We start from the raw sequence: 60,948 nt of genomic DNA on the forward strand, positions 1-60,948 counted from the left end.
GATGGCCAGGTCGGTTGAGCCACAGTGACACAGACGAAGGGGAAGTGAGGCCAAAACCTCCCACCTCCCCTTTCTCCTCAGGGATTCAGAGTCAACAGCCCTGGGTTCCTCTCCAGTACCCTGAGACCTCTGACTCTCCTCCCTCCAAGACACCCCTAGGCAGAAGCAGATGCAGGCCATGACTGAGGCCATTTTGAAAACTCATCTTTCTGTTTCCTCCACAACAGCCTGTGGGGACCATGCTGGGAGAGACCAGAGCAGCCCAGGCAGGAAAAGGACCTTGAGAGAGTGGCTAGGATGAGATGACCATGTCCCAGTGTCTCATTGTGCCCTGTGCTCTATTACCAGGCTCTGCCCCAGGAAAGGACATGGATCTTGACCTGTCGCCCATCATTTATGAGAGTTCAATTTTTACATTTTTTAAAATATAAAAACTACAATCTCCAAGATGCTAGGAGCAATTTCACTGAGTCTCATCATGGAATTCTGACCTCCCCCAGCATGTCCCCTGTTCCTACAATCTCCTGTTCAAGATCAACTCAACTCCATTACCCAGACCAGCTGCTGGATGATCAAGACAGGGCTGTGAGAGCCTAAGAATCTTTAAGATCCACGATGAGAACACGTCAAGAAGGATTTATGTTGGAACTTCCTTCCCCATGGATATTCACATCAACAGAGAAGATGTCTGAGTTCTTGCCTACACCTATGAATACCTAAGACATGAAGTGTGTGTGTGCATATGGTGTGGGCAGCACTTCCTCACTCAACACCAGAGAGTGTCTGAGGACACTGGGTACAGACATGGAGACAGGGCATATTTTTATACACTCAAGCCCTTGTCCTTCTCTGCTCAGCAAGGAGCCACCCAACAAGGCCACAGCAGGAAGAGTTGATTTCCATGAAGAGCCTTCCCTTTCTGTGATAAGAGTCCTGGAAACCCACTGTCTAGTTGTGGAATCAGAGGCAGAGCTCTGGGGCATCTCCACCATGGCCTGGACCCTCCCCTGCTCACCCTCCTAACTCTCTGCATAGGTGCTTCCTCCCAGGGAATAAGCCCCATGGAACCAGGGGTCAGCCTGGCCCTGACCTTGAGCTCAGTGCAGGGAGTGATGCAGGGTGTGGGGCTATGGGAATGAGACCCTAATTCTCAGTCTCACGTCTCCTGTCTCCTCTTGCAGGTTGTGTGGCCTCCTCTGAGCTGACTCAGCTGCCTGCGGTGTCTGTGGCTTTGGGACGTACAGCCAGGATCATCTGCCAGGGAGATAGCATAGGTGACTCTGATACAAACTCGTACCAGCAGAAGCCAGGTCAGGTCCCTGTGCTGGTAATCTGTGGTGACAGCAACAGGCCCTCAGTGATTCCTGAGCAATTTTCTGACTGCATATCAGAGGACATGGCCACCTTGATTATTAATGGGGCACAGGATGGAAACAAGGCTATTACTGTCGCTCGGAACAGCACTGCTTCTCATCTCACAGTGACACAGCACACAGTGAAGTGAGATGCAAACCCCTTCCCATCTATGTCATTCTCTCCCTTCAACCCCAAGAGGACTGTGGTCACAGCCATCAGCAGGTCTGGCCCGGTTCATTCAGATTTGAGACCCCCAGGCTGCCCTTCCCTCCAGTCCTCCAGGCAGGTTCATTAGATGGTAAATCAGGGGTGGATACACAACTATTATTATCATCATGTTCCAATTCTTCATGAAGTAGAGGAATGATTGAACATGTTAAGTAGAAGCACAGAATAACCAAAAAAGGACTAATTGAGCTTGTGTACAGCTAATAATTGCAATGTCTGTCACTTTAAAAACATACTGGATGTGATTAACAACAGATTAGATGATGTAAAACAAAAGATTAGCAAACTTGATAATGTAGCACTAGAAAATATTCAAAATGCAGCACATAAAGAAAAAACAATGACAAAAATGAAGAAAGCATTATCGGATATTCATAAAGAAAATGAAGGTGAGTTATAGGACAACTTCAAACAGCCTGAGGTTGACTAGGAGTAATGGTTCACACCTATAATCTCAGCACTTTGGGAGGTCTAGGAGGGAGGATCTTTTAAGACTAAGAATTCAAGACCAGACTAGGCAACATAGCTCTACAATTTAAAAAAAAAAAAACTTAAAAATTAACTGGGCTTCGTGGCTTGCACCTGTAGTCGTACCTACTTATAAACCTGAGGCAGTAAGATTGGTAGAGCCCAGAAATTCAAGACTGCAGTGAGTGAGCTATGATCATGCCACTGGACTGCAGCCCGGGCAACAGAGCAAGTTCCTGTCTCTAATATAGGGTCTCAATCTGTCATTCAGGCTGGAGTGCAGTGGAGCAATCATGGATCACTGCAGCCTTGACTTCCCAGGCCCGAGAGATCCTCCCAGCTCAGCCTCCCAAGTAGCTGCGAATACTGGTGTGCACCACCATGCCCAGCTAATTTTTGTTTTTTTTTTTGGAGAGACTGGGTCTCCTTATGTTACCTAGGCTTGTCTCGAACTCCTGGACTCAAGCAATCCTCCAGCCTCAGCCTCCCAAAGTGTTGAGATTACAGGGGTGAGCCGCTGCACCTGGCCTAAAAAAGAAAAAAAAATTTTTAATACAACAACCTAAGTATGTATAATTGACATCCATGGAATGTAAAAGGTATGGGTGGGTAGAAAAGAATATTTGAATAAATAATAGTCAAATGTGCTCCACATTTGGTAAAAACCAAAAACTGGTATATCCAAGAAGTTCAACAAAACTGAAGCACAGGAATCATGAAGCAAATGACTCCAAATGACATAATAGTCAAATTAGTAAAATCTGGTGATGAAGAGCCACTTAAAAGTATGATTCTAAGAGTACATTTCTCATTAGAAGCAATGTAAGCAAGAAGACAGTGGAGCAATAATTTTAAAATACTGAAAGAAAACAGCTGTCAACCTTAAATTCTTTATCCAACAATAATAACTTTCAAAAGTGGAGGATAAATATAATGTTTTCAGACATATAAAAACTTACAGAATTGATTACTATCACTCTTGTCATTAGAAATGACAAAAGACACCCCTAGACAGGGGGAAAATCATACCAAATTGAAATATGAATTCACACAAATATCAGATAATGCAACTCCATTTGAATATATAATCATATTTGAAGACAGATTTTGATAAGTGATGTATGTATCACAAAGCCTAAAGTAAACATTAAACTTTTTTAAAAAAGAATTATGACTAGTAAGCTGTATTAGGATTCTCCACAGAAACAACATAAATCAGATATGCATGTATGTTATACGTGTGTGTATATATATACATATGTGTATAGTATATATATGTGTGTGTATATATACATATGTGTATAGTATATATGTGTGTGTATATATATACATATGTGTATAGTATATATGTGTGTATATATATACATATGTGTATAGTATATATATGTGTGTATATGGTAAGAGAAAAAGAACATGAGAGAAACTAATTTTGAGGAATTGGATCATATATTTGTGGTAGCTGACAAGGATGAAATATGTTGGTCAGGCTGAAGGCTGGAAATTCAAGTAAGAGTTGATGTTGCAGTCCTGCATCCAAATTTAGCAAGGCAGCACTTCAGGAAACCTCCACATTTGTTCTAAAAACATTCAGCTCACTAAAGAGTCCCACCCACATTGTGAAGAGAAATCTGCTTATACAAAGTTTACTAATTAAAATGTTCATCATATCTGAAAGTTATCTTCATGTCAACTCCTATACTGGTATTTGATAAAATCAATCTGGCACATAGCCTACCCAATCTAACACTTAAAATTAACTATCACTTAACCCAGCAAGGAAATAAAAAGATAATTTAAAAAATCAATCAAAAAAGGAGACAGCAAAAGGGAAAGAAAACTAACGAACATATAGGACAAATATAAAATAAAGAGCAAGAAGATCCTTCCAGCTCAGCCTACTGAGTTTCTGGGACTACAGGAAGGTTTGTAGTTCTCCTTGAAGAGGTCCTTCACATCCCTTGTAAGTTAGATTCCTAGGTATTTTATTCTCTTTGAAGCAGTTGTGAATGGGAGTTCGCTCATGATTTGGCTCTTTGTTTGTCTGTTGTTGGTGTATAAGAATGCTTGTGATTTTTGTACATTGATGTTGTATCCTGAGACTTTGCTGAAGTTGCTTATCAGCCTAAGGAGATTTTGGGCTGAGACAATGGGGTTTTCTAGATATACAATCATGTCGTCTGCAAACAGGGACAATTTGACTTCCTCTTTTCCTAATTGAATACCCTTTATTTCCTTCTCCTGCCTAATTGCCCTGGCCAGAACTTCCAACACTATATTGAATAGAAGTGGTGAGAGAGGGCATCCCTGTCTTGTGCCAGTTTTCAAAGGGAATGCTTCCAGTTTTTGCCCATTCAGTATGATATTGGCTGTGGGTTTGTCATAGATAGCTCTTATTATTTTGAGATACGTCCCATCAATACCTAATTTATTGAGAGTTTTTAGCATGAAGGGTTGTTGAATTTTGTCAAAGGCCTTTTCTGCATCTATTGCGATAATCATGTGGTTTTTGTCTTTGGTTCTGTTTATATGCTGGCCACTTCTCAAAAGAAGACATTTATGCAGCCAAAAAACACATGAAAAAAATGCTCACCATCACTGGCCATCAGAGAAATGCAAATCAAAACCACAATGAGATACCATCTCACACCAGTTAGAATGGCAATCGTTAAAAAGTCAGGAAACAACAGGTGCTGGACAGGATGTGGAGAAATAGGAACACTTTTACACTGTTGGTGGGACTGTAAACTAGTTCAACCATTGTGGAAGTCAGTGTGGCGATTCCTCAGGGATCTAGAACTAGAAATACCATTTGACCCAGCCATCCCATTACTGGGTATATACCCAAAGGACTATAAATCATGCAGATGTAAAGACACATGCACATGTATGTTTATTGTGGCATTATTCACAATAGCAAAGACTTGGAACCAACCCAAATGTCCAACAATGATAGACTGGATTAAGAAAATGTGGCACATATACACCATGGAATACTATGCAGCCATAAAAAATGATGAGTTCATGTCCTTTGTAGGGACATGGATGAAATTGGAAATCATCATTCTCGGTAAACTATCGCAAGAACAAAAAACCAAACACCGCATATTCTCACTCATAGGTGGGAATTGAACAATGAGAACACGTGGACACAGGAAGGGGAACATCACACTCTGGGGACTGTTGTGGGGTGGGGGGAGGGGGGAGGGATAGCATTGGGAGATATATCTAATGCTAGATGACGAGTTAGTGGGTGCAGCGCACCAGCATGGCACATGTATACATATGTAACTAACCTGCACATTGTGCACATGTACCCTAAAACTTAAAGTATAATAATAATAAATTAAAAAAAAAAAAAAGAAAAGAAAATGTCTCTAGACAGCTTGGTTCCTGCGCTGGGAATCAACCGTCTTTTCTCTCCCTTTCAACCCAGAGTGTGGCAGGCGCGCCCCCTACAGGCAGCTAAAAGAGCTGACTGAGATGCCGTCTCCATAGGGAGGGATTTGGGCTGAGAATTTGGGCTGAGGATTTTCCCATGCCCTCCCTGGCAGGCTGGTCCCAGGACACTAAGAAGACTTACTGTTACAGGTCCAGGGCATTTCTCGTCTTCCTTTTCTCTCTCCTTGCCAAGTGACCTTGGAATTGTTCCTCCCCATCTCAGCCCCTTCCCTTTTGTGTTAAGTGCAGTTTGCAGATTTTGTGTTCCCAGGTCCTGTATCTGTAGAATTTCAGGGAAAGCAGTGCTGGTCACCCACATGGAATTCAAGACAGCGAGCCCAGGACCAGAGACACAGACAGCAGTGGGGGTCCCCACAGAGCAGCATGGTGGGCACCAGGTGGAGGTAAGAAACCAGGAACCACTCCCCTGAGTGTCTTCAGCCCCAGGTGAACTAGGGAGGGGTCAGTGGGCTGGGCTCAACCCACCGGGGCCTCTCCTGTCACTGCCCCAGCAGCACCATCCTGGAAGCCCCTATGTGTGCTAAGCAGCTGCCAAAGAACCTGATGAATTACCTGTAAATTTTCCTTCACCACACCTGACCACACATGACTCCTGCTCCCAAATTACTAATTTATTAAAATGGCACAATTAGCCTAAATGGCCTGAATCCAGGACCCCTTTCAGGTTTGCCGCTGACCTCTCAGGTCCTCACACATGCCAGACTCTTTCCACAGGGGCCTGACTCCACTGTTTCCAACACAGATCCCAGGACTCATTTTTCTCTATCAGTCCTGACAGCAGTTCCAGAGACACTTCCCCATTAAGATGTTCCCAGGCTCTTATAATACAACCTGCCTGTTATTTTCTGCCTAAATCTTTTTAATTATCCCCATAGCATTTACAACTGTAGGAATCTTTGCCTATTGTTAATTTTATTAATTGATTGGTGTTAAATATTTACTTAATTGGTCATGGATGCTTTTTTACCACAGAATCACACATAAAAAACAGAGACAAACAGCTAAGGGCGTATTTCTCGCTGCAATAATACCCACCACTTTCACGAAGACACCAGGGTCTTTCTTTTTGTCCCACCATCCCTATGATATTGGCTTTATTTTCATCCCTGCCGATGTGTGACCTCAGGGTGGCTGCTGCAGCTCCAGCTATCACTCCCATATTCAAGGAGAAAAGGGCCTCATGAATCTAGTGCACTTTCACAAGAGCAAAGCTTTCCTAAGAAGAATTTCACCCACTGATCTCACATCCCACTGATCAGGCCTGAGCCACATGGTCAATCCCAGCTGAGCAGGACCTGGGAATCACAGGCACCAGTCTTTTCAGTGAATATAGAAGACAGTGCTCAGGTGGAAGGTGACAGGGACTGTCTGCTGGGTCTGCAAACCCAGTTTTCCTGCACAGCCAAACCAGCACGATGAACAACTCACTTCAAGAAGGCTGTGTCTTGTTCCTGCTGAATTCACCGCATGGAACGTGTCCCAGATCACAGTGGGTCTGGATTAACATTTGTTGGGTGGATGTTCTTCTGTCTCTGACTTTGGTGCAGGAGTCACCACTGTACGCTGGTCCTGCATCCACAGTGGGGACCAGTAAGAGCCAGTCCCTGAGTCCTGTGATCCCCGCCCTGCATGCCAAGCCCTGGTATTACCCCCATGACCACCCACCGCCCAGATACATGTGCAGGCAGCCTCAGATGGACCTTCCTCCTCCTCTTCCAAATATTCATGTTCATATTGTCATGAGTAATCTGCACCCCTCGCACCTGGTATTGAGGCAGGCATGAGTCACAAAGAGAAGAGAAAAATTTCCTCCATTGGCACCAGCAGTCTGCAGACCAGGGAATCAGGGACCTGAACAGAAGATTTTAATTATACACCCGGACCCAGGAGGCCCTTGAGCCTCCAGCAGCCAGTATGGAGCAGCCACCAGGGGACAGAACAGAGTCACCTGGCAAAGTCACTTGGAGATAGGGTAGACCTGGGTGACAAGGAGATGCTGACATGCAGGGAGGGTCAGTGACCACAACCTGAGATCTAGAAAGGTGTCGTTTTTCTACAGCATCATCCTTAACATCAAGTACAAATTCTCCAGGCTTTGTGTTTCTCAGCTTTGTCTCTGGCCAATGTTGCATATTTGACACAGGTGCAGACACTTTGCTTCCCCCTACACACTGGCCCACTCTTCTGTGCTAAAACGCTGTCATTGCCACAAACGCCATCCTCCCCTGTGGGCACATGTGTTTCATCACCCTCCTGTTTGCTCTGAGAGCCCCCTCATTCTGCTACACAGCAAAGTTTTCTTTCAGCATTTAAGCTGTACCTGACCATGACCACATACTGGGGGTATATAGGCACAGCACCTGTGCCCTACCCTAGGAGCTCACAGCCAAGGCCAGGAACTTACAGCATCTCCTGAGTCTTTCAACACTCCGTGTGCACATGACAAGGGTGAAGTTTGATTGTGGAAAGCACCACTCAGAAGCAATGGCAGGTCCCTGCATGTGTGCCAGCCTTACGGTGTCATCTGTAGAGTGGGGTCATGAGGGTCACTGCACTGGGTTGAAAAGTGCCCTCCAGAGGGGGAGCTAGAACCACACCTAACTTCTGGATTTTGCCACAAAATATTTAGGGACAGGACACCCCTGGAGTCCTCAATTACCCAAGTTAGTCTGAGCCAGTATCCAACAGAGGAAGTACCTTAGATCTCAGAATAATCCCTCAGTCACCATTGTAAGTCAGTCCCTGGCCATCTCCACGCAGGACAAGGAATGGCCACATGGGCAGGACATCATACTACCTGGAAAACGCACCAAGAATTCCTCTCAGAGTTCTGCATGGCCAGATCAGCTCAGGAGTGAGGCCATAACACAACCTACAGTGACGATGTCAACCCAGATGATGGGACCAGAAGGAGAATGAGAATTCTGTGTGCTGAGGATGGGTCTTTAGGGGCCCCCTCTCTCTCTGTCCCTTGGGGCTGAGCCCTTCTCTGGAAACCACACAGCTCCTCCTGCAGCAGCCCCTAACTGCTGATTTGCATCACGGGCCGCTCTTTCCAGCAAGGGGATAAGAGAGGCCTGGAAGAACCTGCCCAGCCTGGGCCTCAGGAAGCAGCATCGGAGGTGCCTCAGCCATGGCCTGGATCCCTCTCTTCCTCGGCGTCCTTGCTTACTGCACAGGTGCTGCCCCTAGGGTCCTAGCCACTGGTCCAGTCCCAGGGCTCTGGGTCCAGCCTGGCCCTGACTCTGAGCTCAGCAGGGCCCTGCCTGTGGTGGGCAGGATGCTCATGACCCTGCTGCAGGTGGATGGGCTGGGGGGTGCTGAAATCCCCCGCCCCCACAGTGCTCATGTGCTCACACTGCCTTAGGGCTCTTTCATCCCTGGATCTGTGTCCAGGCCAGGCACGTGGGAAGATTTACTTGGAGTTCGGCTCCTCAGTTTCAAGCCTTTTCTCTCCCTTTTTCTCTCCTGTAGGTTCCGTGGCCTCCTATGAGCTGACTCAGCCACCCTCAGTGTCAGTGTCCCCAGGACAGACAGCCAGCATCACCTGCTCTGGAGATAAATTGGGGGATGAATATGCTTACTGGTATCAGCAGAAGCCAGGCCAGTCCCCTGTGCTGGTCATCTATCAAGATAGCAAGCGGCCCTCAGGGATCCCTGAGCGATTCTCTGGCTCCAACTCTGGGAACACAGCCACTCTGACCATCAGCGGGACCCAGGCTATGGATGAGGCTGACTATTACTGTCAGGCGTGGGACAGCAGCACTGCACACAGTGACACAGGCAGATGCGGAAGTGAGACAGAAACCAGCCACCTCGGCCTGGCTCACAAGACCCTTCCCTCTCTCCTGCCCTGTCACACTGAGCAGGAGGGAGCCTTCCACGTGGAATGGAAGTTTCCAGTCCTATCCCTGCCCTTAATGTTCCTGAGAGACGGGAGCAAGTTCCTGCCCACCTCTAGGCTCAGCTTATCCCAGAATAAACTGAGCTAGTCATTTTGATGATCAAATGCCAGCTCCCAAAAGACCCCAGAAACCCTGATATCTAAGTAGCACCAACTCTATTAGTATCAAGGGAGACTAGCCCTAGGGTGGAATCATTTTAGTGTCTCAGAAGGCACAGGGCAATGGAAAGTGTTTATGAGGTTTCAGGATATGCACGTGAGCAGTTAAAGGCAGGTCTTACAAGGAAGGAACCTACTAGAATTGGGGCCCATCTGTGACATCATAGCACAGGCTGGTGGACACAGAGAAGGGAAGGTCTTGAATCAAGTCTTGATCAGTAAATATTTATTGGATAAGTGAGCAATTTACATAGGTGAGAACTGTGTGCTCTCTTGAGCAGAACACTTACCTGGATAATTGGTTTTCAGGAATTCCCTGAAGCAATGAGTGACATTCTTTATTGTTTTCACCCTCATCCACCTGGGAAAGAGTATCCTGGAACCAGCAGTTAACATTGACACAGCTGGTCTCGGTCCTCAGCACAAACATTCATTGCAGGCTGAAAAGTGACAACGGAAGAGAAAGGAGTTTATTAAATCCCTAGACACAAACAAATCCATAAGCAGAGATGAGAGATGCGGGCTCAGCTGGCCCAGTCCCACAGGGGTCATTCCTCTTGTGATGGAAATGACCACATGAGGGTCCCCCAAGCGGTGTTGGGGGGCAGTCATGAGGAACTGGCCTCCCAGGGCTACCTGCTGCTTGGGCTGGGCAGAGGTTAGAGGGATGGAAGTCTGGTCCAGTCCTTCCCAGCAGCATCTCCAGGCTCCTCCTCCCTCTACTGGGGCTTCCCCTCCACTCCCCACAACCAACATTGCTTCCTCATCTCCTGTCTCCTCCCTGCCCCAAGGCCCTCCCTGTGCTCACCCTGGCTCCTCCCCCTGCTCCATGCCCAGCCTCTGCAGAGAAGCCCAGGCCCAGAGACTTGGGCAGAACCTTCCCTACAGAACCAGGCCAGTCCCTGTGTCTCATATTTGTAGAGATCCCAATCACCCTCAGAGATGATGGGTGGGAAACCAGCCCACAGTGACCTAGGCTGTTGGGCATATGGCCTTCAAGCTGGCCTTCAAGCCCACTTGGCTGCATCTCCTTGGCTAACTCCAACATCCAGGCTGGGAGTCTGGAATCCTAGTTCCCCTGGCCCATTCACTCCCACTAGGGTTGCTTCTAAACTCCCTGGGCCTCAGCTTCCTAGTCTGCCCACTGGAAGCAGTGACAGGCATTTTCCAGGGCTGCAGTAAGGGCCCTGGAACTCTCTCTCTCACTCACTCTCTCTCTCTCTCTCTCTCTCTCTCTCTCTCTCTCTCTCTCCCTCCCTCCCTCCCTCCCTCTCTCTCCCTCTCTCTCCCTCTCTCTCTCTCTCTCTCTCTCCTCTCTCTCCTCTCTCTCCTCTCCTCTTTCCTCTCTCATCAGTAGTGGGAAGACCCCCTGCCAGGTGGGCCAGTCCATGACATCTACAGAGGGAGCAGGAACCTCTCCTATTTCCTGGAGGAGAGCTCGGGTGGAGGCTGCAACCCAGGATCATCAGAGGAGCTGGGGTCTTCAAGGTTCCTAGGGACCCCTTAAGCGGGGGTCAGAGTGGCTTCAGGGGTCTTATTGCTCGGTCCAGACAGAAGATGTTTCCAGTTGTGAAAAACGACTTCAGGGACAACAAAAACAGAGATTCGCCTCTCCAGACACCAGTGGTTGATGTGCCTGGAGTACTCCTCGTACCAGGCAGGGGAGAGAGTCCTAGACAGAGGAGGTTCTAAGTGTCACCTAGATTTCGGGCCTCGGGGCCTGTATCAGGGGTAGGTGATGTCACAGTGAGTAGATGCTCTATAGCCCCTTCCCTAGGAGGTGGCAGAGGGAAGAGCTGGTGGTCCTCTGAGGTGTGAGTGAGTCCAACCCTGAGGGTCTTCCCAAGCTGGAGGTCCCTGGGTGTAGAGGGAAGAGGTTCTGGTCAAAGAGGCCTGGTGTTGAATCCTGGTCCATTTATTCATTTGGTCAAGAAATATTCACGGAGGACCCACTATGTGCCAGGTGCCAAGCCAGGTGACTGGGGACACAGTGTTGAGTGGGACAGTTGGCTCTTTCACTGCTAGAGGTATGATATTCTCAAGCCGAGACTCAGGGCTCTACGATTGTATGTCAGATATATAGCCTCTATGTGCATGTCTCCAGAGACTGGTTTCCTGGAGTTCCAAGTGATAGCCATCACTCACCTTGAATGCAAAAGTTAAAGGAGCATCCAAAAACCTAGTGGCCCAGATAAATAATAATGCAATATTTTCAAAAGTCGAAATTAATGCCCAACAAACCCACAATGAACAAAATTTCAGGATCTGACTCACTCACCTCAGTGGTTTCGTTCTTAGTCCTACCCACAGTCCCACAGGTGAGTGAGTACCCACAGGGATGCAAAACCAGAGTCAGGCCCCTGCACCCCCTTCTGCCCGGCCACCAGAGCCCTCCCCTGGGTCTTGGCCTTTCTCTTCTGAAGAGCTCCAGCCAGTTCCTCCTCAGGCTTCCTCTACTGCTGGTCTCTTCTGCCCCCTACTGGACTGTCCCCTTACAGCTGCACTCCAGGCAGCTGGTGGTGGTTAAAGAACAGAAACCTCCCAAAACTCCACCCTCCAGTTCCAGGCTGGCTCCACCTCATGTCCAAAAAGGCTGGTCCTCCAGGTCTTTGATTGCTATTAGTAAGTTCCAAGACACAGTCTTTACACCAAGTCGCTGTGTGCCTCGGGCAAGAAACTCTCCCTCTCTGAGACTGAGTTTCCACATTGGTAGAAGGAGCTAGAAGACCTCCCTGCCAGGTTGGCAAGTCCACTTTGTGACATCTACAAAGGGAGCAGGGATCTCTCCCATTTCCTGGAGGAGAGCTGGGGTGGAGGCTGCAACCCAGGATCACCAGAAGAGCTGGGGTCTTTGGGGTTCCTGAGGACTCCTCAGAGGGGGATCAGGAGCTGCAGAGCCAGCTTCTAACTCTGGGGACTCAGAGATCCAGAACGTTTGTCATATCCCCAGCCAATACTTTTGTCATCCTGTGCCTCAGACTCCCCCAGATCCCAAGAGTGAGAGGCTTAAGATGAGACAAGAAGGACCAGCCAGCTTGAATTTAGGGATGGTGGGGAGTGGGGAGCTGGGGATCCCTGCAGTCTGGGGAGAGGAGTCTGCAGTGCCTGCAGGTGGAGTTTCTGGGACCTGGGGGATGGAGACTGGGCAGGGGACTGACCAGCAGGAGGCCAAGGTGGGGGATACCCTCAGAGATGGAGCAGGGTAGAAGCAACTGGATGGGGTACACCCCTCTGCTTTGGGAGAGAAGGGCCAGGGCGGGACCCAGAGAGCTCTGCAGAGGCACCACAGACCTTGAGCAGGGGGTCCGCCAAACAGGACAGCTGGACTTGGCCTCTTCTGCCCAGGCCTGGATCCAGCCCTTGCACATCTCAGGGCAGGGAGTAGGCCTGGGTGGCCAGAGCTGCAGCTGCACCTGCTGGGGAGGCCTAGTCCAGTCCTCCAGAGTCCCCAGCCAGACTCGGATTTCCGACTACAGCCACCATGGGAGGATGTGGTCTGCGGTGACGATGTCTATCCAGAGGCCATGGCAGGTGCAAGGGTGGGGGTAGGGGCAGCAGCTGGGTATGCTACATTTAGGGACAGCCCCTTTTTATCCCCAAGACCTGGGACTGTCCCTGAAAGGAACCACAGCTTCTGGGTCCTGAGCAGTGGGTGAGTGTCATACCCACAGAGGGGCTGGAAGGGAGCAGCTTCAGTCTAGATACTCCCAGGGCAGACCCTACCCCAGCCCTGAACATCCAAGGAGCCCAAGATCAGAGGCAGGAATAGGCCAAGCTCCCCAGTGGAGAAGCTGTGCTGGACCAGGGGTTTCCCAGGGCCCTCCCTTGTGCCCTGAATGATGTCTGTTAGGGCACCTACACCCCGTTACTGCTCAGTGCCTTGCCTATCTTGAAGGACAGGGATGTGTGGTGATTATTTGTATAATCCAGCCCCCAGCACCTGGTCCTCAAAAGTTACCCAAGCAGTGTGTATAAAGATCCAGCCTGGAGATCTTTGAAAACTGATTCAATGAGTCGAACCATTAAGTCATGATCACCATCCTCAACTTCGTCTCTTTCTTCCTCCTCCTCCTCATTATCATCACTTTCAAGAACTGTTAAGAGTCTGAGACTTCATCCTATTTGCAGACTAAAAAGTAAGCCTGCCACAGTGCCATGGATGCTGGCAGAAGATACAAGACTCCTGGGTCAGAGACAACGAATAATCTGTTTTTCACAGCAATAGCAGTTGCCAAGGTATCAGCATTGTCTTGCACCAGTTCCACAAGGTGATGCAAAGAGGGCCAGGTGACATCTGCATGCCAGAGCTCAGGGATCCCAAATATTTCATACTTGACAGTAAGCATATATCTGTGTTTTGCTCCAAAGAGAGGCATTCTCTGTACCTTCCGAGGTTGTTCACTCTACAAACACTCTTGAAAAGATAATCCACAATCAGTGCCTTTGCCCAAGAGACATGCAGAAATGCAGAGATCCATAGTAGACCACTGTCTCCCAACAACCATCAACTTTATCAATGAAATGAAGTCTCAGGCTATTTGTTACCATAGCCCACAAAAATGTCTGGCTTGTCACCAAATGTATCAAGGAAGTTAAGGAGTATCTGACACAAAACGTGAACCAAGCAATTCTCAAAGGGGCCTCCCAGGAAATTCACCTTAGGAAGTCCTAGGAGGCTCCTCTGAGAGTTGCTAAAACAAAACATTGAGAGTCCTAGAGGGCTGCAGATCTGAACTTGAGCAGATATTTTTAAAGATTTTGTGGCAGAAAAAGTAACTGGAAAGCAAGAGGGCAGACCCTCATTGCAGTTCTGTAATGTAAGGTGGCAGAGCAGGGGTCTTTCTCACCAGAGTATGGGGTCCTGAAGATCTCCTCAAACATTTTTATACTAGGCTCTCAGGGCAACAGAAAAGATGGGAGCAGTGAATGGGGCGTAAAGGAGTGCAAATGACACAAGTGGCCACATGAAGCAAAAGAGGTTTATTCAACCAGATTCAGTCCATGTTTAATTGAGCCACTCCTTTGTGCCAAGCTCTGGGTTTTCCCATGCACCAAGCAGTGTGTTACCACCTAGACCCAGAAAGCCATGCCATCATCAGCAAAGCACGCCCTAGTGTCATGCAAGGACCAGGCCTCAGATTCTGACTCCAGACCTACTGCCTCTTGGCCCTGTGACATTAAAAAAGTAGGGAATCAGCCTGAGCAGCATTTCCTCATCTTCAAATGTGGAGGACAGTAGATAATCTTAGCTCCCAGGATTAGTGCTTGTAAAGCACCAGGGCTAAAGAACATTGCTATTACTGTTGTATTGTGCATCATATTCCCATATCATAGTCAAAAAGGACCCCAACTTAAAGCACCTGCCAGCCCTCTCCTCCTCCACCACTGCCGAATGGAGCCAGGCACGAGTATTCCAGGTGGACAGACGAATAGAAATACAGGGGACGAGCCCCTTCCTAGATCCTAGCGCAGCTTGTTCCCTACTTAAGGAATGATATTGGACCCTGCATTCATCTTCCCTGGATGGTAATTTTCTCACCTGTAAAACAGGGACACTTGCCCCAAGGACACCCCACAAGTTGTGAATCCCAAAGTAAGAGAAGAACAAAAAAAGAACCAGAATTTATTCAACACCCACTGAGTGCTTTTCAAACACATGGTTTCTTTAATCCTCATAAGCTTCATGCTGCAGAGGAACTCTCCCCATTTTACAGATAAGGAAACTGAGGCCCAGAGGTAACCTAGGTCTAGATAGACTCCACATTGATGACTTCACCACTCTTCCTTGCCTGAAGGATATAGAATCACTCCCTGCAGGGCTCTTGCCTGACTCAGGAAAGGGCCACAGGGTAGCCAGCCAGGCTTAACCAACCCAGCCAAGAAAGGGCTGGTCCCAACTGGCTGGAGTGCAGTGTACAGGCACCCAGCCTGGAAGACTGATCAGAAAAGAAGCCACAGCTCCAGCCCCAGCCCCAACCCCCTGAGCTCAAGCCCTTGGGGACTCCTGCTGGGCAGCTCTCTAGGCCCTAGGGAGATGCTCCACAGACCCAGGCTGCCCTTTGGGAAATGGGGAAGCGAAGTGGGTCAGGTGTGCACCACCCAGGGGCGGGGCCAGGCAGGCGGCTGTGGTGGGAGGCAGTTGAGCCCTGGATTGTGACCGCTTCAGGGCAGTTGGTAGATGCCCCTCTGGGAGAGATCCCCAGGGGTGACAGCCATGGACCCTGGAAGGGCCTGGGCTAGGGACAGGGACCAGAGCCAGTCCAGGGAGAGGACAGAGCCAATGGACTGGGGTGTACTGTAACAGCCCTGCTGGCGAGAGGGACCAGGGCACCGTCCTCCAGGGAGCCCATGCTGCAAGTCGGGCCAGAGGTGCCCCTGACCCTGAAGGCCAATGAGACCCAAGACAGGTCAAGTGGGTTGTGAGACCCCTGAGGAGCTGGGCCCTGGTCCCAGGCAGCGTTGGCCCCTGCTGCTGCTGGGTCTGGCCGTGGTCGCCCATGGCCTGCTGCGCTCAATGGTTGCACTGCAAAGCGGGGACCCAGACCCTGGAGCCTCAGTTGGAAGCAGCCGATCCAGCCTGCGGAGCCTGTGGGGCAGGTAAGGGGCAAGAGATTCCAGGGGATGTGGGGGTCCTGCGGCAGAGCTGGGAAAGGGTGACCAAGGGGAGACAAGCCAGAGGAGTGAGGAGGAAGGTTAACCCCTAAGAGGGGCCTGGGCTGACACTGGCTTTAAGTAATGGGTTGATATTTTGTCCATCACAGATTTGTTTGAATTATTGTTTTTAATATCATATTACGATATTATTTTTCTTGATTTCTGGGTTTTCTGGCGCCACTTAAATTTCCACCAGGGTCAGTGCCTCAATCACCTAGTCCTAGTCCTCTGGGTAGGGAAGGAACAGAGGCAGGGACAGGACATCCACAGGCGGTGGTGGCCACTGTCCCCACAGGGTGCCCAGGCCTGTTACTCCCCCTCCTCCTCTCTGCCCATGTGCCTCCTGCCCAGTGAGGGCAGGGGCCACTCCCTGGAGAAGGCAGCAAGGGCTTGGTTTGGTCTCCCCCAAGGCTGTCTGTTCACCGACTTGCACATAAATGCTTACTGGGGCCAGGCTCAGGGACACAGGGAGGGTGGGTTGAACCGAGGGGAGCTGTCCAGTCATTGGAACAGGCCCACGGCCCATGTTTGGAGCAATAAAGGGAGAGGGGATCTCCCTCTGGGATGATGCCCAGGCTGGTCTCACAGATCGAGGGGCACTGGCTGGTGATGGGTGCCCCCAAAAGACAGAGCAGCATCAGAGGAGAGGAGAGCACAGGATGAGGCTGGGAGCTCCTGGGTGACTGGCAAGGGGAGGCAGGAAGACCACAGGGTCCGTGCCCCATTCCCAGTCCAGGACGAGTCCTTGGATGGATTTAGGTAGATGGATTATCAGAGTCAGATTTGTGTTTTTGGAAAAATCAGCACCGGATTGGAGGCTGATGCGACGCCCGATTAGAGGAGGGAGGAGGGGGGGTGATGGCCAGGTCCAGGGTAGGTGGGGATGCTGGAGGAAGCCGTGCCTTGGGGATGGGGAGGACACTCAGATTCAGAGCACCCAGGGGCCCAGTTTCCTATGAAATGGGAGCATGAAGTTGAAGTGAGGGCTGAGCAGAGGGGAGCAGACACGCTCGGGGACTGTCTATGGGCATTGAAAATGTATAACCATTTTAGCAGTAGGCAGCGAGTCAAAAAAACAAAGTGTGTTTATCTAAACTGGGCAATTCCACTTCTAGGAATTTATCCTAAGGGTTGGTGGAGGGAATAATCAAAGCTGTAACCAAATCTTTATAACAAGGGTGGTTAGCTCAGCATTATTAGTGATGGGAGAAAACTGGAAATAATCCAAATATCTACCAGAAAGGGTGTGAAAAAACACAATTGTATTTGGGGGATTGTTGTTGTTGTTTTTGTTTTGAAACAGTCTTGCTCTGTTGCTCAGGCTGGAGTACAGTGGCGTGGCCACAGCTCACTGCAGCCTCAACCTCCAGGGCTCAAAAGATCCTCCAGCCTCAGCCTCCTGAGTAGCTAGGACTACAGTTGCAGGCCACTACGCCTGGCTAATTTTGATTAGGATTATTATTAGTTTAGAGACAGAGCCTCGCTATATTGCTCAGGCCTGTCTCAAATTCCTAAGCTCAAGCAATCTTTCTGCCTCAGTTTCCCATGTGCTGGAATTACAGGCGTGAGCCACTGCACCTGACCCAACTGTGTTTTTAAAGTATATATGCATTTTCAAAAACCTGTCAGAAAATATAGAAAAATGTCAATGGTGTGTCTGGCTGGCTGATGGGATTTCACCTAATTTTAATGTGGCTTTATAATTTTCTGGTTTTGCGAAGCTGTTCACAAAAAGAGACATTTCTTCTAATATAATTTTTAATACAACAGTAATGTACTCATGTGCATTACTCTTTTTGTAATGAGTATATTACAAAATGTAATGACTTTTGTACATTACTCTTTTTTCTTGCCAAAAAAAAAAGATTAAGCAGAGAAGTATATAAAGTAAAAGCAACTGCTTCTGCTTACCATCTCCCACCTCTTCCCAGAGATAGCCACTGTCAGGTTGGTCAATATACTTCCAGAACTTTTCCTGTGTGTGTGTGTTTCCCTGAAAACACACACACACACACACACACACACACACACACACACACACACACACACACAGTTGGTGTTGGGATTTTATTTTGCAAAAGTAGAGCCATATTCTGCATGTTACCAACTTTTAATCTATTATTGACACTTTCTGTATCAGTCCATATGGATTAACCACATTCATTGCTTATAAACTTTGTTTTATAAGCAAAGTTTAGATGAGCCAGAATTTATTTCCACTAAAAAATCTAAATGACAAATGATGCTGCAGTGGAAATTTGTGTGTGTGTGTGTGTGTGTGTGTATGTGTACAAAGTGCGCTTATATATCTCCCCAGGATAGATGCCTAAAAGTGGAATTGCTGGATCAGAGAGAATGTACTTTTGAAATGTTATAGGTAGTGTTTCCAAAAGTCTGTGTCCACTCACTCTGGTGAATGGTAGTGCCTTCGCTCCTACATTCTCACAAATAATGCAAAATTGTTGATCTTTTTATATTCCACCCATCTGATGAGCAAAAAATTGAATGCGTTTATTGTTTTATTGTGTATTTTATTAGTGGTGAAATTATTTTTTATATTTTTATTTATTGGTTTTATTTCGTCTGTGAATTAACTGGTCATCATGTTGCCCGCCTTTCCATTCAGTTGCTTTCATCTTTTTATATATCAATAACATATTGGGATATATTTGGGATTTTAACCACTTGTTTAGTGTATGTATTGTAAATATTTTTCCCTGGTCTGTTTTACGGGTCTTTTGTTTGTGGGGTCTCCCACCATAAAACTGTGGTAAATTTTTATGTGTTGAACTGGTTTAATCTTCTCTTTATGGTTTCTGTGACCTCCACCATGTGTAGGAAGTTGTCTTTATTTCAATATTATAAAGTCATTTTTCTGTTTTATTCTGGTACTTTTGGTGTATTGGTGTTTTTTTTTTTTTCTTTACTTCCCCTGGAGTTTATTTTTGTGGATGTAGGAATAAGACCTTATTTTCCAAATAGGAAAGCCAATCATCACACATTTGTTGAATATAAATGCAACTTTTCTCAACTACTACATTACTGATTTATTACATTCTTTCTGTGGTTCTCTTGGTTTATTGAGCTATTCCTGCGCCCACCCTGTTTTGATTATTTTAGCTTTATGGTATGTTCGGTAACTGGTAGGGAAAGAACCCGTCATTGTTACTTTTTCTCAAAATAGTCATGTCTATTATCTGTCATTCTTAGAGTTGGACTGCAGAATTGGTTCTCTCATTTTCAAAAATCACTCTTCTGGTGTTATGTGGTAATATCACAGAATAAGGGATTAATTTGAGAACTGCTATCTTTATAATGCTCAGTGTTTTTGTTCAGAGACATGATGTACTCTCCATTCACTCAGAGAAGTGGTTTAATATTTTATTCATGCAAATCTTGCACACTTTGTTTTTTATTCATAAAGGGTTTGTAAATATAATTTTATTGAAGTTATAAATTTTTTCACAATTTTATATCGTAAATGATTACTGTTTCTATAGCAAGGAACCCTGTTAACTTTTGTATGTTGCTCTTGTATCCAGACACTTTAACTCTTGTATTAATTCCAGCAGTTCTTCAGCTGATTCTCCGTGTGTGTGTGTGTGTGTTTGTGTGTTTAGTTAACTATCACACCATTTGCCAAGAACAATTTTCTCTCTTTTTCTGTAATATTTATACCTCCTTCTCTCCCCCTTTTATGTCATTTCATTGGCTGGAATCTATACAATATGCTGAATAATAAAAGTGAGACTAGACAACCTTGCCTTGTTTCTGATTCTTTAAATGTTTTGCCTTTAAATATGAAGGTTGCTGTAAATTTGGGGAGATATTCTTCACTGAGTTAAGAAAATTTTCTTCAGTAACAATAAAAGGCTAAATGTTTGCTTTCTTTATATGAGAAACAAGTGTTGAATTTATATTACTATTATATTAAATTCTGCTTCAAAAATCTTCTGCACATGTCTTAAATACAAATGTATTAAATACAACCTGCTGCTAAGATGAAAGTTGCTGGCCCCGTCACAATGGGTATCTTCCAATGTGAATAAATTGCCTTGGGGAATAAAATCAGATTTGGAAAAACCTGAGGATTGTTGCCATCATAAACTCTTAGAGTGTGACCTGGGTGTTTTTCTTTTTCTCTGTAGGATGTTAATAGTATCTTGTGTCATGCTAGGATGTCTAGGACAGAGGGCAATACAATGAGGGGAAGGCATTCTGCGATGTCCCCAGGCCTCTGGCTTGAAGAGTAACTTGCTGAAGTGAGGACTCTGTGGAGGAGCAAGTTATACAGAAATAAGTTTAGTTGTGATCTGTTGAGTTGGAGGTGTCTACAGGGCATCCAAGCAGACATAGGTTGAGGAGGCAGAATATATGTGAATCTGGAGCCAAGAAGAGAGGTAAGGGCTGGAAATAGGGATCTAAGACCCCTGGACAGTTGTGAGTGTGCACAATGAGGGTCAGATGCAGAGAAAATTAGGAGAATACAGAGAGCAGAACCCAGGGTGGGGATCTGGGAGTCAGCAGTTGGGCATGGGCCTGGTAGAAAGGAAAGCCAAGGAGGAGGAGAGGGGGCAGTCTCAGACACCAAGGAGGGGAGAGTGACTAGAAAGAAAACCTTCTTGCAGAGACATAAGGGGATGGGGAAGAACTGCAGACTGAACTGGGGCAAAGGACTGTTGGCCTTAACCAGAGAGATTTGAGGGAGAGATGAGGCTGAGAGCCAGGGGATCCTGCCATGTCCCAGCATAAAAACAGTGCCTGACACGGATGGGTGCTTGGGAGCTGTTGTCGGATGAATGAGTGGACAGATGCATGGATGGACGGATGGATGGATGGATGATAGATTGATGGACAAACAGATGAATAGACGAATAGCTGGATGGAAAATTGGATGGATGGGTAGATAGAATGATCTCAGAGATCAGAAAAAGCTTCATGCACTAAGTGGGACTGAACCGCGTCTCCATGGGTAGAAAGCAGAGGAATCTCCACTTGAGTCAGGAATGACCCAGTGCTCTCAATCCAGGGAGAAAGCCAGCCTGGCTTCACTGGGGACACTTGTGTGGGGGACTCAGAGGCCCTTTAAATGAGGCCAGACGAGGTTGGACAGGTCCAAGCCAACTCAGCACTCCTCTGCCACACTGCACAGGAAGGGATGTGTCACTCAGGGAGTTGCTGGGACCTATTGGTCCCAGTGTTGTCATCAGCACCAACAGCCTCAGGAAAGACACACACTGGGGTGACTCCAAGGCTGTGTGTGGCACTTGCCTTGGACAGGAGACAGGCACAGGGACACCTCTAGGGGGCTGGCCACCCCCCTGCCTCATGTCTAGGTCCCAGCCACGCCCACTGCAACCCTGTGCCCGTCATGCCCAGCAGGCTCCTGCTCCAGCCCAGCCCCCAGAGAGCAGACCCCAGGTGCTGGCCCCGGGGGTTTTGGTCTGAGCCTCAGTCACTGTGTTATGTCTTCGGAACTGGGACCAAGGTCACCGTCCTAGGTAAGTGGCTCTCAACCTTTCCCAACCTGTCTCACCCTCTGCTGTCCCTGGAAAATCTGTTTTCTCTCTCTGGGGCTTCCTCCCCTCTGTCCTCCCAGCCTTAAGCACTGACCCTTACCTTTCTCCATGGGGCCTGGAGGAGGTGCATTAGTCTCCGGGTAACCGGCAGGAAGGGCCTTCACAGTGGGAGCAGCCACTTTCAGGCTCCAACAGCTGGATGCAGCCTGGTCCCGGGGCCTGAGCTGGGATTGGGCAGGGTCAGGGCTCCTCCTGTATTCCAGGGTAGATGTCTGAGTGAGGGACAGAGGCTGGTTCTGATGAGGGGCCCTACAGTGTCCTTAGGGACATTGCCCAGTGACCCCTGGGGTCAAGGACAGAGGCTGCTGGGGTGGGCCTGGGAGCTGCTGAGTCTCATAGTCTAGGGGAGCAGCCCCAAGAACAGCTGAGGGTCTAGGCTGAGGACTGGGTGCCAATCCAGCCTGGGAGGGCCACACGGGGGCCCGGTGACACAGAGGTCACCCCAAGGGGAGACCAATGGAGGGCACAGAGAGGGCTCTGGGTCTAGGCTGCAGCTCTGTGGCCTGTGCTGGGTCATGAGGACATGGGGACACAGAGGGACAGGTGAGACTGGGTGAGGTGCCAGAATCCAACCCTCCCAGGACAGTCACCAGAAAGGAGACAGTCTCTTAGGGCAGAGATGTGTCTGTCCCTGGAGCCCCGTCACCTCTGGGGCCCAGTGTCTCTCTGTTCACGGATCGGCCTCCTGCCTTCCTCAAAACGCATGTTAGACTCAGGAAACGACCAGAGGGGAGTGAATGAGGGGTGCAGAGAAGTCCATGGCTACCAGGTGAAGTTTGGGGTCATCAGAGGCTTCTGGGGTGGGCCTGGGGGCTGCTGAGTCTCATAGTCTGTGGGAGCAGCCCCAGGAACAGCTGAGGTGAAGGGTTCTGTGGTCGGGCTTGTGGAGACAGGAAACATCTCAGAGCCTCAGAGGAGCCCTGAAGCTTGTCTAGGTGGAGCCCACTCCTTGCCAGGAGAGCTGAGTGGGCTGGGCTGGGCTGGGGCAGAGCCCGGTACCTGTGAGGGATAGGAAGCTCCAGTTCAAAGCAGGCTTGGGTCTCTCCACACACTGCCTGCCAGGACAGTCCTACAGGATGAGCAGGGGACCCACAGTTCACGGAGGAGGCTCTAGGTCCCGGAAGAATAAAGTGGGTGGTGGAGGGGGGGGTATAGGGATGGAAATGAGGGATCCAGGGGTCAAGGCCAGATTCTAAACTCAGACTCCAGAGATCAGAGAAGAAGGAACACAGCCTGCCCTGGGTATATGGAGAAATTGAGGCTGTAGAGGAGAGGGGCTGGGCCAGGACACCTGGGAAAGGTGACTTGGGAGGGCTCCTAGGAAGGCACAGAGCTGTCTGCTCTCCACAGGGCATGAGTGGAAAAGATGGGGAAAGGAGAGGAGAGAACCCCGGGTGGACCGGATGGCCACACTGTGAACCCTCCCAGAGACTTTAGACAGAGAGAGGGGCTCCACAACACCCCGGTGTTCTGTCTGCCCTCTCTCACCCCCTACCCTGTCCACACAGGTCAGCCCAAGGCCAACCCCACAGTCACTCTGTTCCCGCCCTCCTCTGAGGAGCTCCAAGCCAACAAGGCCACACTAGTGTGTCTGATCAGTGACTTCTACCCGGGAGCCGTGACAGTGGCCTGGAAGGCAGATGGCAGCCCCGTCAAGGCGGGAGTGGAGACCACCACACCCTCCAAACAGAGCAACAACAAGTATGCGGCCAGCAGCTACCTGAGCCTGACACCTGAGCAGTGGAAGTCCCACAAAAGCTACAGCTGCCAGGTCACGCATGAAGGGAGCACCGTGGAGAAGACAGTGGCCCCTACAGAATGTTCATAGGTTCCCAACTCTCACCCCACCCACGGGAGCCTGGAGCTGCAGGATCCCAGGGGAGGGGTCTCTCTCCCCATCCCAAGTCATCCAGCCCTTCTCCCTGCACTCATGAAACCCCAATAAATATCCTCATTGACAACCAGAAATCTTGTTTTATCTCATTTTTTCTTTTCTCACATAAATTGCTAGCCTCCCCGGGGTTCTCAGTGTGGGGTACAGGGAATTCTGCACCCAGTGTGAAAATCACCCAAGGGAGGAGGCTCACAGCCTCCCTGAGTCATCTCCCCAGAGGGTCCTTCCTCTCCCAGTCAACCCTTCTCCAACTCTCCACTGTACCCCTGAGCCACCAGTCTGGCATCAGTTCAGACCAGTCCCACACCCTCCTAAATTTTACTTCTCAATAAATACCTGATCATGTAAAACCCAGCATTTCTAATGTGCAGTCTCTGTCTGGTCATGTGTCTGGGCTGAAGGGTCACTGCTCAGGGACAGGGGGCAGTTCCAGGTGAGATCCCATGTCTCCATCATCCCACACCCCACTAACCTGCCAGGGAACCAGGTGAGCTCCCTGTGCCAGTGGGAACTGCAATCCAAGGCACAAAATTGTCCTGCAGTCCTTGCCCACCTGGGAAGGGACAGGGGCCCAGTGAGAGGTTTGCTGGCGCCCTGTGGGGAGATTCAGGAGAAATGAAGGGGGTCCCCGGAGACCAGATGAGGGCTAGAGGCAGCAATAATGGAAAAAGGACACCCTTGACTCAAGGCCACGGTCTCAGCAGGAACAGAAGGTGAAATTCCCCATTGTATACGAGGAACCAGTCAGGAGAGTGTTTACTGGGTGAGGGATAAATAACTATGCTGCCACTGGGAACTTGTAAAAACATTGGGAAAGGAAACACGCAAGTGTCTTTCTAAGACTTGTACAATGCACATTGGCTAAGTAGACATACTGACAAGTCCTACACTAGGGAACCAGTTTAATATGATGAGCCACAGCATACCCAAAAGCATGTTGATCTCCTTCTTCACCTTCAGAAGACCCAAAACACTCTGAAAGATACCAGCGTTTCCTGGAACTAGTTTGTGGAATATGGGGTGAGGTTGATGCACATGATGTTATGGGTATATGATCACATGGCTGTGGGTTGGGGATCAGGCTCAAAGTTAACACTAGCATGGGGCTGGATGTCAAGCATGAAGGGTGTGGACCACTAAGTCAGGCCCAGGTAGAGTTAATTTCTGATTGGTTTGTGGCTGGAGCTTGATGATAGTCAGTCTGCAGGAGCAGGAGGATGTGGGGAAATTGGGAAAATGAGAAAAGTCACCAATCCAAGCTCAAACTCTGCATCTATTGATTGCCTGGGGGAGGCTAATCAGAGTTGAATTCAGGATGAGCTTCAGGGCTGGGTCAGACTGGATAAGAGCTGAGCGAATGTGGGCTGACGGCTCCAGGCAAGGCCTGGCCTCCACTAGGAGTCAGATCCCACAAACCCTCCTGCCCGCAGAGCACCCTCTCCCTCCGTAGCTCATGGTGGCGCAGCCTCCCCACCCCATCCCATGTACACCTGCTGCCTCATCTCAGAGACGCTCATCCCAGTGTCTCTGACAGCAGATGATGTCAGCCTCCTGGGAGTGGAGACCCCAGCTGTCTTGGAGAGTCCTCAGTGCCTGGGTACTCTCAGACCCCCTGTCTCTGCCTCCAGCACATCAGAGACGTAGCAGCTGCCTTCACCAGAGCTGCTGGGTGATCCCAACAGGCCAGGGACAGAGCCTGCAAAGACAGGAATCTCTGCAGTCACAATGAGGCAAAGAAAGAGCCCCTTAGAGCTTGATCACAGCCACCCCTGATCCAAATCCCAGCCTCTCATTAGAAGGAGGCTTGAGGGTTCTAGTTGCCACAGCACCTGTCTGAGCCCATTTCATGGAGGGGAAAATGAGATGACCAAGGGCCAGATCCATAGTCCTGCTGGGTACAAGGCCATCCCCAGCAGCTGCCTAACCTCCTTTCACTGTGTTATAAGTTTCCATTATGGAAAACTTTGAACACATACATAAGGAGACAGAGAAATAATAATGCCCCCAAGTTCCCATCACCCAGCCCCCCAAATAAGCAATTCACAGACATTACTGACCCACCCATAGCAGAATAACCCCTCCATTACACAATACCAGACATCACATCTTTTCAGCTGTAAATATCCCATTTCTATGCTGGAAAGATATGGGCTTAAAAATAACTGCAATATTATTACCAAAACTAAATAGAAATTGTCACTAATTCCCTAATATCAAGAAATAATCACGGGCTCCTCAAATCCCTCACAAATGCCAGAAGCGTATTGACTTAGTTAAGTGTTGGTGCTGTTGTTATTTTGGGGTTTTTGGTGGTTTATTTCAGAATTCAATATGGCATCAAATGGTGATGGGCGCATGTGCTGTCAGGCCGGTTGTCACTGGTGAATATCTCCTAAGTTGCTCTAGTGCTGCCTGGCAAGGCAGGAGCTACAGGAGTTGAGAGCTGTCCGGGGACCTTCCCACGGTTGGAATACAGCCACACCTCCCAAAACAAGAACCCAGGGCTATCATCTACTTCTTTTTTTTTTCCCCCCCCTGCAAAATGGTTCTAGCATGGAGGGACTTAACTGGATTCAGACTAGACATTGCAAAATAGCTTCCAAGGACAGGGAGCTGCTAACAGCGAGGTCACCCATGTCAGATTCTCACTCTTGTAGTAATGTTAGCTGCATAGGATGGTCAATAGCTACATCCCTCAGAAGGGAAGGAAGGCAGAGGGATGAGGCTTCAGTTCACCTCCTTCTCATCAGTGCTGCAGAGCATCTGTGAATTCAGAGGTCTGCAGCTGGGCTCTGTTCACCCAGGAGTGTGCTTCATGCTCTAGGAAGGAGCCACTTTGCACACAGAAGATCCAGGGCCCAGCCATCCTTCCAGGGTGAACAATTCATGTCTTCTCTCATGGTGAACTCTAGGATTCAAGCCATCTAATGTTTTTGAAGCCACTGTCATTATATTTAATTGATGATGACAGGTGGCCACCAATGATGAATATTTTCCCAGGGGGAGTCTCCCCAAGTGGCTTTAGACTTCCTCACATGGCCCCAGGGGATTAAATGGCTCCTGATTACTCAGAGGATAAGAGGTTCTGTCTTATCATGTTCCTTTCTTATTTGTCTTATGTGTCTTTCCTGCCCCAGGCCTGGGATCCCCCACTGATCTCCCTTCCCTTAGTGAGAGGTGGTATTTGGAGACCACATTCTGGAGGCTCCCTCATGTCCCCCATTTGAAAAAGACAACGGCAGCCACCACCCCAGCTGTCCCACCCAACATGAGGCCAGATTCAGGGGTGCAGGGATGCTCCCAAGGTTACCCTAACAGATGTGACTGGCATTTCATATTGGGACCAGCCAGTCCTCACTGACCAGGCCTATCCAGCTAGAACTACTCCAGAAGGTGGGGCTGAAACCCACCAAGGTTCCCAGAACACTGCACTCTAGGGCAATCAGCCTCTCCATGGGAGGAGAGGGGCACCCTCTGCACCACCCCATGGTGTTACCAAAAGTTGAACCATGGGTTGGTTCAACTTTGCAGAGAAGAGACCACCTATCCCATCTGTGGAAATTCACTCCTTAGCGATACTGATGCTCCCTAATAAATTCAACCCTGGGCCTGAGTGATGGTTGGCACAAAAAACAAATTCAAGATCCCAGTGTCCTCCAGAAGCCTGGATTTCCAGGGATCCTGCTGTGGGTCACAGGATGTCACCGGTCCCCTTCTCCTTGTGGGTTGAGTGTGGAGGCCATGTGGACTCCCTCATGAGCAGATGCCACCAGGGCCACTGGCCCCAGCTTCCTCCTTCACAGCTGCAGTGGGGGCTGGGGCTAGGGGCATCCCAGGGAGGGTTTTTGTATGAGCCTGTGTCACAGTGTGTGGTATTCGGCGGAGGGACCAAGCTGACCGTCCTAGGTGAGTCTCTTCTCCCCTCTCCTTCCCCGCTCTTGGGACAATTTCTGCTGTTTTTGTTTGTTTCTGTATCTTGTCTCAACTTGTGGTCAGCCTTTCTCCCTGCATCCCAGGCCTGAGCAAGGACCTCTGCCCTCCCTGTTCAGACCCTTGCTTGCCTCAGCAGGTCACTACAACCACTTCACCTCTGACCGCAGGGGCAGGGGACTAGATAGAATGACCTACTGAGCCTCGTCTGTCTGTCTGTCTGTCTGTCTGTCTGTCTGTCTGTCTGTCTCTCTCTCTCTCTCTGTTTGTCTCTCTGTCTGTCTGACAGGCGCAGGCTGGGTCTCTAAGCCTTGTTCTGTTCTGGCCTCCTCAGTCTGGGATCTTGTCGGAACAGCTTTGCCCTTGGGTTACTTGGTTTCCATCTCCTGGGGAATTGGGAACAAGGGGTCTGAGGGAGGCACCTCCTGGGAGACTTTAGAAGGACCCAGTGCCCTAGGGGCTGATGCTCAGGAATCACAGAGCTGGGACCCAGAACCAGAATCCAGACCCAGAATGAGGTAGGAGGTGGAGGGGCTGCCCTGGGTGTCTGGGGGCTGCCAGGGACTGAGCCCTGAGCCAGCCTGAGATTCAGGAAACCCCATCAGGAGGGAGAAGGGAGAAGCAGACTCTGGACACCAGAAAGCCATGGAAAGGGTCACCAAACGAGTAGATGTGAGGGAAGGGCGGGCTCCTGGGTCTCTTCAGAACATATCACCTGTGCCCAGGGGGATCAGAGGGGCAGAGTCCACTGCGTGAAAGCCCCATTGCTATGACCAGGTAGCGGAGACGTGGGGTGGATGCCAGAAAAGACTCCACGGAATAAGAGAGAGCCCAGGACAGCAGACAGGCTCTCCGATCCCCCCAGGCCCTTGCCCCATACGCAGGCTCCAGAACACACATTTGGCTGGAACAGCCTGAGGGACCAAAAGGCCCCAGCATCCCACAGAGCTGAGGAGCCAGGCCAGAAAAGTAACCCCAGAGTTCGCTGTGCAGGAGAGACACAGAGCTCTCTTTATCTGTCAGGATGGCAGGAGGGGACAGGGTCAGGGCGCTGAGGGTCAGATGTCGGTGTGGGGGGCCAAGGCCCCGAGAGATCTCAGGACAGGTGGTCAGGTGTCTAAGACAAAACAGCTCCCAGTGCAGATCAGGACATAGTGGAAAACACCCTGACCCCTCTGCCTGGCATAGACCTTCGGACACAGAGCCCCTGAACAAGGGCACCCCAACACCTCATCATATGCTGAGGTCAGGGGCTCCCCAGGTGGACACCAGGACTCTGACCCCCTGCCCCTCATCCACCCTGCAGGTCAGCCCAAGGCTGCCCCCTCGGTCACTCTGTTCCCGCCCTCCTCTGAGGAGCTTCAAGCCAACAAGGCCACACTGGTGTGTCTCATAAGTGACTTCTACCCGGGAGCCGTGACAGTGGCCTGGAAGGCAGATGGCAGCCCCGTCAAGGCGGGAGTGGAGACCACCACACCCTCCAAACAGAGCAACAACAAGTACGCGGCCAGCAGCTACCTGAGCCTGACGCCCGAGCAGTGGAAGTCCCACAAAAGCTACAGCTGCCAGGTCACGCATGAAGGGAGCACCGTGGAGAAGACAGTTGCCCCTACAGAATGTTCATAGGTTCTCAATCCTCACCCCCCCCCCCCCCCACGGGAGACTAGAGCTACAGGATCCCAGGGGAGGGGTCTCTCCTCCCACCCCAAGGCATCAAGCCCTTCTCCCTGCACTCAATAAACCCTCAATAAATATTCTCATTGTCAATCAGAAATCTTGTTTTATCTCATTTTTTCTTTTCTCACATATAATTCCTAGCCTTTCCTGGGTTCTCGATTTGGGGTGGAAAGAATCCTGAACCCAGTGGGAAAGTTGCCTATGTGAAGGGGTTCTCAGTTCCCTGGGCATCTCTGCAGGTAATGCCTTCCTCACCCAGACACCCCTTCCTCAGCTCTCCACTGTACCCCTGAGCCACCAGCCTGGCCTGGCTGGGACCAGGGGGGTGTCACACTCTCCTAGATTCTGCCTTTCAATAGAAACCTAACCACACATCACACGGCACTTCTCGCATGCCTTCTGTGTCTGCTCCAGTCTCTGGGCTAAAGAGTTGCTGGTCCGGGACAGGGGATAGGTCCACTCTTGGTCAGATGCCAGGTCCCTGCCATGGCATCCCTGACCCTACGCAACAAGCCAGTGACTCTGGTGAGCTCTCTGTGTCAGGGGAATCCATGATCCAGAGCTTCATATAGTCCTGCAAGCATCTGGTGGGCTGTAGCTCTTGCCAAACTGGGAAATACCATGGCCCAGCATCAGGATGCAGGACAGTCCGGAGAGGGAAATCAGGAGAAGTGAAGGGGTCTCTGGGGAGCCCAGATGTGGGCTAGAGGCAGAAGTAAGGGTGAAGAGCACCTATGAGTCAATGTCATGGTCTCAGCAGGAACACAGTTGAAAATCCCCATTCCACACGAGACCGTTTAGCAGCAAAGGAGTCCATACTTGTGCTGCCACCAGGATGTCCTGAGAAGCCTTGGAGAATCAAACATACAGGTGCATTTCCTAGACTTGACAATGCACGTTAGCCAAGTAAAGGCAATGAAAAGTTCTCTACTAGGGAAATAATTTCCTATGGTAAAGCTTAGCTTATGTAAAGTCACATTTATCCATCTGGCACCTCTAAAAGCCCCATAATATTCTGCAAGATACTAGTATGTCATGGAAGTAGTTTATGAAACATAAAGCGAGATTTAAGAACAAAGGTGTTACGGGTGTATGATCAGATGGCTACAGGCTCAGGGTCAGGCTCAAGGAGTGAAGGAGGCCGTGTCAAATTCATGACAAGAGTTGGAGCTGGGCCAGGCTGGGTCAGGGCTGTGTGAATACGGACAGAGGGCTACAGGGAAGGTCAGGCATCCATGAACACTCAGCTCCCCCAGACCCTCCTGCCCACTGGGACCTTCTCCCTCCCTTGGTCACAGTGGTGGAGTCTTCCTACCCAAACCTCTATGGAGGCCCTGGATGACTGTGCGTTCTTAGTGCCCATGCAAACTTAGACTCCCTGTCTCTGCCTCCAGCACATCAGGGATGTGGCAGCTGAGTTCACCAGAGCTGCTGGGTGGTCCCGACAGGCCAGGGACACAGCACGCAAAGACAGGAAGCTCTGAAGTCACAATGAGGCAGAGAAATGGCCCCTTGGTGCTTGATCACAGCCACCCCTGATCCAAATCCCAGCCTCTGAATTGGAAGAAGGCTAAAAGGTTCTAGTGGCCACAGTCCCTGTCTAAGCCCATTTCACAAATGAGAAAACTAAGACCACCCAAGGAGGGCCAGTTCCGTAGCCCTGCTGGGTACAAGGCCAAGGTCTACTTCACACCCAGCAGCTGTCCAAAGACTGACCTGTGTCATAAGTTTATATTATGAAGAACTCTGAACATATAAATAAGGAGACAGAAAAATAACAATGTCCCATGTTCTCATCACCCAGCACTCAAAATAAGCAATTCACAGATGATGCTGACCCACCCACAGCAAAATAAATTCTCCCTTACACAACATTTAGAAAGAAATACAAGACATCAGATCTGTTCACCTGTAAGTACTCCATTACTGTCCTGGAATGACATGGACCTTAAAATAACTATAATATCACTACCAAACCTAAATAGAAATTATCACTAATTCCCTAATATCGAGAAATAAGCAGGGTCTCCTCAAATGCATCACAAACACCAGAAGTGCATTGGCTTAGTTACATGTTGGTGCTGTTGGTATTTGGGGATTTAAGTTTATATGAGGAGCAATATGACATCAAATGGTGATGGGTGCATGTGCCATCAGGCTGGTTGTCACTGGTGAATATTTCCTCAATTGTTCTAGAGCCTCCCGGCAGGGCAGGAGCTGCAGGAGCTGAGAGCTGTCTGGAGACCTTCCCCTGGCTGCTATACAGCCACGCCTCCTGGAGCAGGAACCTAGGGCTTCCCTCAGCTTTTATTTTCCTGGAAAATCATTCTAGCATGAAGGGGATTAACTTGATTCAGATTGGACATTGCAAAATAGCTTGCAAGGACAGGGGGCTGCTACCAGCAGAGTCACCCATGTCAGATTCTCACTCTTGTAGTAATGTTAGCTGCATAGGATGGTCAATAGCTACATCCCTCAGAAGGGAAGGAAGGCAGAGGGTTGAGGCTTCAGTTCACCTCCTTCTCATCAGTGCTGCAGAGTGTCTGTGATGTCAGAGGTCTGCAGCTGGGCTCTGTTCACCCAGGAGTGTGCTTCAGGCTCTAGGAAGGAGCCACTTTGCACACAGAAGATCCAGGGCCCAGCCATCCTTCCAGGGTGAACAATTCATGTCTTCTCTCATAGTGAACTCTAGGATTCAAGCCATCTAATGTTTTTGAAGCCACTGTCATTATATTTAATTGATGATGACAGGTGGCCACCAATGATGAATATTTTCCCAGGGGGAGTCTCCCCAAGTGGCTTCAGACTTCCTCACATGGCCCCAGAGGATTAAATGGCTCCTGATTACTCAGAGGATAAGAGGTTCTGTCTTATCATGTTCTTTTCTTATTTGTCTTATGTGTCTTTCCTGCCCCAGGCCTGGGATCCCCCACTGATCTCCCTTCCCTTAGTGAGAGGTGGTATTTGGAGACCACATTCTGGAGGCTCCCTCATGTCCCCCATTTGAAAAAGACAACGGCAGCCACCACTCCAGCTGTCCCACCCTACATGAGGCCAGATTCAGGGGTGCAGGGATGCTCCCAAGGTTACCCTAACAGATGTGACTGGTATTTCATATTGGGACCAGCCAGGCCTCACTGACCAGGCCTATCCAACTAGAACTACTCCAGAAGGTGGGGCTGAAACCCACCAAGGTTCCCAGAACACTGCACTCTAGGGCAATCAGCCTCTGCATGGGAGGAAAGGGGCACCCTCTGCACCACCCCATGGTGTTACCAAAAGTTGAACCATGGGTTGGTTCAACTTTGCAGAGAAGAGACCACCTATCCCATCTGTGGAAATTCACTCCTTAGCGATACTGATGCTCCCTAATAAATTCAACCCTGGGCCTGAGTGATGGTTGGCACAAAAAACAAATTCAAGATCCCAGTGTCCTCCAGAAGCCTGGATTTCCAGGGATCCTGCTCTGGGTCACAGGATGTCACCGGTCCCCTTCTCTTTGTGGGTTGAGTGTGGAGGCCATGTGGACTCCCTCATGAGCAGATGCCACCAGGGCCACTGGCCCCAGCTTCCTCCTTCACAGCTGCAGTGGGGGCTGGGGCTAGGGAGCATCCCAGGGAGGGTTTTTGTATGAGCCTGTGTCACAGTGTTGGGTGTTCGGCGGAGGGACCAAGCTGACCGTCCTAGGTGAGTCTCTTCTCCCCTCTCCTTCCCCGCTCTTGGGACAATTTCTGCTGTTTTTGTTTGTTTCTGTATCTTGTCTCAACTTGTGGTCAGGCTTTCTCCCTGCATCCCAGGCCTGAGCAAGGACCTCTGCCCTCCCTGTTCAGACCCTTGCCTGCCTCAGCAGGTCACTACAACCACTTCACCTCTGACCGCAGGGGCAGGGGACTAGATAGAATGACCTACTGAGCCTCATCTGTCTGTCTGTCTGTCTGTCTGTCTGTCTGTCTGTCTGTCTGTCTGTCTCTCTGTTTGTGTCTCTGTCTGTCTGGCAGGCGCAGGCTGGGTCTCTAAGCCTTGTTCTGTTCTGGCCTCCTCAGTCTGGGATCTTGTCGGAACAGCTTTGCCCTTGGGTTACTTGGTTTCCATCTCCTGGGGAATTGGGAACAAGGGGTCTGAGGGAGGCACCTCCTGGGAGACTTTAGAAGGACCCAGTGCCCTAGGGGCTGATGATCAGGAATCACAGAGCTGGGACCCAGAACCAGAATCCAGACCCAGAATGAGGTAGGAGGTGGAGGGGCTGCCCTGGGTGTCTGGGGGCTGCCAGGGGACTGAGCCCTGAGTCAGCCTGAGACTCAGGAAACCCCGTCAGGAGGGAGAAGGGAGAAGCAGACTCTGGACACCAGAAAGCCATGGAAAGGGTCACAAAAGGAGTGGATGTGAGGGAAGGGCGGGCTCCTGGGTCTCTTCAGAACATATCACCTGTGCCCAGGTGGATCAGAGGGGCAGAGTCCACAGCGTGAAAGCCCCACTGCTATGACCAGATAGCCGAGACGTGGGGTGGATGCCAGAAAAGACTCCATGGAATAAGAGAAAGCCCAGGACAGCAGACAGGCTCTCCGATCCCCCCAGGCCCTTGCCCCATATGCAGGCTCCAGAACACACGTTTGGCTGGAACAGCCTGAGGGACCAAAAGGCCCCAGCATCCCACAGAGCTGAGGAGCCAGGCCAGAAAAGTAACCCCAGAGTTCGCTGTGCAGGAGAGACACAGAGCTCTCTTTATCTGTCAGGATGGCAGGAGGGGACAGGGTCAGGGCGCTGAGGGTCAGATGTCGGTGTGGGGGGCCAAGGCCCCGAGAGATCTCAGGACAGGTGGTCAGGTGTCTAAGACAAAACAGCTCCCAGTGCAGATCAGGACATGGTGGAAAACACCCTGACCCTTCTGCATGGCATAGACCCTAGGACGCAGAGCCCCTGAACAAGGGCACCCCAACACCTCATCATATGCTGAGGTCAGGGGCTCCCCAGGTGGACACCAGGACTCTGACCCCCTGCCCCTCATCCACCCTGCAGGTCAGCCCAAGGCTGCCCCCTCGGTCACTCTGTTCCCGCCCTCCTCTGAGGAGCTTCAAGCCAACAAGGCCACACTGGTGTGTCTCATAAGTGACTTCTACCCGGGAGCCGTGACAGTGGCCTGGAAGGCAGATGGCAGCCCCGTCAAGGCGGGAGTGGAGATCACCACACCCTCCAAACAGAGCAACAACAAGTACGCGGCCAGCAGCTACCTGAGCCTGACGCCCGAGCAGTGGAAGTCCCACAAAAGCTACAGCTGCCAGGTCACGCATGAAGGGAGCACCGTGGAGAAGACAGTGGCCCCTACAGAATGTTCATAGGTTCTCAACCCTCACCCCCCTCCATGGGAGCCTAGAGCTGCAGGATCCCAGGGGAGGGGTCTCTCCTCCCACCCCAAGGCATCAAGCCCTTCTCCCTGCACTCAATAAACCCTCAATAAATATTCTCATTGTCAATCAGAAATCTTGTTTTATCTCATTTTTTCTTTCCTCACATATAATTCCTAGCCTTCCCTGGGTTCTCAATTTAGAGTGGAGGGAATTCTGCACCCAGTGGGAAAGTCACCCAAGGGAGGAGGCTTACAGCCTCCCCGAGTCATCTCTCAGGAAGGTCCTTCCTCTTCCAGTCACCCCTTCCCCAACTCTCCACCATACCCCTGAGCCTCCAGCCTGGCCTCAGCTCAGACCAGTCCCACACCCTCCTCAATTTTACTTCTCAATAAAGACCTGATCATGTAAAACCCAGTTTCCAATGTGCCGTCTGTGTCTGGTCATGTGCCTGTGCTGAAGGGTCACTGCTCTGGGACAGGGGGCAGTTTCAGGTGAGATCCCATGTCCCCGTCATCCCACACCCCACCCAACCTGCCAGGGAACCAGGTGAGCTCCCTGTGCCAGTGGGAACCATGTTCCAGAGCAGAAAGTTGTCCCTGCAGAGTGGTCCCTGAAATGCAGTTCTTGCCCACCTGGGAAGGATGTGGAGCCTAGTGAGGATAGAGTGGTGGCCCTGAGCAGGGCATCGGGGAGAAACGAGGAGTGTCCCAGGACCCCCTGCTTTGGGCTAGAGACAGAAAACCCTTGAGCCCGGGCCAAGATCAGAGCAGGAACAGGGTTGAACTTCCCTGTCCCATCCATGATACCCAGTTAGGAGACCATTTACTAGGTGCCATCACCTTACATTACATTACAACATTACGTGGTTGTACCATCACCAGGGAGACATGAAAAAGGCTGGAAAATGGAACCCTTCAGTGTAGTTTACACTTTCACAATGCACGTTAGCTATGAAAGATGCTGACAAGTCCTGCAGTTGGAAAACAGTTCATGTTATATAACCTTACAAGTCGAGAATTGTATTCAGTGTCCCAACCCACTTAGCCCTAGAGTGCTCTTCAAGACACTGGTGTTCATGTCACTAGTGCTGGGACATGGGCTGAGGCTGAGGCACACAGATGATTCGTTGTGATCAAATGGGTCAGGCTCAGGGTTAACACTGGCCAGGTCAGAAAGAGAGCATAGGGCTGAGATCTCAACCATGAAGAGTCTCGAATTCTAAAGTCAGGGGACGCAGTAGAGTTAGATTATGGTTATGGCTGGAGCCATGATGGCCAGCCTGTGAGGGTAGGACTCAGGTGGACTGGGTCAAATGAGAAAGGCACCATCCCAAGCATAGAATTGGCATCCATTGGTTGTCTGATGGAGGCTGTGTGAAAATCATACTCGCCCAAGAATCAGGGCCAGGTCACACTAGGTCAGGGCAGGGTAAGTGTGACTTAAGGGCTACAGGCAGGTCAAGCTTTCATGGGACTCAGCTACCTTAGACCCCACCCCACCAGGGCCTACTCCCTCCCTCAATCATGTGGTTCAGCCCCTCCATGTGCACCTGCACCCTGATGTCAGAGACACAATCATCCCAGGGTCCCTGACAGCAAGTGAGGTGGCCTTGGGAGATGCACTTCCCAGCCCTCCTCATCAGTCTTGGGCACGGTCAGGCCCCTTCTTGGTGCCTCCAGCACATCAGCGATGTGGCAGATGCCTTCACCAGAGCTGCTGGGTGGCCAGGGCAGGCCTGAGATAGAGCCTGCAAGGGCAGGGAACTCTAGGGCCACAGTGGTGCAGAGAAGGGGGTCCTCTTGGAGCCTAATTGTAGAACCCCTGCCTCAAGTCACAACCTACAAGTTAGAAGGAAACTTAAGAGTCCTGATTCCCTCCACCCTGTCTGGCCCCATTTCATAGATGTGAACACTGAGACCCCTACAGCAAAGAGGACCGCATTGATCTCCACCTTCTCAATGGCCCTGCTGGGTAGGATCCCCTCTGGATGTCCCCCTGGTGCTGTCCCAAGACTAATCTCTCTAATTACTGCCTTGTAAGATATTACAGGAAACTGACAGCAAGAAAATAAAAAAACAGGAGGATAATACAGCTCATGTTGACCTACCCACAATCAAGTAACCTCTTTTACACAGTTGTTTGAAGCAAATTGTAGACATCATGTCCATTAGTCTAAATATTCCATTTGTGTCTCTAAAAATACGGACCCCCCCCCCCAAAAACTACATTCTCACAAACCTAAATATAAATATCTAATTCTTTCATATCAAAAAAAGAATGTTTCCCATCAAATACTTCACAAATGTCCTATGCTTCTTTCACTAGACCTGTGTTTGTGCTGTTATTCTGTGGTTTTCCATTTCATTTCTATGAGGATTCAATATGGTTTGAAATTGTGACTGGTGACTGTGTTTTTAGACCTGTTCTGTCTGCAGGTATCTTCCTCATTGATTTTTAATTTCCTTGCAAGGCAGGAGCTACAGGAGCTGGGGGTTGGTCCCAGGACCTTCCCATGGTCAGGATGCAGCCTATGGCCTCCCCAAGCTGGAAACAAGCGCTCCTCTCTGCTTCTGCGTTTCCTGAAAATTGGTTCTTGGCCAGAAAGGTTTAACAAGGCTCAGTGTGACTTTTCAGCAAGACCGCTTGGTTACTGGGCTCCCATGTGGGTTCAACTATTTGTGACGTTAGCTGGGCTTCACACTTTGTATCCAGGGCCATTAGATGGTATATGGATGCAAGGTGACTGCATTTCAGTTCGACCATCTTTTCCTTCTACTGACTGTAAAAGGTGTGCCCTCAAATGTTCTTTGCTCCTCTGGGAGTGTGATTCTTATTTCAGTAAGAAATAGCATAGACATGTTGAGTCTTTCCTTTCATTTAGCATCTTAATAATGATGACCGTGTTGCCTGCCATCTCGTGAAGATGAACAATTATTTCATGGTGAGCTCAAAGTTATGTTACTGTATGTGACTCACTTGAGTCCACCATGGTTCTATTTTATTGATGATGACAATGACCCACCGTGGCCCACTCGGTGCCTCTTCTGGTGGCCCCAGGATCCTCCTGAAGGAACCCAGGAGACCTCGATGGCTTTCCGCTCTCTGTTCACAATCTGTCCTGGGCACATCTTTCTCCTGCCTTGTGCCTGGAATTGCCCATTAACCCCAAGTGGACTAGTCCCCATAACTGGGAGGTGGGATTTAGTGACCACACTTGGGGTGCTTCTCACACAGCCCTTTTGAGTCAGACACTCCAGACATACCCAGAAATGAGACAAGACCCTGAAAGGGTAACAGGGGCTTGCTTCCAACTTCTCCCTGGAGGTTGAGGCTGGCATTTCATACTAGAACCTAGTGAGACCCATCCCAAACTAAGACAACACAAGGAGGACGGAAGTGAGACCCCCTGGAGTTGCGGTTGTGGTCACATTGGAGCTTCCCATGACTGCTGACTCTGGGGCAAGCTGCCCCTCCTCTAACGCACTCACTGGGGACACCTGAGGACATCTCCTGCTCTTACCCTGTAGTCACACCAAGAGATCAGGGTTACAACAACCCTATAGAGAATCCCTGTCCCCTTCCATGTCACTTCACTCCTTCGTGAAGCAAATGCCCTCCAAGGAGCTCATTCCCATTCCTGGGTCACAGTCACCTGGAAAACCTGATCCAGACACCAACCTCCTCAGGCCTCTCCATTTCCAGACGTCCCGTTACTGCATACGCTTGGTCGACTGTCCCATCTCAGCTTGAGAAGGGCAGGCAGGTGTGTGGACTCTGCTGAGCAAATGCCTTCCAGGGGCAGTGGTCTGGCTTCCTGCACCATAGCTTCAGGTGGGGGATGGGGAGGGGGAGTTAGGGGCCCCAGGGAAGAGTTTTTGTATGAACCTGTGTCACCGCATTTTGTATTCGGTGGAGGAACCCAGCTGACCATTTTAGATGAGTCTCTTCTTCCCTTTCTTTCCCTGCTCTCGTCAAGTTGGTGACAATTTTATTCTGATTTCGATCTTTGTCTGTGACTTGCCACATCCTGTGGTCAGGGTTTCCTTTGGGACCTCGGTCCTGGGAGGCTGATCTCTCTCCTCCCTATTCAGACCCCTGTATGCCTCAGCTGGTCACTGAGACACCTTCATCTCCTCTGACCCCAGAGGCAGGGAGCTCCAAGACAAGGCCACACTGGTGTGTCTCATGAGTGACTTCTACCCGAGAGCCATGACAGTGGCCTGGAAGATAGATGGCATCACCACACCCTCCAAACAGAGCAACAAGTATGCGACCAGCAGCTACCTAAGACTGGCACCCGACAGTGGAAGTCCCACAACCTCTACAGCTGCCAGGTCACGCATGAAAGGAACACTGTGGAGAAGACAGTGGCCCCTGCAGAATGCTCTTAGGTCCCCGACCCTCACCTACCCATGGGGGCCTAGAGCTGCAGGATCAGGGCATGTGTCTCCCCTCCCACTCCAAGTCATCCAGCCCTTCTCCCTGCACCCAGTAAACCCTCAATAAATATCCTCATTGTCAACCAGAAATCCTGCTGTCTGTCTTCATTTCTTATCTCATATTTAATTTGCAACCTCCTTGAATACTAAGTGAGGATGAGGAAAATCCAGGTGCCCAGTTTATCGGGTGAGAAGTCCATGGTGGTGCCATCACCAGGAACTTGTGGAAAGGTCTGGGAATGGAAACTCACAGGTGAATTTCACAGATTTTCACAATACAGGGTGGCTAAGTAAAGACACTTACAAGTCCTGCAGTAGGGAAACAGGAAGTCCAGAATCCTGCTCACCATCCCAGCCAACTTAGCGAGCCCTAGGATGCTCTGCAAGATACTGGTGTTCACGTCACTAGCTCTGGAAAGTGGGGTGAGGCTGGGGCACACGGGTGATCAGTTATGATCAGATGGGCTTAGGGCGAGGTTCAAAGTTAACCAGCACGTGGCTGAGATCTCAACCACGAAGTTCCCAATTCTAAAGTCAGGCTCTGGGGTGGAGTGAGTGTGTGCTTGGTGTGTGGCTGAGCCTGTGATGGTCAGCTCGTGTGAGGGGAGGACTCCTGTGGACTGAGACAAATGAGCAAAGACACCATCCCAGGCACAGAACGGGCATCCCATGGTTGTCGGGGAGAGTCTGTGTCAGAGTCTCATTCTGGACTAGAGTCAAGGCTGGGTCACGCAAGGTCAGCACAGGGTGAACATGACCTTGGGGCTATCTATAGGCAAAGTCACGCTTTCACGGGATCTCAACTGCCCCCAAACACCCCCATCCCATCAGGCCCCACTCCCTCTGTCACTCACGTTGTTCCGTTCCCTCATCCCCTGCACCATGGTGCACCGGCAGCCTCACTCAGAGACACCCTCATCCCAGGGTCCCTGACAGTGGGCAATTTGGTCCCTTGAAGGCCTTGACAGGCTCGGTTAATCCATAGTGCCCGGGCTGGGACCCCCACTGTTTCTGGTTCCTCAGGGACATGGCAGCAGCTGCTGGGTGGCCAGCCTGGACAGGGACAGAGCTGCAAGGCCTGGGGGCTTTTTCCACAATGATACAGAAAGAGAGGGGCCCCTTTGGAGCTCAGTCCCAGCCACCCCTGCCCCAAATCACAGCCGTGAGCTGAATTGAATTTCAGGTGCCCAGAGTCCCTCAGCCTCTGTTTGACCCATTTCACAGCTATGAAAATTCAAGCCCATGGGAGACACTGTCCCAAGCTTCACCCTCTCTCTAAGTTGTACATTTTTATGATGAAGATCTCTGAACACAAAAATAGGGAGACAGAAGAATAGTAATGACTCCAAGGTTCCCATCAGCCAGTCCGCAGCATCATCCATTTTCAGATAATGCGGACCCACCCACAGCAGAATAACTAAACTACTTCAGGCAAGGGTGTGAAGCAAATGCTAGTCATCACACACTTAACTGGAGAGAATATCAAGGATTTCTTGACATCAAAAATAGTTAATGAGGGTCTTATCAAATGTCTTGTGAATATCATTGTGTTGACTTTGTGGTGCTGTTGCATATTTGTGGTTTAATTTCATTTCTATGTGGATTAAATACTTGATGTTATCATTGGTGAATGTGTTTTTAGACCCATTCCATCTGCAGGTGTCTCCCAAATGGCTCTGGCTTTCCCTGGCAAGGCAGGAGCTGCAGGAGCAGAGAGCTGGTCCCGGGACCTCCCACAGTCGGGATGCAGGCGCCACCTCCCTGAGCAGGAACCCAGTGCTTCCCTCAACCTCTCTTTTCCTGAAAAATGGTTCTAGCATCAAGAGGCTCAAGGGGCTTCAGGCTGGGCATTGGCAAAATCGCTTCCCAGGACACGTGGCTACTTCCAGCAAGGCCACCCATGTTGTGTTGTCATTCTTTCAGTGACATTAGCTGCATTTGATGATCAATAACTTCGCGCCTCAGATGAGAAGGAAGGCAGATGGTCAAGACTTCGGTCCACCTCCTTCTCATGAGGGCTTCCAGAAGGGAGGGCACAGCAGCTGCACTGTGTGCTCAGGAGTGTGCTTCATGCTTTGGGAAGAAGAAAAAATGTACATTCTTCCCTTTTGTTCACCACTTTGATAACTGATGATCTGGTGCCCAGCCACCCTCCAGGGTGCACAGCACAATGTAGTACCGGAGTGAGCTCTAGCGTGTGAGGACATCTGACATGCGGGCTCCACTGCAGATATACTGAATTGCAATGACAATGCGGCTACAAAACATAAACATTTACCCACTGGGCGCCTCCTCAGGTGGCATCTGATTTTCTCCCATTGCCCCAGGAGCTTCCGTGGCTCCTGATTTCTCAGAGGATGAGAGGTTCTGTCTCATCATGCCCCTTTCCTGCCCCAGGCCTGGGATCCCGCACTGACCTCACTTCCCTTAGCAGAAGGTGATATTTGGAGACCACACTCGGGAGCTCCTTTATGTCCCCAACATTTGAATAAGGCAGTGGCAGCCACTACCCCACCTCACCCACCAAAATGAGACCAGGTTGAGGGGTGCAGGAAATCCTTCCATTTTACCCTGGAGGATGGGGCTGGCATTTCCAGTGGAGACCAGCCAGGCCTCACTGGCCAGGCCCATCCCAACTAGGACAAGCCCAGGGAAGGCTGGGCTGAGGCTCCTGGAGTCACGGCTAGGTTCATGGGAAGCTTCCCAAGACACCGCACTCTAGGGTAACCAGCTTCTTCCTGGAGGGAGAGGGCACTCTCTGCATTACCCCAGGGTGTCACCAAGCAGTCAGCTTGTCGAGTCAGCTCCACCAGGGAGACCATTTATCCCTGACCATGTGAGTTCACTCCTAGTGACACAATGCCCTCCAATAAACTCATCCCCATGGCTGCATGATGGTTGGTGGGAAAACCAAATCCACTGTCCTCCAGGAACCAGGATTTCTAGGGATCCTGCTGGTCACATGATGTCACCTGTCCCCTTCTCTCTGTGGGGGTGAGTGTGGCAGCCGTGTGAACTCCCTCATGAGCAGATGCCACCAGGGGCTGTGGCCTCAGCTTCCTCCATCACAGCTGCAGCGGGGGTTGGGGGTAGAGGCGTACAGAGAGGGTTTTTGTATGAGCCTGTGTCACAGCATTGGGTGTTTGGTGAGGGGACCGAGCTGACTGTCCTAGGTGAGTCTTTTCCCCCTCCTTCCCTGGTCTCCCCAAGGTACTGGGAAATTTTCTGCTGCTTTTGTTCTTTTCTGTACCTTGTGTTGACCTGTGGGGATGCTTTCTCTCTGGAGCCTAGGCCCTGGTCAAGGACCTCTCCCCTCCCTGTTTAGACACTTACCTCAGTGGGTCACCAAGACCCCTTCACCTCTGACCTCAGATGTAGGGCACTAGACTGGATGACCTACTGAGACTCATCTGTCTGTCTGTCTGCCAGAGCCAGGCTGCTTCCCTAAAACTTGCTCAGTTCTGTCCTCCCCCACCTGGGCTTCTGTCTGCCTAACGAACTTTGTGCAAGGGAAACTGAGGCCTCATCTCATGAGGGAGAGTGAACAAGGGGCTCGAAGGAGTGACCCCCTGGTGGACTTCAGAAGGACCTGAAACCCTCAGAGCCAAGATAGGGGAATGAAAACTCAGAGTCTCAGGGCCCAGTCCCCTGGACTGTGGGACTCTGGATCCAGGCTAGGAGCAAGGTAGGAGGTGCAGGGGCCTCTCCAGGTTTCTGTGGGCTCCCAGGGAGACAGCCCTGAGCTGGCCTGGGACCCATGAAGCCCTGTCAGGAGGGACGGGAAGGCTCTGGACATGAAGGAGCCAGGTGAAGGGTCACGAAAGGCCATGGCATTCAGGGAGGTGGCTGACGGGTCTCTGTGGGAGGCACCCCTAGAAGCAGGAACCCCTGAGTTCACCGACAGGCATATCCCAAGGCAGAAAAACTGTAGATTGGCCCTAAACACAGAGAGACTCTAACACAGCCTCCACAGACAAAGAGCCCAGGACAGACAGACAGTGGGACTTGGGTGAGCAAAGGCCCTGACTCCACTGCAGAAGATCCAGGAGAGACGGATGTGGGTACAAACAGAGCCCTTAGGTGAGAGACCCACTCTCCCCCAACCCCGAGCAGCTGTGTCAGGTGAGAAAAGTTTCCAGAGTGAATCTAACAAGAGGCTCACAAAGCTCAGAGAACAAAGCCAGAGCCGGACCACGTCAGGATGACAGGGTGAGGCAGGGCCAGGCAATTGAAGGTCCACTGTCTATACAAAAGCCCAAGTCCTTGGAAGATTTCCAAACAGGCGATGGGCAGGGGCCAAGCTCAGAGGTTTTCTGACTGACAGAGTTCTTTTAGGAACATGATGTCACACCCTTCTGAGACAGTGTGGACCACATCTGAGAGGTCCTGCACTGGTACTGGGGGGCCTGAACACTCCTCACACACTGAGGTCACGGGCTCCCCAGGTGGACACCAGGACTCTGACCTCCTGCCCCTCATCCATTCTGCAGGTCCGCTCAAGGCCACCCCCTTGGTCACTCTGTTCCCACCCTCCTCTGAGGAGCTCCAAGCCAACAAGGCCATGCTGGTGTGTCTCATAAATGACTTCTACCCAGGAGCCATAGAAGGAAAATGGCACCCCAGTCACCAAGGGCATAGAGACAACCACACCCTCCACACAGAGCAACAACAACTATGTGGCCAGCAGCTACCTGAGCCTGACGCCCGAGCAGTGGAAGTCCCACAGAAGCTACAGCTGCCAGGTCACGCGCACAAAGAAAGTACCATGGAGAAGACAATGGCCCATGCAGAATGTTCTTAGGCCCCCGACCCTCACCCCACCCACAGGGGCCTGTAGCCGCAGGATCCCAGGGCAGAGGTGTTCCCTCCCACCCCAAGTCATCCAGTCCTTCTGCTGACACCCAATAAACCCTCAATAAACGTCCTCCTTGTCAATCAGAAAACATGCTGTCTGCTCACTTTTGTTTATCCACTTTCCATCCTAAATTTTTTTATCTCCAAAGATCAACAGAATCCTTTGGACTTGTGACAATGCAGCCTGGGACCATCCTCATGTTTCTCTGAGCCATACTTTTTCCATCACCTTATCCCCATAGAATGTTCCAGAACAAGGAAATAGTCTTCAGAAGGACCCAGGCATCTTCATTTTTACCCACGTCTCTGTTGTGCTTCCTGCTGCCCTGTGAGCACGTCCACCTCTGGCTGCCCGGGGACACACCCTCCTTACATCCCTATGGCCCCGGGAGAACATCTCAGCTCCCTTCCTTGTTGTCCTCGGCCCTCACTGTCCAGATGCCATCCCTCTCTCAAGGTGTTTGTCCATCCCCCTCCAAGGCCCTGTGGTCACCCCACCTGTATTTCCCCTCATCAAAGCCTAGAGAATCTCCCTTCTCCATGGGCACACTCTGTTCCCGTCATCCCAGGGACCCTGCCCTCAGCCCCCACAGGCCCTCCCTATAATAATCACTGATGGGATGCTTACCCCCTGGACCCTGGTCACTCACCCCACATCCCCCTCTGGGTGCCTCTCATCCCACATGTGTCACCGGATGCCCCAGCTGTATTCAACATTCCTAGGGGACAAGGGTCGGCTCTGCTCCTCACTGACGCCATTATGAATGCCTAATGTCCTGCTGTGCACAAGTTGTCAATTGACTGGTGAGTTCAAAGTCAGATTCTGGGGTTATGCCAGGAGCTTGGGTGACGCTGATTCTTCTTCTGAAGAACTCAGCATGGGATCTGAGCTATAATACACACACACGTGTACACACACACAATGCACATAAACACACATGTCCATGTTGGGCATCCTTCTGGGAGGATCAGGAAGGTAGAAGGGGCTGCAGTCAGGCCCAGGTCAGGACATGAGAAAAGCAAAGCTGAGACCTGCTGTCTCCAGGCTTTGGGACTAGCGGGTCGCCCCTGGATATGGGAGGGTGGGGCAGGGTTTTCTGTCCAGGCCAAGAGGGAGACAGGAGAAGATGTGGACGGGATTCTGATCAGGGAGCAGCAGGCCACATCTCAGCAGTCCGGGGAGGCACTTGCTGTGGGGAATACTGTTGGGGACTGCATGGTGCTAGGGGTGTGTCCCAGGTGTGAGCTCTTCAGGTGATGGGCCCAGACCAGGATGTAGGTCCAGGCTGTGTGTGTCCAGGCCCCACACTGCACGTGCCCATCCACTGTGGGTGCCCCCCGTGCTGGTGACTCCAGAGCACAGGCTGTGTGGGTCACCCGTGCATGTAGGGGACTACAGAGCACATACATGTGGGTGTGTGTGTAAGCCGGGGGAGCTGAAGTGGACAGCAGAGATCCCCCAAACGTAGAGCTCCTGGAGGAAACCACACTGCCAGTGAGGCCTATGACCTCCCTTGAGAAGCTCTCCTCTGGGCCATTGCAGCTCTAATCCAGCACACACAGCCTATAGGTAGGAAGCTGTCCCCATGGGCTCAGGAGGCGGACTTGGGCAGTGATCTGTGAGCTGCTCCTTCAGGACAGCTGGGCCAAGGATGCTGGAGCTCAGACCTTGCAGTGGGGTCTGTGTCCCTGTGGTCAAAGTCATTCTTCCCACAACCCGCAATTCCCATTCGAAGCCCATCCCACCATAACCTCCAGTGCTGAGGATGTGGGGGGCATCAAGGACCCTCCCCACCATTCCCAACTTCTCAAAGAGGTCCCAGCTGCACCATGTCAGTGGCGTCACCCAGCCGCTCACTTCCCCTTCCTCCCTGGCATTCCTGACACCAGCTGATCCAGGCCACCCAACTCCTCAGAAATGCAATTACCTGGGAGACAATTCCACACACAGACCTGTCAACCCTTCCCATGACTGAGGTGGATGAACCCCTACGCCCCCAAGGAAGTGATATTCAGGTCAGTAGAAGGTGACCCCCTTCACCCCACCCATGGCTCACCCACCCATGAGAAAAGGGGGCTGGACCCTGGGCCTTGTGAGCAGCTGCAGGGGGTGGGGGTGGGTGGCCTGGGTCGGGTGTATCAGGAGGGTTTGTGTGCAGGGTTATATCACAGTGTAATGTGTTCGGCAGTGGCACCAAGGTGACCGTCCTCGGTGAGTCCCCTTTTCTATTCTTTTGGGTCTAGGGTGAGATCTTGGGAGACTTTTCTGTCCTTTCTGTTCTCTCTAGGGTAGAGGTCTCAATCTCTCTGGGGTGTGCCACCATTGCCTTTTTTTCCTGGCCCCAAATTCCTCCAGCCTGTCCCTTCTTAGGCACCTGGTGGGGCATGATGGGAAGATCCCAGTGACCTCTTAATGCTCCCTGCTCAGGCCTGAACCTGCCGCTCTCACTCAGGGGGCATTCTCCCTGGGCTCTGGGATGTTCTGCTCCCTCGCACAGAGTCTCCAGTCTCCAGAGCAGGGGCTCAGGCTGGGGCACCAGGGCCATGGGACAGGGGAAGGATGCTGGAAAAAGTTCAGCTTCCCAGGGTTCTGGGTCCCAACTATGGGGCTGCTTTAAACACCAAGAAGGGAGGCCTTTGACTGGGGACTTGGGGAAATGAAGGGGGACAAGGATGGAGGAAGAATGTCCTATGAGGTGGCCCCAGGGTGCTGGGTCCCTCCTCCTCCCCCAGGACAGGCAGGCTGCCATGAACAGGGTGGTTCTCAGGACACTCAGTCCAAGGTTAGAGCCTCCCCATCCCACCCAAAAAGAGAGACCCCAAAGCAGATGCTGAGGGAGGCACTCCTGGTGGGCGCAGGTGACAGGGACCTGTCAGGACAGACATTTGTCCTAGGACAGCCAGATCTCCCAATGACAGGGAGACCCCATAGAGCAGACATAGCACCAGGCTCAGAACAGAAAATATACCTCACATGCAAGCCCTCCATCTCCTGGACTCCCAGGACCCGGCTCCCAGGACTGACATCCCCTCCCCACCAAGGGACCTCTGTGGGAAAGTGGGGCAGAGACTGCAATGATGGTGCCGGGGGATATGTGGGGAAGAAATTCACTTGTCAAAAGCGAGGAGAACCTAAAAACAGGACACAGATGCCCTCGTGAACAGACCCAGAGGAGGGACCTGGCAGGGGATGTTCAGACAGAGACGTCCCCCAAGGAAAGACGAGGGCCCAGGGCTGAACCCAGCCAGCGTCAGGGAGCATAGGTGAGGTGAGAGCTGGCTGATAAGGAGGGGAGAATCTGGAGAGGAGGCTGGAGCAGAAGAGGCCTGATTCTCCTCAGTCCTCAGATGCTGAGGAGTTTCCCATCAGGAGGTAAGCGTCCCCGCCACCGCCAAGTTGACCTCAGTACAGCAAGGGCCCAGCCTGAGGTCCCTATCCTGGGCCTTAGTCCTTCACCCACCTGAAAACTGAGGCCAGGGGCTCCCCAGGTGGACACCAGGACTCTGAACCCCTGCCCCTCATCCACCCCGCAGGTCAGCCCAAGGCTGCCCCCTCGGTCACTCTGTTCCCGCCCTCCTCTGAGGAGCTCCAAGCCAACAAGGCCACACTGGTGTGCCTGATCAGTGACTTCTACCCGGGAGCTGTGAAAGTGGCCTGGAAGGCAGATGGCAGCCCCGTCAAGGCGGGAGTAGAGACCACCACACCCTCCAAACAGAGCAACAACAAGTACGCGGCCAGCAGCTACCTGAGCCTGACACCTGAGCAGTGGAAGTCCCACAGAAGCTACAGTTGCCAGGTCACGCATGAAGGGAGCACCGTGGAGAAGACAGTGGCCCCTGCAGAATGCTCTTAGGCCTCCGACCCTCACCCCACACACAGGGGCCTGGAGCTGCAGGATCCCAGGGGAGGGGGTCTCTCTCCCCATCCCAAGTCATCCAGCCCTTCTTCCTACACTCAATAAACCCTCAATAAATATCCTCAGTCAACCAAAAACCCTGGGTTTTGTGTTTTGTTTCTGTTTATACATTTTCTACCCTAAATTGGTCCAACCTGCAAGATGAACAAAATTCTTTTAGCCTTGTGGGAATGAAGTCTGGATTGTTTTTGAGGGGTAGTTCCACCATCATCTAGAAAGGCCCAGAGAATATTCCAGAACAGAGCCTTGGGCAGCAGGCCCCAGGATTGCCCCTTTCCCATACGTGCTGTGTTTGTGTGGACATGTCCACCTCCAGCGGCCTGGGGCGACCACTCCTTAGTTCCCCATGGCCCAGAAGAACGAGTACCCTCCACGGATCATCAGGCCTCACCCCTGGACAGCCTCCCTCTCTCAAGGGGTCCCTCCTTCTCAGGCGGAAGGAGCCTCTCCAGTCCATGGGCCCTTGGTCTCCCCTACTCCTTAGGGGCCCACCCTGTTCCTGACTCCCAGGACCCTGCTGTCTACCCCCACATCTATCTCTGAAGCAGGCACAGACTGGACCCTGACCCTCTGGACCCAGGTCACTCACCCCACACGCCAGCTGGGTACCCCTGGTCCCACATGTGTCACCAGTGTCCAAGTCCCCTGGGAGATAAGGGTCAACTCTATTCTCTCTCACCCCTAGGTAACCAGCCCAAAACTGACCACACCTCAAGTACCTAATGTCCAGTTATCCACGGATGGTCAGTGGGGCTGGGGAGGTCAAAGTCAATCATGAGATTCCAGAGTGGTGCCATAGACGTGCCTGTAAACCAATTGGTCTTTTTAAGAGCTGTATGTGGGATCTAAGAACCGGGTTGATGATTGTCCCAGGAGGTAGCACAGGATGGGGGGCTTGGGCTATGAGACAAACACACATACATACATGTTCACAAACATAAACACACATGAACACCTCACAGGCACACAGGTATTCACAAACAAACATGCCTGCATGCAAATACATACACACACACTCTCCTGTGCTATTTAGAATCATTACCACATGGGCATCCCACTAGGGGCTGTGCTGGGCATCCAGGACCCTCCCAGGGAACTCGGATCTCCATAGGGGACCAGCTCCACCTTCCCTGTGGCATAAACAGGCTTCTCACTTCTTCCATGGTGACAGTCTCCAAAGGAGCTGAGCCGGGACACATGGCTTCCTCCAGGACAGAGAGTAGCAGGGGACCCAGATGTGATGTGCAGACATGCCTCCTCCCTCTCCCCTCTCCCTCTGGGGGTGAAGGGATCCCTAACTTCCAGTAAAGTGTGCATCCATGCATGGAGGGGCCATCCCCCTCACCCTCCTATCGGCCAGACCTGCTTCATGACAGGGCCACTGGACCTGGGCGCCGGAGCAGCTGCAGCGGGGAACGGGTCGGGTGTGTCAGGAGGGGTTTGTGTGTGGGGCTGTGTCACTGTGTGCTGTGTTCGGAGGAGGCACCCAGCTGACCGTCCTCGGTAAGTTTCCCCGCTTCTCTCCTCTTTGAGATCCCAAGTTAAACACGGGGAGTTTTTCCCTTTCCTGTCTGTCGAAGGCTAAGGTCTAAGCCTGTCTGGATGTCTGGAATCTTTGCCCCTCCTTGCCTGGGCTCCTGGGTCAGTGTTGTAACCCATCCTCTCCTGGGCTCCTGTCCTCTTCTGTGATTCTGTCCTCTGTGGGTCCCAGTTACGGGGCTGCATTAAACACAGTGACAGGAGGCCTTTGACTGAGGACTTGGAGAGATGGGGGAGGAAATGGCAGGACAAGGATAGAGGAAGAATATCCTGTGAGAAGGTGGCCCCACAGCGCTGGGTCACACACCATCCCCCAAGACAGGCAGGACACCACAGACAGGGTGGTGGGTCTCAGAAAACTCAGGCCCTAAACGTGGATGCTTACCAATTCCTCCACTGGAGGAAGACCCCAGAGCAGATGCCCAGGACAAGGATTTCTGGTAGGGACGGTGACTGGGACGGGTGCCTGTTTGTCAGGGAAAACCCACTGGAGAGTCAGATCCCCCATATAACTTCTCACGACATGGAGACTCTTTCGAACGGACACAGCTCCACGTTCAGCTCAGGGAGTAAAAAAAAAATGCCTCAAATGGAGGCCTTTGATCTACTGGAATCCAGCCCCCAGGACTGACACCCTGTCTCACCAGGCAGCCCAGAGGGGTCTCTGCAGGGAGGTGGGGTGGGGGCTGCAATGATGGCGCCAGGGAGATGTGTGGGTAAGAAACCCACTCCCTGTGAGAGAGAAGAGCCTGAACCCAGGACCAACAGCTGCCCTGCATGAAGAGATGCGAACAAGGGGAACTGGTAGGAGGTGTTCAGACAGACACCCCCAAGATAGACAAATACCCAGGGGGAGATGTGGTCCTGGACTCCATCCCATCCAGTGTGGAGCCAGCACGGGTGGGGTCTATAGGTGACGGAACATATGAAAAAGAGACAGATCCAAGAGGGGGTCTGTGACCCCCCAAGAGTGGGGGGAACTCCCATCTGACAGTGAGTGTCTCCACTCACCGCTGACCTGACCTCAGTCCAGCAAGGGTCCGGCCTGAGGTCCCTGCCCTGGGCCTTAGTCCCATACCCACTTCAAGACTGAGGTCAGGGGCTCCCCAGGTGGACACCAGGACTCTGACTCCCCGCCCCTCATCCACCCCGCAGGTCAGCCCAAGGCTGCCCCCTCGGTCACTCTGTTCCCGCCCTCCTCTGAGGAGCTTCAAGCCAACAAGGCCACACTGGTGTGTCTCATAAGTGACTTCTACCCGGGAGCCGTGACAGTGGCCTGGAAGGCAGATGGCAGCCCCGTCAAGGCGGGAGTAGAGACCACCACACCCTCCAAACAGAGCAACAACAAGTACGCGGCCAGCAGCTACCTGAGCCTGACGCCTGAGCAGTGGAAGTCCCACAAAAGCTACAGCTGCCAGGTCACGCATGAAGGGAGCACCGTGGAGAAGACAGTGGCCCCTGCAGAATGCTCTTAGGCCCCCGACCCTCACCCCACCCACAGGGGCCTGGAGCTGCAGGTTCCCAGGGGAGGGGTCTCTGCCCCCATCCCAAGTCATCCAGCCCTTCTCAATAAATATCCTCATCGTCAATGAGAAATCCTGCTCCCTCTCTTCTTTTCGTATCTCACACATAATTTGAGGCCTCCCCGGGGTTCTCAGTGTTGGGTGGGGGGAATCCTGGCACCCAGTGAGAAAGTAGCCCTGAGGGAGAGGCTCATAGCCTCCCGGGGAGTCTCCTGGTGAAATAGGCCCGGATAGGAGAAGTCTGATCACTGAACACCAGTCCCTCTGCCCTTTCATTCCTCCCCCTTCTCCTCAAAGCACAGCCCCCCACCTCCCTGCCTCCTTCCTGGATGGAGTTGTCTCTGGCTGGAACTCCAGTTACACCCTCTATCTCTGCCCTAACAGAGACCCTTCACCCACCATCTCTTTTCCCAGCCTGAAAACCCTGCTCCAAGCCTGGAGCCTCTTTGCCCCTGGCCCTTGCCCCCAGAATGCCCTCCTCCCTCTGTGCCCAGCTCAGCTCCCACCCACCCTCACCCCCTCCCTGTCATCCCTGAGAGCCAGACTGTCCAGGACACTCCAGCACCACTGACTTCTCAAGCTGTTCAATGAGAGACCCACCTCGATTCCTCACCTGACAGCAGGTTCAGACACCTAAAGAGGAATGGGAGGAAGCCAGGAAGGAAACTCACACGAAAGGCCTACAGGAGGCAGGGGACACTTGCAAAAGATAAGCTCTGAACTCCCTAGGAACCAGTGCAAGGAGGGTAATAGGCACTTCACCATTTCTGTAAATTTAAACAAACCCTTTGCTGAAGGGAAGGTGGTGTTCTCAATGCTGGGGCCAGTCATCTCGTCACAACTAAAAGTGGGAACATGTTCTATCCAAGGCCTCAGTAGTAATGGGATGTGAACCTTGACACACGCACAGGTAACTATCTGGCAGCCCTTAGACATGGTGATTCTCTCACGTGCGTGAACAGAAAGTCACTGGCCGTCTCTGGGAACATCATTTTTGGGAACACTTCTCCATCGCATCCCGGGCCTTCACTGGAAAACCAGGTCCCTCATCAGGACTTTCTCTGTGAGGTTCCCTGAGTCTGGGGCTCCAACTGCTCTCTGAGAGGAAGGGGTGGTGGAAGAGAACACGACCCAGCCCCACCCAGCCCCTCCTGCATGGTCCCTCCTCTGTAGAGTGGGGGCACCTGCAGGGGTCAGGCCTGGGTCACTGTGGGTGGGGCCTGGGAGGGGCCCTTGTGGCATCCTGAGGAGTCTCTCCCACGGCTCCTGTTTGACTTTCCTGTGGCTGCTGGCTGTTATCACAAATGACCCCTAATTTAGTGCCTTAAAACATCACACACTGATTCTCTCCCAGGTCTGGAGGTCAGAAGTCCAAAATGAGTCTTTGGGGGCTAAAATCAGGGTCCCAGCAGGGCCGGCTCCTTCTGGGGACTCTGGGGAGAATTCGTTTCCAGGACTTTTCCAGCTTCTAGAGGACAACCTCAGCTCCTGGCCCCTTCCTCCAACTTCAGAGCCTGAGCTCAGCATCTTCAAATCTCTCTCTTGCTCTTCTCTCCCTCCCTACCTTCTTCTCTCCCTCTCTTCCTTCTCTCTCTCTCCGTCTCCCTCCATCCCCACATCTTGTCCTCTCACTCTGACCCTCCTGCCTCCCTCTTTCTTTGATAAAGACCCCAGCTTGGACCCACCTGGATAACCCAGGAGCATTTCCCACCTCAGGCTCCTAATTGACGTGACATCTGCAAAGTCCCTGTGGCCACACATGACACATAGACAGGTCCAGGATTGGGACGTGACTGTCCCCGCGGGGCCTAATTTAGCCGACCACAGCCCCTTTCCCGAGTTCCTCTCCCTTTCTCCATGCCTTGCCCAGTCCAGGCTGAGCCACTCCTAGGGGGCCGTCCCAGCCCAGCCCCAGCCCTCTCTATCCCTGGTCTCTTGTGGCCCCTTCTCCTCCTGGGGTTCCAGGAAGGCACTGGGAGTTTAGCCACAGCTCTAGGGCACTGTCTTCCAGCAGGCCCCGAGACTAAATGCCCTCCAGGCCAAATCACCCTTGGAGGAAGATCCTATTGTGATCCTTACCCTAGGATGGTGACATCACAGCCCGGAGAGCCTGAGTTACCTGCCACAGGCCACAGTAGGGACTCAAACCTGGTCCACCCAACTGCAGATCTCAGCTCTGGACCCCAGGTGCCTGGCTGCCCTCAGCCCACCTGGCCACCCTCAGCCCACCTGGCCACGCCCACCCACTTCATCCAGCTTCCTCCCTGGAGAGCTCAGAGCCCACTGGACTCAGGCCCCCATCCCGGGACCCGGGATTCAAGTGACAGAGTTATTGGACCAACAAGGGATGGAAGGGGACAGGGGCCTCAGGTTGGAGTAGCCAGATTCCTCATGCCCCTTCTCCTTCCTCCGGGTCAAATATCAGGGTCAGGGCACTCGGGGGGAGGGACCATGAGAGTCCCCTTTTCCTAGAGACCCCATCTCAGTCCTGGTTCTGGATCCAGGGCTTACGGTGTCCCCCACCTCCAGGAGAGTCAGTCCCTGGCAGGTGGCTCCCCAAGCCCAATCCCCTCCATTCCTGGTCCCAGTTGCTCCCTCAACATCCAAAAATTCCTGACATCTTCAGTCAGGGACTGCTCTCCCAAGGGAAGAGCACATGGGGCTCTGGGTCTGGGGCTGTGGGAAAGAGGAACCCCGGCCCTCTCGGGGCCCAGCACCGAGCACATTAGGTGTTCGAGGGGGGCTCAGTGGTGACATGTGAGACTCTTTGTAGAACCCCAGATTCAGGTTCGTGTACCCGATATGCAGCAGAGGTCAAAAACTGAGACACAAGTACTTGGAGATAGAAAAAGATTTATTTCATTTGGCTAAAGTAAGAAGACAAGAGAGCAAATTCCTCAACTCCATGTTAACAAAAGGATGAAGCAGGGAGTTTTTTTGTGGCTAAGAAGTGAGGGAGGTGGCATTTCATGGGAAAAGTCTGTGTTTATTCAGTCTCAGGTAACATCTTAAGCAACTAGACTTGCAGGCGACAGTGGCTGGTCTCTACGTCCCTAAAGGCATTCACTCCTGCAAAATACTTTTGTGACTCTGAAGTTATCTCCTCCTCCTTCTTGACAAAGAAACAGGACATCTGCAGCTTATGATCATATTGTGTGAACAAGGGATGCTGGGCAAAAAGCAAGCAGTTAACTTGTACAAGCAGGCAAGGGCCAAATCAGAATTTTCTTTACTTCAGTCACAAAAATGCTGGGTACTGAAATCTCAACTCACCTGGTGTCACTCCCAGGGCACAGGCTAGGACAACACACACCCGTCCCTGGAGAACTCTGGGCTGGTTCCCCCTTCTCCCCCTGCTGACCCCCTCTTAGTCTACCTCCGCTCCTCCCTTCCCCCACCAGAGAACCTCCCAGGGTTTCCATTTCCTCCCGGATAACACGTGCTGCCCTGTGAGGAGGTGCTAAAGTCAAGAGCAAGGTGGCAGGGGGCTTTCGAGCAAGAGGCGACCTGACTTCAGAGACCCTCAGTCCCCAAGACAGACGCATGCCCTTCGAGAGAGCGGCCGCCCCAGGCACAGGCAGGCTCTGGGCTGTCAGGATGGGAGCACGTGGTCCTCTTCCACCCACCTCCCGAACCTCCCCTGCTCCCTGCACCCATTTCCCTGTGGCCCCCATTTCCCTGTGGCCCCCATTTCCCTGTGGTCACTGTAATCGGACCCCACTCCAGTCCCCTTCCCCACTGACTCTGGGAGCTGGGGTTGATGCTGGAGCTGGAGCAGTGACCAGCCCATGGTGACCCCGGCCCCATCCAGGTACTAGGCCACTGGCCACCAATCAACTATGGTTTCCCAAGCACCCATATGTGCCCAGCCTGGGCTTGGGACCCAGGCCTAGTCCTGCCTGGCCCACTGCAGCAGTAATGGTGGGCTCTTCCTGGACAGAACCTGGACCACAGTCTCTCTGCCTCAACATCTCTGTATGAAGGGCCAGAGACCCTCCTGATGGTCACCTTAGGAGCACAAATGTGATCCTGCCAGGAAGAAGTAATAAAATGTGGATGCTGCCTTCCTCTGGCTGCCACCTCCCTCTCTCCTGCCTTTTACAAGTGGTAATCAAGGGCTCCTGGCCTCCACGGTCCCCTCCCTTCCTGCCTCAAGCCCAGCGGTCTCACTGCCACCCCATCACAGCCCCAGTGGCCTGCACGTGGCTCAATCCAACGGTCCCCTCACTGTCCTCCTTCTGTTGACCTCAGGATGGGCTTGGCAACTCACATCGTTCTCGTCATCTTGAAGCCCCTCACCCATCCACCCCCTCCCCCCGCCAAGGTCCTCTCCTCTATGGTCCCCTCCCACTTTGTTCTGCTGCTGCCCCATCAGGGCCACCGGCAGCTGGCACCCTTGGTGACTCTTTCTTTCACTGTGTGACTCATGAACTACCGGAATGTAAAAGGGTTCCTTGCTCCTTCCCCGGCCCCGGCCCCAGCCCTCAGCCCAGTGGTGCCTCAGGCTTGATGGCCGCCCAGGGCTGCTGACCACGCTCTCCTGGTGCTGCCCTGCCCAGCACGGATCTGGGGCACCACAGGAGCCTGAAAGCAGGGGCTGCACCCCTCACGTCCTCCGATGTTCAGCCAGGTGCTGGGCTGGGTATCACTGAGCCCCTCGATGGCCACTGCTCGACAGTGGAACTGCTCCCGGCTCTGCTGAAGATGCTACCTCACCTGCCACCTGGCCCAGGGCCACTTCCAGGGAAACCCTGCACTGGCGTCTGTCCTCTCTATGTCATGGGATCCCAAACCACCCCAGGAGGCACGTTTCCATGTCCCGCACACCTTACAGATGAGGAGACGGAGATTCGGAGACCAGCAGCCTGCCCGAGTCCCACAGCTGCCCGGGGCTGCACAGATGGTGGGCACTGGGACTCTGATCCAAGGTCAACCCAGAGCCGGCCCCTTCCCTAAGGCGTGCAGAGGAGGCTGAGCCTGCCCAGGTCCTGCAGGTGTTCAGGGCAGCACAGTGGGTGCCCAGGCCCCTGATCTAGGCCACCCTTCCCTCCTGAGGCCGTGCCTGGGCAAGGCCAAGAGATGGTGCTGAGTGCATGAACCCCCTTGTGGCTCTGTGGGATGGGGAGACCTGGGCTCCTCATTCTCTGTTGACTCAGTGGGTGAAAGAGGCAGGCAGGAGGGGAGCCATGGGGGTGCCCTCTGAGTCTACAAAGCAGAGCCAGGACAGGTGTTCATGTGCCCATTTCACAGATGAGAGGACTGAGGCTCCGACGGGAGGGGTGATGACCCACCTAGGGTCACACAGTAGGTTACTGGCTGACCCATGCCCAGCCTCTTTTCATGACTCCTCAGCCCTAAGGGCTTTTCATTCATTCATTCATTCATCCATCCATTCATTTGTTCAGACTCACTCATTCATTCATTCAACAAGCTCTCAGCTGTGGGCCAGGGGCTGCTGCATGCAGCCCATGACCACCTGCCCTAGAGGAGCTCACAAGCTTGGAGAGCGACATGGAGACACCACTGCCCCCACCCTGTCAAGTCTCCAAGGTTGGCACTCTGTCCAGGGAGTGTCTGGGGCAGCAGGAGCATCTCTCCACACTCAGGAAAAGATTTAACTGAAAGAACCATCTGAGAGAGCCCCAGCTGTGATCCTTGGGCCACAGTGGGAACATCACAGTCCCTCACTGACCCTCACAGTGACCCTGAGGCCTAAAGCTGCCATTGCCCACCTCACAGAGGGGACATGAACCATGATGGATGCACCAGGGCTGCCCAGGCTCCACCCAGTTCAGGAGTAGCCAAGTTGGGCCTTAGCCCACGCCTGTCTTCACATGCCACTGTGTCTAGCTCAGACCTGGGCCAGCCCCTCAGGAGTGATGGCCTCATGACACGGAAGGAGGGTTGGTCTGTGCTGGGGGAGCCCCTCAAGGTACAGGGAAGCGTGTCATAGTGGGGGATGGGGTGAGAGGAACTCGTCCTGGCCCTGGCCCTGCTTAGCTGCAGCCTGGGCTGAGGGAGGTGTTCTGAGTCAGATCAGGGAGGGGCCCTGTGGCTTCCTCTACAGCAAAGCCAGAGCCCAGAATAGCCTGGGAGTGGGTGCAGGAGCCCTGCTGGAGGAGAGGGGAGGTGGCTGCTCAGGGCCCTGCAGGAGGAAAGGACTGGGAACTACTATGAACTGAGTGGGTGACTCTCCCATCAGGCCCAGCCTCCTGTGGGGCCTGCAAAGCCACCAAGAGAGTGTCCCCAGCCAGGCCTGGACAAAGGCACCGTTACCCTTCAACCCCCATATTCACTGAACCCAGGGGCAGGAAGGGGGACATCGACACTCACCTGGGAACAAGCAAACCAGCTCAGATGCCCCATAACGAGGCCACCAGATCCCAGGCAAGCCCCCATTCCTCAACACAAAGGTCCAAAATCAAGTTTCCAGCCAACCAGAACATGCGAATTTTGGGGACATAGAGGAAATAATCACCATCCACTCGCAATGCCCACTGCTAATGACACAGCACAATGCTGAGGATGTTGCCCCTCCCTCCCGACATGTCATCCTCTTCTCCAGAGTCTCTGTCACACCAGGGCCAGGTTCTGGATTCCCCACCCACCCCGCCTGCAGGACACGAGTCCTTGATGTTGACCCCACACCCTGGGCTCCATCCCTGACCTCAGGACCAGCTTCTACAGCCCTGAAAGAGTCGTGTGTCATGACTTGACACTGGTCCTCTTCCCTGTGCTGAATGAGACGTGAAGGAAAAATGGCCCCAAATCTGCCCAGGATCCCCCGCGCCACACATGAGATGCTCCAGTTCCCTCGGGGATTCAGAAGCATCCCTAGCTGGCATCAACGGAGGCCGGGAAGGCTAGGTCTTTCCCCAAAATGCTTAGTTATACAAACACCTCAAAAGTCACCCGTACCTCTTGTAATAACCTAAGCATGAGGACTCCCTCTTTCTGGGGTGATCTGGGGAAACTGCTCTCCTACATGGTCATCTTGAGGATTGCAGATGGGCCATGGAAATGTCAACACAGTGACATCAGCAGGGGCAGTAGGGTCAGGATCAGGGTCAGTCTTTGTCACTTGGTCACTTGGGACCACATCAAACCTGATCCTGTTTGGCCAGTAATTTCACAAGGGTGGTCTCCCCAGGAACCACATGGGCTGGGGTGGGGAAGGTCTGAGGGAAGGGGGATGACCTGCATCCTGCATTTTCCAGGATGTTCCCAGTTTGTGCCACTGACTCTGGAAGCTGAGGTGGATGCTAGAGCAGTGTCCAGCCCCTGGTGACCCTAGCCCCATCCAGGTCCCCAGACCACTGGCCACCAATCAGCTGCAGTTTCCCAGGTGCCTGTGTGTACCCAGCCTCAGCTCGGGACCCAGGCCTGGCCATGCCTGGCCCATTGTAGCAGTAATGGTGGGCTCTGCCCAGAGACACAGGCCAGGGCTGCCTCCAGGACTCCCACCCACATCTATCAGAGAGACTCGTGAAGTTATTAATAGTGCCCCTTCCACTCCCAGGAACATCCCAGTTTGAACAACAAATTTTGGTTGCCCAAGCTCAGAGTAACTGTTTGCTAAATGACTGAATGACATTCTTCATAATGGCTAATAATGAGGGGGAGGAAGCCAAGCGCAGCCACCTAGCACTGTGGTAAGCAGTGCTGGACATTACAATGGGGGCCAGGGGCCAGGAGAGCCTCACTAGGGGCCACACCCAGGCAGTCACCATGACGTTCCTGGTCCCCTGCCTGGAGCCCCTAGGAATGAGCTCACTCAGGCCCAGCTCACAACACAACCGGGGGTGGCCCTAATACCATCTCCCACTCAGCAATAGCACACCACGTCCAGAGACCGGCAAGGGACAGCTCCTCTGGGCAGCCCTAGTTCCTGGGGAGACCACAGGCAGCAGGGAGAATGCCTCCTGGCTTTGGGACAGGAGCCAGGGAGGGGCTGGGTGACTTCTGTGGCTGGCAACACAGAGCCCCCGTGTCAGCTCCAGGAAAGAGTAGCCCACAGCCAGGATGACCCACCAGGGCACCTGCAGTGTGCCCCTTTCCATACAGGCCATCCTTCATGGTGACCCTCTCTTCCTATAGCAACACCAACACCCTTGATCTGGCCACGGGTCCCTCCTGCTTCTCACATCGGGTCTGATGTCCACTGAGCATCCAATGTGCCAGCTGCCGTGCCAGGCACCAAAGCCTGGACCCCTCACAGGTGTCACTAGGATGGGCCCTCCCTGCCCACCCAGTTCCCAGCCTGTGCAGGGACATGTTGGGGCTTTCTGACTATGGAGATGATAGAGGAGAAAGGGGCCTCATCTTCATAGTTTCAGGCCAAAGGGGAGCCTCCCACTCAGACCCCTAGACACATCCTCTCCTGACCTGTCTGGGGAGGAGGATGGGAAGTGGTGGTCAGACTTGGCCTGGGCTCCCACAGGGGACAGAAAGTTTGCAAAGGTCTGGGCAGCAGAGAGCAGCTCCCAGAAGGAAGGGGTGCTGGGCCCCAGGGGCTGCTGGGCAGAGTAGCTGAAGAAGGTGAGACCCCGGACCGGCCAGGTAAGTAAGCCCCCTTCTCAGGGGCTGCCCAGAGCGAAGTCACATGTTCAGCTCTCTTCTGAGGACCTGCTGCTCCTGGAAACCCAGCAGGGTTAAGGCAGGCACAGCCAGGTTCAGAGAGCTCACGTTTGGGGGAGAGGGAAATCAACTCAACAAGGAACAATGTCATGTAGGAGGCGAGATTTGTGCTGGGGAGAAATAGGGCAGAGGATGGGGAGTAGGGAGCACCTGGCTGGGGTCTCACGGCGGGCGACGTCACAGGGGCTGGAGGCAGCCAGCGACTGAGGAGCCCTGACTAGCGCCAGGCCCCGTGGCTGGAGTTAGTGGCTCGAGCTCAGCCTCAGTTTCCCCTCTGTGCAGCTGGGTTGATAATAATGGAAACTGACTCTCTGGGTGGGGGGAGGGACAATCAGATGGAAAATAGATGTTTTGTTTGTCTCTGCCGTTGGTTGTTTTCATCCTTGGGCTGTTCCAGCCCCAGACAGCCTCAGGCCAGCCCCCTGCCCATGCTGGGCTCCCCACCGGCCCTGGAACCCTTACCCCAGTGCAGCTGGCCTGGTGAAACCAAGAGTGCCTGAGGCCCGAAATAGCCGGGAAACCCCACCAAGCCTCAGCCCTGGCAGCAGGTGCCTCCTTCTCCCCAGGGTGGGAGGCAGGGGGGGGATTCAGTTTCCAAAGCTTCCACCAGCCCAGCTGGAGAATGGTCCTGTGTCCCAGCACCAAGACACCCAAGCCCCGTGCCCAGGCTTGAGTTAGACAGGGTCTGGAGATCATGGTCAATCAATGATCAGAAGTAGCACCTTCTGCTCCAGAAGCTTCTATTCATGCAGGCCCTACCCCCTCCTCACAGCTCCCCAGGAACTGTTCTAAATGCCAGGTTCAGAGCTGTGGCCAATTGGGGGGCACAGCCAGACACTTGGAGCTCAGAGGGGCCCGGGGTGGGCAGGGCTGGCCAGGGCTGGACATGGGACCCTGCTGATCACACTTCACCTGCTGCCCCCAGGTCTTGGACCCTTCAAGGGAGCTGGGCCAAGTAAGGGGAGGGGAAGGGAAACAAGAACCCTTCCAAGAGCTTCCCTGGGAGCCCAGAGCCTGAGGCAGTAACGAAGCTCCTGGAAGCACAGCTGCCAAGAGGACTTCTGGGGTCCCTCCCCAGTGGACAGGACCTCAGACTGGTCAGTCACTTGTTTGTGCGTCTGTCCATCCATATATCTGAACATGCATACACACACACACACACACACACACACACACACACACACACACACTCATCCTTCCACAAGCCCCGAGGTCTGGCCTGTGCAGGGCTCTTGACACATGGTGTCCCAGGCAAGGCAGGACTGCCCCAGCCCAGCCCCAGGTGAGACCTGGAATGTGCCTTCTCATGGGAGGAGGGGGCTGTGGCCATGGGGTGCCCCATTCCCTGTCCAGTCTTCCCCATGCTGGGTCTAGATGCTGAGGTCA

At 52.2% G+C, this 60,948-nt stretch overlaps 1 protein-coding gene, 1 pseudogene and 3 gene segments (V, D, J or C); all 5 read left to right on the top strand.

The window, feature by feature from the left end:
* The first annotated feature begins 15,727 nt into the window (after positions 1–15,727).
* On the top strand, positions 15,728–29,405 carry LOC101127022 (immunoglobulin lambda-like polypeptide 5). 2 transcript variants are annotated; one of them, XM_063704628.1, is made up of 3 exons: positions 15,728–16,171; positions 21,611–21,729; positions 23,316–24,055. In XM_063704628.1, the coding sequence occupies exons 1-3, from the start codon at positions 15,966–15,968 to the stop codon at positions 23,633–23,635; spliced, it is 645 nt and encodes a 214-aa protein (XP_063560698.1). In that variant the 5' UTR covers positions 15,728–15,965; the 3' UTR covers positions 23,636–24,055. The 2 variants fall into 2 exon arrangements, with proteins under 2 accessions (XP_063560698.1, XP_063560699.1); XM_063704629.1 differs by lacking the exon at positions 23,316–24,055 and adding an exon at positions 28,938–29,405 and having other exon boundaries at positions 15,951–16,171.
* Positions 29,406–29,794: 389 nt separating this feature from the next.
* LOC129529644 (immunoglobulin lambda constant 3-like) lies at positions 29,795–34,786 on the top strand. The segment is given in 3 exon segments: positions 29,795–29,833; positions 32,956–32,995; positions 34,325–34,786. Coding segments are annotated over 3 exon segments (399 nt in total).
* Positions 34,787–43,431: 8,645 nt separating this feature from the next.
* LOC134758195 (immunoglobulin lambda constant 6-like) lies at positions 43,432–44,018 on the top strand (annotated as a pseudogene).
* Positions 44,019–45,914: 1,896 nt separating this feature from the next.
* On the top strand, positions 45,915–47,931 carry LOC134758196 (immunoglobulin lambda constant 6-like). The segment is given in 3 exon segments: positions 45,915–45,962; positions 46,119–46,158; positions 47,481–47,931. Coding segments are annotated over 3 exon segments (408 nt in total).
* Positions 47,932–48,209: 278 nt separating this feature from the next.
* LOC134758197 (immunoglobulin lambda constant 3-like) lies at positions 48,210–50,995 on the top strand. The segment is given in 3 exon segments: positions 48,210–48,329; positions 49,240–49,366; positions 50,558–50,995. Coding segments are annotated over 3 exon segments (567 nt in total).
* The last annotated feature ends 9,953 nt before the right edge of the window (positions 50,996–60,948 follow it).

This window comes from Gorilla gorilla, chromosome 23 (assembly GCF_029281585.2).
Source record: "Gorilla gorilla gorilla isolate KB3781 chromosome 23, NHGRI_mGorGor1-v2.1_pri, whole genome shotgun sequence".
Classification (NCBI taxonomy): Eukaryota; Metazoa; Chordata; class Mammalia; order Primates; family Hominidae; genus Gorilla; species Gorilla gorilla.

What these genes read in the sequence shown, in the direction of transcription:
- LOC101127022 (XM_063704628.1), top strand. Translation starts at nt 15,966, where the DNA reads ATGAGACCCAAGACAGGTCAAGTGGGTTGTGAGACCCCTGAGGAGCTG. An exon ending in CTGCGGAGCCTGTGGGGCAG is followed by an intron (nt 16,172 to 21,610) that starts GTAAGGGGCAAG and finishes CATGCCCAGCAG; the next exon opens with GCTCCTGCTCCAGCCCAGCC. An exon ending in GACCAAGGTCACCGTCCTAG is followed by an intron (nt 21,730 to 23,315) that starts GTAAGTGGCTCT and finishes CTGTCCACACAG; the next exon opens with GTCAGCCCAAGGCCAACCCC.